This window comes from Fundulus heteroclitus, unplaced genomic scaffold (assembly GCF_011125445.2).
Source record: "Fundulus heteroclitus isolate FHET01 unplaced genomic scaffold, MU-UCD_Fhet_4.1 scaffold_340, whole genome shotgun sequence".
Classification (NCBI taxonomy): Eukaryota; Metazoa; Chordata; class Actinopteri; order Cyprinodontiformes; family Fundulidae; genus Fundulus; species Fundulus heteroclitus.
In genome coordinates this window covers 15,204-87,292 of record NW_023396750.1, presented here as the reverse complement: position 1 = coordinate 87,292, position 72,089 = coordinate 15,204, and the positions used below count along the sequence as shown (strand labels likewise).

The window sequence follows — 72,089 nt, the reverse complement described above, 5'->3', positions numbered from 1 at the left end:
CACTGAGCACGAGAACCTAGCCAGGATGGGTGGAGTGGAGTATGGACTCAGCCAGTGACTCCCAGTGATGGCAGCAGGTGACTGAGTGGCTGGCGGGCGGGCAGGTTGAGTGGGGTCGGAGCAGGCCCGGTGGTGGGAGCAGTGGTCGGTGGACAGCTGGAGGAACCAGGGGAGATCCGGTAAGGTCCTCAGCCCGGCTTGGTAACGTCAAAGGAGCCTTGGGCATAGGATCTGAACAGAGAGAGGGAGGAGACTCAACCAGAGACGCCTTAGGTTTGAGGAAGCCCTCAGGAAAGGGATCCGGAGTGGTGAGAGCAAGGAAGGTTGACTTGGTACATCAGAGCCGGAGGGAACGCTTGGAGTGGGATCCAGAGCATGAGGCAACCTGAGAGAGACAGGAGACAAGGATTACATAGGGAACTTGAGAGCTGTCAGAAGACATTGGCCAACTGCGGTGTATCACACTAGGTTGACACTCTGGCATCCTCCCTTCTCCTACAGTCACCTGTGGCGAAGGGAGAGATTTTTTTTAGAGGGCTAAAAAAATGTGTGCCACACAGGTTACAAACCTATGCCCTGCAGCATACCAAAATTTACTCATGTCTGCTTAAATGTTGGGCTTTCCACATAAAGTTCAGGCAATGGCAGCCATGTTTTTGGTTCCTGGTTGCAAGCCAAGTAAATGAATCAGCCAAATAAAGGGTAGGACTGAAATGCATTGAGCAAAATTGTGAAGATAATACATTTGCCCCAGTGGACCACTGTGGATATTACATGTGTTTCAGTGTGACTGGGACATATAAGACTGCAGAAGTCCTAAATCAAGTTAACCTACATGTTCTTAAAATAGTTTGCTAGGCTTTTCAATCTAAATATGCACCAACTTATAAAAAGAAACATAATTATTACACAAAGGTCTAACGTCATAGTATCAGACCATAAAGCAAGGAAATGCTGCTCAACCGGTTAGGCTAATACAAATAATGAAACGCATGCAAAAAAAAAAAATTGAGGCCACACCTAAAATGCTGCGTTGTTCACGTATTGCTCTGATCATTCAGAGCGCTGTTCTGTCCTGATGTCAAGCTACTTGCTCTGTCTGGATATAAAAACTTTTTATGAGGTTAAAGAACAGTCATAACTGCAGACAGCAAGCAGAAATAATCAGACGGAATCACAACTTCTGCACTGAATTTCTTTTATCACCAAACGCAATCAGTAAGTACTCCGTAAAGACTTGATTTAGTCTCTGTACGTTCTGACTATATTTTATTGTCAGCTGTAGAGAAAAATGTTGACTGGTCGTCTGTCCATGTTGATCCCAAAAAGCCAACACTGCAAAGATAGATAGATAGATAGATAGATAGATAGATAGATAGATAGATAGATAGATAGATAGATAGATAGATAGATAGATAGATAGATAGATAGATAGATAGATAGATAGATAGATAGATAACAAAGATGGTTGATCTGTGGGGTTGGTGGAGGGTGCTGGGATTTGATTTCTCAGACATTTCAGTGTTTAAATGGTTACAAATGACAACGAAACTGTGTCCCTTGTTTTTCTTCCATGGTTTTTATATATAAAGGTTTTCTGTGTGACATCACACCAGGAAGTTATAAGGGAAAAAGGGAAGTTCAGTACCAAACAAACCTGAGTATGAAAGCATAAGGCTTCTGCTTCTTTATTATGATTATTATTATTATTATTGAAAAGCACTTTTGAACTGTTAGCTTAAAGTCCATTTCCAGCTTAGCATCATTTCAAGATCACAGCTCAACTGATAAAGATATAAAAAATTTCCCAAAACTGCCTTCAGGTTACATCTAATTTTTAATTAAATTTTATTTATATTGCGTCAAACAACAACGCGAGGTGTTGATCTGTTTAAAGTCCCTGAATGTTTCCACAGCTCATTAGCAGCTCAAAGCTCATTGGCTGGAATGAGCAGCTGCTCAGCAGGTTGGGCTGCTTTCAGGGAATAAACAAATCCTTTCACAGTATCTGAGCTCTATGGAAGTGACATGATGTCAGAAAGTCTGCAAGGATTACATTTTAATATTAATAGTTTATAAATATTTGTTATTGTTTCTTGTCTACATTCTTGATTTTAGGGTTGATTTTAGTTGTTTGGATGTTTTTCTACTGCAGTTAATTTCAAATCATTGTGAGATGAACAGTCAGTTCTGTTTCCTCAGCAGCTCTGAAGGAGGGAGTCGCAGTAAAACAAATTATTTTTATTCTGAAAGCTTGGAGGAGTCGTGTCTTATCCTAAATATTAAGAAAAACATTGTTTCCTTTTATCTTGCTATGCTGTTTTACTGTTTGTCTTTAAAGACCCATCTGGGGATGAGTGTTGTAAATTATAGTATTAATGAACATCTATAGTAAAGGCTAGATGTTCTAGCGTTCAGTAATGGTTTGTGTTCCATTCTTCTTGCCATGCAAAGAAACCAGGAAAAAAACTTGATAGAAAGATATTTCTTTCTGTCCTTCACTGAACAAATTCCATCAGGTTTTGATTTCCTGGAATCAAACCGAGGAGGGACCTGGTATGCAAACATTAGGATTTATAAAGTAAAATTGATTACTGGTGTGCATGTTGATGTTTTTATAAATCAGGATTTGTTTTTGTTTTTTTGACGTATGCCATTTTTGGCTTTTGGCTGACAATATTGATCCTACGCAATAATTTATAAATGAGACCCCCGAAGTGTAACTGTTGCTCCATCATTCTTTATTTGTTAATATCTAGCTTTATAATATGTGATTCTTCCTCAAAAGGCAGAAGGTGTGTGAGCTGAGGTGAACTGAGCACCATGGACCAGTGTGAGGACAGAGTCCCTCCCTCCGGAGCCACTCAGCCTGGGGGACATGAGGACCAGAGGTTAGATTACTGTCTCTAAATGTCCAGGACTTTTCTCCATGTCAGAACTCAGTACTTACATCACATGCCAGTATATACCTAACCCTAAGTAAAGTCAAGTTTGTTGGTATAGCACATTTCAGTAGCAAAACATCATAAACACATCAAAAGTGTCATTGTGTGACCAGTAAAACACATGAAATAGTATCAGGTGAAAACATCAATATATTGGTCAGTGTTCCTGTTATTATGGCTGAAAGCAGCTCTAAACAGGTGGGTTTTCAGTCTGGATTTAAAGGAACTAAGTGTTTCTGCTGATTTTGAGTTTTCTGGAAGTTTGTTCCAGATTTGTTGAGCATAGAAGCTGAAAGCTGCTTCTCTTAACCCTAAGCCTTACCTAAACCAAACACACTGGCCAGAAAAAAATGAGGACTGAAAAAGGTCCTCACTTTACATAACACTTTTCATAACAGACCTCACTTTAAATCACACACACACACACACACACACACACACACACACACACACACACACACACACACACACACACACACACACACACACACACACACACAGGTCCTGGTTGGGCTATCACAAATCAGACAGGCATGATTTGGTCCTGCGGTCTGAGCTTCTTCAGCTTGGTCTCTGTTTAAAGCTCAAATACAGGTTTGCAGATATCCCCAGCCTTGCTGTTACTCTCTTGAATTTATCAGTTAACTGTGCAATGTCGAAGCATCTACGACTGTAGTACATCACTTCATCCAACAGATGGCACCTTTGGGATTATAGATATATTATGCATATTCCTTGCTAGAGATGTCATCAACATGCATACAACAAAGATATTTTGCTTAAATGTTGTTTGTTATGTACGGGAATCTCGGCACAAGTCGGTGACGTTAGAACCCTGCATCCATAGCAACCACCATAGCAACATATCAGTCTCACGTCTTTCTCTGAACACACTGAAATATCTGGCGAAATTGTCATGATTCAAGAAGTGAGACTCTCAATCAGGGCAACCACGGAGACAGACAGTTTGGTAAGAAAGTTTATTGTAAAAAATGTGCTGTGTGATCAGAGGTGGTGCTGGCAGGTAGGATTGTCCGGGTTCTGCTGGGGAAAGACGAGGAGACTGGTGATTTCTAACAGAATTTGATTTATTTCCTAAAAGATTTATCATAGAAAATCATATTTTCTCTATATATAGTATTGACTATAAGAGCTGACGTTCCTCTGAATACTTACTACATTCTAATAATTTTCCACCGTTTCCATTTCCATCCATCCATCCATCCATTTTCTGACCCACTTAATCCCTCATGGGGTCACAGGGACCATTTCCATTTGATTACAATAATTACAAGTCCCTGTTTCATGTTTTGCTGTTCTGAAAAGAAAACTATTAAGTCCAGTATGACCAAATTTAAGTTGAGATATGACCACTCTTCTTTCCACCTTCCATTCATACAACTACTAAACCCCACATTCTTTTGAATTTTATATAAATCTCATTTCAGGGCCTGTTTAGCTAATATATCTACTTCTTTATTTCCTTCTATACCTACATGAGCAGGAATTCAGATAAATCAAACAAAACATTTCTTATTTTGTAGCTGAACTAATAAGTGATATATACCTAATAATAAATCTAATCTACAAGATTTGCCTGATTTTATACCTCATAATGCAGCTTGACTATCTGTTGCAACTACATATTTACTTTCTTCCCTAATATTATCATCAAGCAACCATTCTAAAGCTAACATAATGGCAATTAATTCAACTGTAAAAACTGCTAGATGATCTGTTCTCCTTTTAATCATGACCTTATGGTGTGGGATATTCACAGCTGCTCCTGTTCTGCCACTATTTCAATTCAATTCAATTCAATTCAATTCAATTCAATTCAATTCAATTCAATTCAATTCAATTCAATTCAATTCAATTCAATTCAATTTTATTTATATAGTGCCAAGTCATGAAACATGTCATCTCAAGGCACTTTACAAAGTCAAATTCAATCAGATTATACAGATTGGTCAAAAATTTCCTATATAAGGGAACCAGTTGATTGCATCAAAGTCCCGACAAGCAGCATTCACTCCTGAAGAAGTGTAGAGCTACAGGGAGAGTCGTCTGCATTGTCCATGGCTTTGCTGCAATCCCTCATACTGAGCAAGCATGAAGCGACAGTGGAAAGAAAAACTCCCCATTAACAGGAAGGAAAACCTCCAGCAGAACCGGGCTCAGTATGAACGGTCATCTGCCTCGACCAACTGGGGGTTACAGAAGACAGAACAGAGACACAACAAGAGAGACAAACAACCACAGAAGCACACATTGATCCAGTAATCTGTTCTACATTAGATGGTAGTAGTGGGTAATCTGTCTTCCCTGGATGATGTCACAGTTAACAGAACGTCAGACCAGGTGTACCTACTATAAAGAAAAAAGAGAGAGTGCAAAAAGTTAAAAGCTGAAGTGACAACAGTCATTTCAATGCAATGCAAAACTAGAGAACAGTAGAACTAAGTTGAGTGAGAGAAATAGATCCTGATGTCCTCCAGTAGCCTACGCCTATCACAGCACAACTATAGAGGTAGCTCAGGGTAACATGAGCCACTCTAACTATAAGCTTTGTCAAAAAGGAAAGTTTTAAGATTAGTCATAAAAGTAGACAGGGTGTCTGCCTCACGGACCAAAACTGGGAGTTGGTTCCACAGGAGAGGAGTCTGACAGCTAAAGGATCTGCCTCCCATTCTACTTTTAGAGACTCTAGGAACCACCAGCAGACCTGCAGTCTGAGAGCGAAGTGCTCTGTTAGGAACATATGGGGTAATCAGAGCTCTGATATATGATGGAGATTGATTATTAAGGGCTTTATACATTAGAAGAAGCATTTTAAATTCTATTCTTGATTTAACAGGAAGCCAATGAAGGGCAGCTAAAATTGGAGAAATACGATCCTTCTTGTTGATTTTCATCAGAACTCTTGCTGCAGCATTTTGGATCAGCTGAAGACTTTGAACTGCATTTTGTGGACTTCCTGATAGTAAAGAATTACAATAGTCCAGCCTTGTAGTAACAAATGCATGGACAAGTTTTTTTTTGGATCTTTAGATCCATCTGTATATATAATTATACTATTTTTAAATTCTCCAAAACAATTATTAACTACAACCCATTCTGGAGTCTTTCCCTTTTTAAGAAATTACCCCAATTGCAGATCAACGTCTGGTGTGATAAATAGCAGTAATAATAATAATAGTAATGGTGGAATTGGTGACTGTGGAACCGTAAAACTATACTGAAACTGAGTTAAACCCAAATTTGGAGCTTTCATGTCCCCAATCCATCCAAAGCTATTACAATTAGATTGATGATGTTCCCAACCACGCCTGCTGACAGGGATGGGGGGCGGGTGGGGTGGGGGGACAAATGGGTCAAGTGTCCCAGGCCCAGGACAGGGTGTGTGTGTGGGTGGAAACTAATTTTTCGATAATATTTCTGTGAAAAATATTTAATATTGGAGTAAATATATATATATATATATATATATATATATATATATATATATATATATATATATATATATATATATATATATATATATATACATTTTTGCATTAGGTATATGTAATATGTTTTCTTTAAATAAGGGCACATTACAACTCCTCCCACCCCAACATAAAATGGTTTGACCATTAGGACAATGGCTGCAGCTTTGAAAGTTCGTTCCGCTGCAAACTAAGAATCACAGGTGCACAGAAAAGAGGAAAAGAGAAGATGACCCCAAAGGCTTGGGGGGATTTTAAGAGTAAATATTTTTTAAAAACTGAGGATGAGTCAGGAACAGGTCTATGAACGGAATTGCAGAGGAATGATGCCCATCCAGAGCCAGGTAAGAAGCAATGCGTCTATCAATGTAATTTTAAAGTATAGCATTGCTCTCCGCCTCTCTGCCTGCTCGGACGCTTTTTTCCCTGCTCCCTGCTTGCTTGCTTTTTCCTGCCTTTTACTTTTTATGTCCTTTTTATATCTTAGTCAAAACAACAGAAAGTTGGATTTAGTTATTTTATTTATTTTCTTTTCTTTATTTTTGATTTTGAAAAGATGCCTACCTTCACCACAGAGGACTTTGACACGCTTCTATAGAAGATAGCTGTTATGGAACTGAAAATCTGCCGACTAGAAGTGAATTATTATGTAAACACCGCGTATGGAAATGAAACAACACTGCCTGTGATTCCGAACGGTGACCACCAGCCTAGCGACTCAGCGAACAAACAGTTCCCTGAGGAAAATGAGAATCCCTGGACCACTCTGGGTGCAAGAGTCTGTTTAGTAACGGAATTCCAACATTTCCAGCAGGTTTATTTCTATCATTTGTTGTGAGAAAAGCCCGTTGTTGTTTCATTTGACTTGGGACATCTCTCTGTAGTCTCGGCCAGTTTTCTTTGTCTAGGTGTGGGGTTCGTTGATCCTTTGGTCTTGCACCCAGAGTGGTCAAATGATTCTCATTTTCCTCAGGGAACTGTTTGTTCACTGAGTTGCTGGGCTGGTGGTCACCGTTCGGAATCACAGGGAGGGTTGTTTCATTTCTATGCATGGCATTTGCATCATAATTCACTTCGAGTCGAGATTTTCAGTTCTCTAACAGCTATCTTCTGTAAAAGCTTATGAAAGTCCATTGTGGTGAAGATAGGTATCTTTTCAAAATCAAACTAAAAAACTAAATAAAAGAAAATAAATAAAATAACTAAATCTAATTTTCTGTGGTTTCGGTTAAGAAATAAAAAGGAGATAAAAAGTAAAAGGCAGGAAAATGCAAGCAAGCAGGGGGCAGAGAAAAAAAGTATCCGAGCAAGGCAGAGAGGTGGAGCAAGGTAATACCTGAAATAACGCCGCTCACATTCTAATCTAGGACTTTTTTATATTCAGGGCACTTTATTTTTGTTTAACATCATTACAAATGATCAATAAAGATCCATCTCTCAACACTTTAACATTTTTCACTTTTCCAACCAGTGAGTTGATTTCTTTAGTAAGTTTGATCAGATTCCACTTACCAAAGGACACACCCTCTGACCGTTTTCAAGACTATTTTAAACTCTGTCATCACAACTGTTTCTCCTTCAGACAAGTTTATTTTTTGTCTTGATTTTTTTTTTCATTTTGTGTTTAGCTTTTTGTGTATATAATATATAGAGTGTATATATGCAAATAGGCATATCGACCGTGTCCCCCGAGGGATCCTGTGGGGGGTACTCCGGGAGTATGGAGTACTGGGCCCTTTAATAAGGGCTGTCAGGTCTCTGTACGACCGGTGTCAGAGTCTGGTCCACATTGCCGGCAGTAAGTCGGACTCGTTTCCGGTGAGAGTTGGACTCCGCCAAGGTTGCTCTTTGTCACCGATTCTGTTCATAACTTTTATGGACAGAATTTCTAGGCGCAGCCAAGGTGTTGAGGGGATCCGTTTTGGTGGCCTTAGGATTGCATCTCTGCTATTCGCGGATGACGATGTCCTATTGGCTTCATCAGGGCATGATCTACAGCTCTCACTAGAGCGGTTAGCAGCTGAGTGCGAAGCGGCCGGGATCAAAATCAGTGCCTCCAAATCCGAGACCATGGTCTTGAACCGGAAAAGGGTAGAGTGCCTCCTCCGGGTTGGGGAGGATGTGCTGCCCCTGGTGGAGGAGTTCAAGTATCTTGGGGTCTTGTTCACGAATGAGGGGAAGATGGAGCGGGAGATCGACAGGCGGATTGGTGCAGCGTCTGCTGTGAAGCGGGCGCTGTACCGATCCGTTGTGGTGAACAGAGAGCTGAGCCAAAAGGTGATGCTCTCGATTTGCCGGTCGATCTACGTTCCTACCCTCATCTATGGTCACAAGCTTTGGGTCGTGACCGAAAGAACGAGATCCCGGATACAAGCGGCCGAAATGAGTTTTCTCCGTAGTGTGTCTGGGCTCTCCCTTAGAGATAGGGGAGGACTCAGAGTAGAGCCGCTGCTCCTCCACGTCGAGAGGAGCCAGTTGAGGTGGCTCGGGCATCTGGTTAGGATGCCTCCCGGACGCCTCCCTGGTTAGGTATTCCGGGCACGTCCCACCGGGAGGAGGCCCAGGGGGAGACCCAGGACACGCTGGTGGGACTATGTCTCCCGGCTGGCCTGGGAATGCCTTGGGATTCCCACGGAGGAGCTGGCCCAAGTGGCTGGGGAGAGGGACGTCTGGGCCTCCCTACTGAAGCTGCTACCCCTGCGACCCGACCCCGGATAAGCGGAAGAAGATGGATGGATGGATATATGCAAATAAATAATGGTTTATGGCAATGAACTAGAAGGTAAACTTTCTATGTTGGTTGATTGGTCTGTGTTAATTAGGAAAACATTCATCAGCAGTTCAGATACTGTGCAGTAAATATAGTTTTATCATGTTATATACTCTGGTTTGCTCAGCACTCATTTTAATGAGCAAAGCAGAGCCAACAAAGTTAATTTTCACCAACAGAAACTGTGACTGCAGGCAATGATCTGAAGCTCCTCCTTTACCTCTGATAAAGGATGGAAAATGTTCATTTAACTTTTTACTTGTAAAGAAATGTATTTCTCATAAACAAAAACTGCACAGCATCATCTCTGATTGGATATTACATTTTAATTGTGGAATGGTGGCCGACTGGTTAGAGCAGCGCGCTTGCACTCAGAGAAGAATGCAAGTACCCGGTTCGATCCCAACTGCCTGCACTCTAGGTCCCTGAGTGCAGGCAGTTGAGCAAGACCCTCAACCCACATTTGCCCCCCGGGCACCCTACAGTGGCAGCCCACTGCTCCCCAAAGGGGATGGGTTAAATGCAGAGAATGGGGAGTGTTGGCCTAGTTGTTAGAGCAGCGCGCTTGCACTCAGAGAAGGATGCGAGTACCCGGTTCAATCCCCAGTGCCGGCACTCTGGGTCCCTTAGCAAGATCCTTAACCCCAGATTGCTCCCCGGGCGCCGCACATGGCAGCCCACTGCTCCCCTAGGGTGATGGGTTAAAAGCAGAGAACAAATTTCGTTGTAATGTATGTTTCAATGTATGTTTCAATGACAATAAAGATGATATTGTCATGGTTTTCAGATGTTTTGCCCACATACAGATACGACCAGGCGACAGCAGATAGATTTAAACAGTTTATTAGGAAATGTGCAAATATAAGGACGAAATAATGACTGCAGCTGCGAGGTCTGAACGTCGAGGCAGAGGAGACTGCAAGAGAACGGAGTAGTTAGATCGTCGGCTAGAATCCAGTACCAGTCAGAACGTGCTATGCTTACCCATTAGCCGGGCAGACCTAACCGGGAAGGAGTGAGTGTCAGGGAGACCCTGTGAGCCTGCTCTAGATGGAGAAGGTGGCTAGTGGCTGGAGGGCGGCAGCAGCGGCTGACGAGGGATCCAGAGCTAGCCTCCGCTGGGTCGAGTGACAGATGGATTGGCCAGAGTTGAAGTGGGAACACCAGTATCCGAGTAGGGGACCTCGAGCCCAGCTGGGTAACCTCCAGTGAGTAAGAGGGGGAGCACCAGAGCAGAATCTGAGCCTTGTGATACTGGTGAACCTTCTGGGATGGAACGTCAAGGCAGGTAAGTGCATCCAGCACAAAAACTATGACAAAAACAGGAGAGTCAAAATTAGTCAGAGTTGAGTGTACAAAACTCACAAACAGGTTTCCAAGGCTTGGTCAGAGGCCATGTCGTACCACGACTGGTTTAAGGCTCTGGCGTCTTCTATCTGTCAGTGTCTTGCTTAAGAAGCCAGAGGAAGCTGCCTCCAAGGAGCTGCAGATGTGGACCACGCCCCCACAACCAACTAGACACACCTGAGGAGCAGAGTTAGAGCAGGCACATACAGAGAACCCTGACAGATATTACTATTACTATTATTAATTAGGATCAACATACTTTCAAGATGTTCACTCCTCTTCAACACAGCTCAACATGAGCAACCCATCTTTTTTTACAGGACTAAACCCAAACCTGATGCTAAACCAGAATCTGCACGTGAAAGAGAGCCCATCTGCCTGTCCTTGAAGAGTGACGTGTCAAGTGGACAATTAACTGATTTTAAATCAGACCAACCTTTGGGAACAAAGAGGTGAGCTGGATTTTGTAACTTTATCCTTCATCCCAGCATGATTTCAGCTTTTTTTAGCTCACATTTCAGAAATAAAAGACCATTTTCTGTTTTGCTATTGCATATTTTCTACACATTTTATGGCAGCAAGTTTGTGACATCATTTCCTCTGACATGGTGTAAAATCTGGGGATTGAATATCAACCACAATAATGTAATATGAAATTAGACATTTGCCTGTAAATGTGACCTGGTCACATGGGAGTGAAAAATGTCCAAGTCTCAGATGTTTCTGAGTCTCTAAGTGTCTTGTCCTTTGTCTCAAACTCTGTTGGTAGTGTGGCAGGAGCAGTACACTTAGTATTCTAACACTAGCACCATACAGGGATCAACCAATGAATTGCACCTGGGGGATATAAAGTGGGAAGCACTAAAACTAAGGCGCACAGGTGCGAGATACATAAGAAGGGCCGCATACACTGATCCAGTTCACTTGTTTATTGAAACTTACAATCCAATAGTAAAAGTAATTAATCTTTTATTTCAGCAGTTTGTTCATAAAATGATTGCTTCTCAATATAAAACACTTGGCTAAAACACACACCATCAGGGGACTGAGGCCGTTCTGGGACGTGGACAACCAAGGAGGGGCTACACAAAAAAACACACCACCACTTACAGTGCACTGCAAATCAACTACCACCACCAAAGGGACCACCACCGCCACCAGGTTGGGGTCTCAGCCCCTGAAACCAGACAAACAATGATAAGAATTAATCTCAGGACACATGGACTTACAATAGCACAGTACAAAATAAATAAAATATATTGCACTTCTCCCAGTAACCCGTCATGGGTTACGTGTTGTAAATGTCCACTGAAAAGACAGCGCTCGCCCGATCAGAGCTCGCTGTATCCACGTGAGTAGTCCTTGGCTTCACTATGGGTGAACAGTCTTTGTATAAAGAGAACAACCGACGGTGTTCAAGGAGCACCGACCAGAGCCGACACAATATGGCACTACGCCGTATTGTCCAGTGCCACGCGTAACCACGGCAACGGCACTAGCGTACGTGCTATCAGCACGCAAGTATTCCCGTATGCACCCCGACAGTACAAAACGGCAGCATCTAGGTTAGAAATAGTAGAGGAAAGTTAGGATTACATTTTAAAAGTTCATGCACCAGCAACAGCCACTACTCACCATTCAAGGCACTAAAACATGCAAGCCATGCAGAGAGAGAAGCAGGGGAAGCAATCACCGCAGCCTGGAACAGAATATATACACAACTAAACATCTACAGACTCTAACAGCCAATCACGGGCCCGATCCCTCACCATTAAGACGTGGAGTGGCTCCTCGGTCCGCACATGTCTCCGCATGGGTCCGTACTACAATAAAGAGTAGTATTAGCGGACGACTCTACAGTTTAGGTTGGAGACGTTGGGATCTCCTTACCTGCTGCGGGCTGCGGACAAACGCGGAAGTGAATGCCGGGGGGCAAGCCCTCGCGAGAAGTTGAACAGGGGAAACAGCAACCAAGCCAGTGCTTTTATGGCCTGACCAATCACCAGGCAGCCAATAAGAACCCCGTCCCTTAAGTGGCCAAGCCTACATGGCGCATTACCACAGTAGGAACCTTCACTCAGGAGGGAGAAGACATGGGTCAGAGTTCAAACAGGATCATTAATGGTATCTCTCCATCTCAGACCTGAGCAGTAGGATTAAACCATTTATATTTTTAGGAAGAGACCTGAACCTGGATCAGAACTTGGATCTGAACCAGGAGCCAGCTGCCTGTCCTTCAAGAGTGACATGTCAAGTGGACGATTAACTGATTTTAAATCAGACCAACCTTTGGGAACAAAGAGGTGAGCTGGATTTTGTAACTTTATCCTCCATCCCAGCATGACTTCAGCATTTTTTAGCTCACATTTCAGAAATAAAAGACCATTTTCTGTTTTGCTACTGCATTTTTTCGACACATTTTATGGCAGCAAGTTTGTGACATCATTTCCTCTGACATTGTGTAAAATCTGGGTATTGAAGCAGCCTGAATATCAACCACATTAAAGTAATATGAAATTAGACATTTGCCTGTAAATGTGACCTGGTCACATGAGAGTGAAAAATGTCCAAGTCTCAGATGTTTCTGAGTCTCTAAGGTTCTTGTTCTTCATCTCAAACACTGTTGGTAGGAACCTTCACTCAGGAGGGAGGAGACACGGGTCAGAGTTCAAACAGGATTATAAGCGGTATCTCTCCATGTCATACATGAACACTTAGGATTAAACCATTTATATTTTTAGGAAGAGACCTGAACCTGGATCAGAACTTGGATCTGAACCAGGACCCAGCTTCCTGTCCTTCAAGAGTGACGAGTCAAGTGGACGATTAACTGATTTTAAATCAGCCCAACCTTCATCTACAAAGAGGTGGGTTGTGTTGAATGTGTCACATTTGTAATTTCGCAAACACAATTGTACCATGTAATTGGTTTGAATCCTGGATCATGGGAAATGTTTTAGTGACTGCCAGGTTAACTGGCCCCTCTAATTTTTTCGTGTCCTATCTAGCAATGTGGCAATAGGAATTGAAGTCTCAGAAGGCTCCCTTCACCCCCTCTCGCAATTAGACATTGAGGGTTCTGGGTAGTTGCTTGGAGGGGGGCGCTGGCACCAGCTTCCTTCCGGAGGGGGGGTGGGGTGGGGTGGGCTGTGCCGTGCACCCCTTTCGGTGCTCCCAGTTTTAAACACACTTGAGAACAACATGCAACAACACAACATCTGAGCGGGCGTAGGGAGGATCGGGGGTCTTTTGCACACCCCCGATCTCCGATCGCGGCACGGAGTATGGGGCCTGGAGGAGGTGCGGGCCACTGGGTCCGGGGTCTTGGCGGGGGGCTGCTGTGGGTAGCCAGCGGCTTGCCGGGTCTGGGGCTAACGCCTCTGCTCTCCCCAGAAAGGGGTGGGGGGCAGGGGTGGCTAGGGTAAGGTTGGGGAGGGAGGGGGTTTATTAGGTATTCAGTGGGTGAGGGGGGTTCTGGTCGGGTGTCCCGTACGGGTCGTGTTGGCCCCCCCTCTTTGGGGGGCCTGGTCCTGGGGGCGTCTGGTCAGGGGGCGGGACCAGGAGTCAGGCACAGGCAGTCGTATAGTTGAATTGTGGTGACGACCCCCCCCACTTGGGATTTTGGATGTGAGTGTCATGTGGGAATGTGTGTACAGCGTCCTTTTTTTGTGTCTGTGTGTGGTGAGTGGGGCACTAGGGAGGGATGGTGTGAATTAGTTTTTTTTTTTTTTTTTTTTTTTTTTTTCCAGGTTCGGGTCCGGTCTGCTCCCTCTCCCAAGAACATCTCAAGTCTCCGATAGGTGTGGAGCCCATCCCCCCACGTCCTGCCCTCCTCCGCTGCGCTGGCAGGCGCCTTGGCCCTCTGGCGCGTTGACGGTCCTCGGGTTTGGGGTGGGTTCCCGGGTGGATGCCGGCCCATTCCCAGTGGCGGCTTCGCGGCCTGGCCCCCCGGGGAGCGGCCGGGGCCCCCGCAGTGGGGGCGGGGCGCCCCTGGGGCCTCTGGCCCTCAGGGCCCATGGCCGGGACCACTTCAGCGCGGGTGGCTGCCGGCGGAGCCCACGGGCTCGTCCCCGCGGCTCTTGGGGGCGTCGGCATTGCGGTGACTGGGGGATTTCCTCGGGGTCGTCTCTCCTCTTTCCTCGGGGGTAGGGTTGCAGATTTCCTGTGATGGCCCCTCTTGGGCGCACTGCTTTGGGGGCCCCTTTGGGAGTCCGGGGTTATGGGTCCCCCGACCCCTGCCTCTGTACTCGGGGAAGGCGGGTCTTTGGTTCTCCACAACCACTATTGAGCTATTTCCTTTTGGATAATTTTCACCTAAACTAGTGCACTCTCACAAACTCCCACAGGTGCAGGGTTCCAGGTATTAAGTGTTCACTTATATACAGAAAGCCTGTAATTTATTTATTTATTTTCTTTCACTTTCTTTTTTCAGGTATCACATTACACATGTCAGATTAAATAATAATACATATGATTTAGCAATGGCGTCAAGGTGTTACTCGATTGTATCTGTTGCTTTATGTCTGTTGGTTGTGCTGTTCTTTTTGTGTCTCTTTCCAGGTGATGGAGCAGACAGAGGACGTTTTATCATTCTCTCCCTTTTATCTCTTCTTTCTTTCACCTCTTCTCTTTCTTTTTTTTCTCTTCTTGTTCTTCCTTTACTCTCCTACTTTCCCATTGTAGTGTCCATATAATTTGAAATTCTCCCTGCAGGAATCACAATAAAGCTATTTACATGCACAAATCAAGCGGAGCACAATGGCGTAAGCTGTTTGCTACACTTGTGAAAGCAAAATCTGTCGAGCTCTATTTGGCATTAAGACATCAATTCTTATTGCCACATTGCTAGACAGGACACTGGGGGAAAAAAAAGAAGAAAAAAAAAGGAAGGTGGAGAAGGTGGCTTCTCCATGGAAGTTCATGGGTGGTGGCTAAGGTGGTGGTCTGCTCCCGGGTGGATATACTGAATGTCTCCCTTGGTTCTCTGGATGTCCATGGGCTACTCAGCTCTCTTGGTGCACTTACCAGTATGACAGACGGTGGGATTTAATATATGACAGATGAGTGTACTTACCATTATGTGGGGGAAAGAGAGCTTCTTTGCGGGGTGGAGATGCTGAATTTCTCACCTGGATCTCTGGATGTCCAAGGGCTGCTCAGCTCTCTTGGTGCACTTACCAGTATGACAGACGATGGGATTTAATATATGACAGATGAGTGTACTTACCATTATGTGGGGGAAAGAGAGCTCTTTTGCAGGGTGGTTATGCTGAATTTCTCCCTTGGATCTCCGGATGTCCAATGGATGCTCAGCCCTCCTCCATGTTGGGGAAAGATAGCTCTTTTGCGGGGTGGATATGCTGAATTTCTCCCCTGGATCTCTGGATGTCCATGGGCTGCTCAGCTCTCTTGGTGCACTTACCAGTATGACAGATGGTGTGATTTAATATATGACAGATGAGTGTACTTACCATTATGTGGGGGAAAGAGAGCTCTTTTGCAGGGTGGATATGCTGAATTTCTCCCTTGGATCTCTGGATGTCCGTGGGCTGCTCAGCCCTCCTCCATGCGGGGAAAGTTAAGGGTTGTACCCATCTGTCACGTGTGTCGCCCTAACCGGGTATCACTGTGTATATGTATGTGAGCTTATGGTTAAGTTAAGGGTTGTACCCATCTGTCACGTGTTGCGCCCTAACCAGGTATCACTGTGCATATGTATGTGAGCATATGGTTAAGTTAAGGGTTGTACCCATATGTGCTCATCCCTCCTCCATGCAGGGAAATAGAGCTCTTTTGCGGGGTATATATGCTGCATGCTTCCCCCCTGGTTCTCTGGATGTCCAATGGATGCTCAGCCCTCCTCCATGCGGGGAAAGAGAGCTCTTTTGCGGGGTGTATATGCTGCATGTTTCCCCCCTGGTTCTCTGGATGTCCAATGGATGCTCAGCCCTCCTCCATGCGGGGAAAGAGAGCTCTTTTGTGGGGTGTATTGTCAACCGCATTTAGTTAGGGTTTCAGCCTGTATAAGGGAGCAATGTGTGACAGTCAGGTATGAAATAGTATTGTCTTAGTTTAACATGGTAACTGTATAGGTTAGGGGTTGCTGTCCATAAGGGAGTAATGTGTGACATTACGATCCTGGTTCTCCACACCCCTTGGCCTGCTATTGGTCGCTTAATAATTATTCCTATGTCATCAGTGACGTCATTGACCATTAGAAAAATTGAAAAAAACTATTAGCCAAGGCTGGTTTTGAACCTGGCTCCTCTGGGTGGTAGCGTGGCACACTATCCACTTGGCTACACCCCTTAGGCCCTATAAAAGTGAGACGCATGTTCCCTATGAACGTCAGTATCGCCATTGTAATCATTAAATGTTTATGTGCTCAGCCACACCCCTTGGCCTGCTATTAGTTGCTTAATAATTATTCCTATGTCATCAGTGATGTCATTGACCATTGGAAAAATTGAAATAATCTATCAGCCAAGGCTGGTTTTGAGCCTGGCTTCTTTAGGTGGGAGGCAATCTTGCTATCCACTCGGCTACACCCCTTAGGCCCTATATATAGAGGGCTCATGATCCTTATATCCTTATGTATTCCTCTCACATGTCAATGCTCCCGTCTGTCATATAGTTAAGGGTTGTACCCATCTATCACGTGTTGCGCCCTAACCGTTTATCACTGTTTATATAAAGTGTTATACCCATCTGTCACAAGTTGCACCCTAACCGGGTGTGTACCCATCCCCAATCTGTCATAAGTTAAGTCCCACCGTCTGTCATAATGGCAAGTGTTATACCCATCTGTCACAAGTTGCACCCAAACCGGGTGTCACTGTGTATATAAAGTGTTGTACCCATCTGTCACAAGTTGCACCCTAACCGGGTGTGTACCCATCCCCATCTGTCATAAGTTAAGTCCCACCATCTGTCATAATGGTAAGTGTTATACCCATCTGTCACAAGTTGCACCCTAACCGGGTGTCACTGTGTATATAAAGTGTTGTACCCATCTGTCACAAGTTGCACCCTAACCGGGTGTGTACCCATCCCCATCTGTCATAAGTTAAGTCCCACCATCTGTCATAATGGTAAGTGTTATACCCATCTGTCACAAGTTGCACCCTAACCGGGTGTCACTGTGTATATAAAGTGTTGTACCCATCTGTCACAAGTTGCACCCTAACCGAGTGTGTACCCATCCCCATCTGTCATAAGTTAAGTCCCACCGTCTGTCATAATGGTAAGTGCAACCATCTGTCAAATGTTAAATCCCACAGTTTTTCATGACGCCATCTGCTGGTGAAAAGGTGGGATTACAACCCTAACCACCCATTTTATGGCGATCGGGAGCAATTAACTGAGTTTTTGAGTGAACTTTGCCCTCTTTGGGGGGCTGTCACAGGGGCACGAGGGGTGTTAAAAATTGGGGTCCCCTTGCAGATGGATGACGAGGGATGGGGCTATTATGTGAGCCATGCCCTGTGACCCTGTGACCTTTGGTATGGCCCCCAGGATTTTTCAAAAATCGCCAAAAAGTGCTCCCCTTTGTCAAAAAAAGGCCAGTCCCAGTCCCCTAAATAGGGGAATGTGGAAATTTTAATAATTGGATGGAGTTGACTCTTTTATACTAACACAGTCCTCTTGTAGCCAGGTTTCTGTGTGACAAAATAAATCAATCTGATTATCAGAAATCAATTAATTAACTAACAAAGTCTTTGGGGGGAGAGACCTTATATCTAATAGACCACATTTAATAGTTTTATTTTTTTGGTTCAAGGTGAACTGTATTGATTTTTATTAGATTTTTATGATTTGTTTCTTTTAGATCAGTTTTTGATCTGTTAAGTTTTGGCCGTGGGAAAGACACCGTCTCAATAGGATAATGGGTGGGTAACAGTACAGAATCTGCAGAGAGGTGTGTTAAACTACGGCTCTGCTTCCTGGTCTGGACCCTGGGTTGTCAGCATTTAGGAGAACTAATAAATCCAGCCAGATCCCTAGAAAGAAGAGCTGCACCATCCAAAGTAGGATAGATGCCGTCTGTCCGGATCAGACCAGGTTTTTTCCCCAGAAAGTTCTCCAGTTATCAATGTAGCCCACGTCGTTTTCTGGACACCACCTAGAAAACCATTGGTTGAATGATGACATGCGGCTAAACATGTCATCACTGGACCCCATCAGGCAGGGGACCAGAGAAATTACCGAATCCGACATTGCTTTAGCAAACTTACACACTGAAGCAACACCAACTTTAGTGACCTCCGATCGGCGTGACCTGGTGTCATTACCGCCAGCGTAATGACACCCGGTTACGATAATATTCTCTTAATGTATCATATAATCAGCTATAATTTCAAAATATCAAATGTTTTTCTTGTTGGAATCATCACTAAATGAGCAATAAGCAAAATGTCATTGTTTTAGATGGAAAGGACTAAAAAATTTTGTTTGGTAAAAAAGAAACTGAATTGAAAGAAGTACAGTAGAAGAGAGACACTTATCAGAAGGGGAAAATACTGTGCAATTATTGAATGATAATAAGGCATATTCAGATAAAACATGATGTAAGTGATTGTGCAGTTTGCATTAATGTACCAGACAAACAAACCCTGAAATGCTGAAAGTTTGCAAGTAGTCATTAGCATGTGATAAACTGTAAATATTATCTATTGGATCAAGAACCTGTGGAACCACTACTATGTTTGTAAACATGTAAAATATTAAGAACAGGACTGGTGGTTTATTTGATTCCCAGCGGGGGGCAATAGCCCTCACAGCTTTAGGAAAGAAGCGTTTTTTAATTTTTTATTTAATGTTCTTGAACCGCTTCCCTGATGGAAGTGGGTCAAACAGTGCATTGTCCTGGTGGTAGGGATCTCTGATGACATGTCTGGCCCTTTACTGGCTTGTGCATAATAAACCGTGCCCAGATATTGTAGACAGAATCCCAGTTAATAAAGTTTATTAGCAGTTGAGTACAATGTCCAGTCTGTTTCAGTTTCCTGAAAAGAAGAGCCCTTGTGACTCTGCTGTCAGTAACAATGGAGGTGTCATGCACCCCCAAACACTAATGAATTAAATTTTATTTCAAGGCACTTTATAAAGTCATCCAATCAAATACTCCAGACAGATTGGTCAAAAAGTTCTCTATCTAAGGAAACCTAGCAGATTGCATTGAACCTTGACAGGCAGCATTTACTCCTCCTGAAAGAGCGGAGAGGCACAGTGGACAGGGTTCATGTGACCAAGTACTCCCTGACACCCAGCAATAGCTTCTTACAACCCAGGAAAGTGACGGTGGGCCCTTGATTTGCATCTGACTTAGAATGAATGATTTTTTAGAATGACTTAGAACTTCCACAGGTATGTCTAGGAAAGAAACATGGTTAGACTCTGAGAAACTGGGCAAGCTGGGTCATTTAGATGATGAAGTTGGATGGTGTCACAGCTAAACACTATAAGTCAGGTCAGATAAACCTACAATGAAGAGAAAAAAAGACAGAGCAAACCTAAAGTTTAAAGCTGAAATAAAACAAACACTCAACAGAGTGAGAGAGATAGATCTTCCAGCAGCCTAAGGTTTTGATGTAATCAAGACATGCCTGTAGTAAAAGTAATTGATTGGATTTGTCGGTATTTATGAGTAAATATAGCTGACCATCTTCAGCATAACAGTGGAAATTAAGCTGTCTGATTATTTTACCAATCGGGAGCATATATATATAGTAAAGAGAATTAGCCCAAGGACTGAACCCTGTGGTACTCCACAAGTAACCCTAGAGTTTGAAGAAGATTTATTTACATGAACAAATCTCATATTTCTATTGGAGAAATAAGATTTAAAGAAGCCTGGTGCTGTTCCCTTAATCCCCTTGTCCTTAAAACAGTTTTACAGATCAAACTCAAGTTGTTAAAGCAAAACACAAATGTAGTAAGTTGTGAGTCTTGTCATATACATCTTGCCAAACAGCAGAGTTAACTTTCCAGTCTCTCTGTACTGAGGTTGAGCCGTCACAAACATATTTGAGACCTTGTAAGGCATGCACAGGTGAAACTATTTTTTCAGAGCAATTAATTTGTTTGAATTTACATTTGACTGTTTTTGTTGATGTAATTCTACACTTTGCCTTTACTTTATGTGAAGCAGTTCTGATTATTTTGTGTTAAACTTATTTTGTGTTGTGTTATCTAATTTGAGATTCAGCTTTGCAAGCAGGGACACAAACTTTGTATTTTTAAATCACATCTCCTTCACTCCTAAACATGCAGCAAAATGAAAACAATTAATAGTGTAGAGATAATGCGAGATAATTCTTCTTGGTTCCTTCAAAGGGTGGACGAGCAGACCTCCAAGGTTTCCAGTGGTCCGTCTGCCCAGCAGCATCAAACACAGCTGGACTCCATATTTATGGTACGTACATGAACAACAAGCAGTTGTCCTTTGGTTCTGTTCAGTCATCTCCATGCTGGACTTTGTAGATCAATGGACTCTAAGTCTGTCCAACATGGATCTGATGTTTGATCTATAATCTCTGTCTGGTGGCTCACTCGTGTATTATTTTGTTTCAGACACTCAAAGACAACATTTTCACTTTTGTGGAGAATGAGCTGAAGAACATACAGACAGTTCTCAGCATTGATGACAAAGAAACCTTAAAATGCCAGAGAGAAGGTGAAGTGCTGGAGGATGAAGATGAAAAACAAAGGAACAGCAGAGAGGCATTTCTGAAGATCACTGTAAACTTCCTGAAGACGATGAATCAAGAGGGGCTCGCTGACCTTCTGCAGAGCAGTAAGATTTAGCCAAAGCTTCATAATGTCAGCCAAAATGTACATATTTTTAAGATGTACTGGAAATGATAGGGACAGATACACAAGAACAGACAAATTGGGAAATCAGCAGTCATTGCCTGCATCATGGTGTTTCATTCAGTGAAGCTGTTGCTAGTGCTCAGCCCCACCCTGGGGCTGAGCACTAGCAACAAGCTCTAGTTTGTGCCAGAATAGCTTCAACCGTGATTATAAAAGTGTACCATTTTCAGGTTTTCCCCCAGAAAACTGGCTAAGCCTGGTGGTAGGTGCTGCTTGGGCGACCCAACCTGTTTTTATTTAAAAAATGTAAAAGTTGACAGGAGATTTTAAAATATAACCATTTAATTGTGTGTTAATACAAACCGTTGACATTACTCCAAACACAGTCTTACCAAAAGGTACACTCTTGAAATATAATGAGCTGACACAGGTGAGTAGGATTACAAGGTGGCAGACAGGGATGAAACACAGGGGAAAAAACTTGTTAGAAACAAGAACCTACCAGATAACTAGATCAAAGCACAAACACCCAAGGATCATGACATAATTAAACACAAAAAAATACAATGAAAATAAACATTAATTTTTTGCACTTAAATGTATAGTGGATGATCTTATTCAACTTCAAGTTGTCGGGGGATCATCCTGTCTATTGGTTGTCCCACATACAGATCATTGTAATGTCCTCATCTAAATCCAAAGGGCATGCTAGCTTCTTCTTGCTGTGCACACCACTTTTAGCATTTATGTATCAAGGGAGCTTAGGTTTTAGCAGTTCATTGTAGCTCCACTACACAAAATGTGTACTTTGATAATGGCAGAGAGTCATGAGAAGTAAACTGTCTGACAAGTTCATGAGAAGAAGAGTCTTCTCATAAACAAGGTACTGGACAGGACTGGTTTGACTTGACAAACATGAAAGACAGGATGGTCACAAAGATGGGAAGGAAGTCTGAGGTGAACAGATGAGGGACTGATGATGATGTCTGCTTTGAATGGACCAAGGAACCTGGGTGCCAACGTCTTGGAGTAGGCCTTGAGTGGGAAGTTCATGGAGGATTATCCACACCTCCTGGCCAGTTGTATACATGGGTGCTGGAATTCTCTTCTTGTCAGCATACTTATTTTTTGGGCTGAAATACGTTGAAGAGCTGCCTTGGTTCAGTCCCGGGTTCTTTTACAGATCCGTGTACGACTCTTGACAGATGGGGAACAGATGTTAGAAAATTAATATGGTAGGAGTGATGGTTGGTATCCCAAGGATGCTTCAAATGGGGAGACACTGGTCATTACATAGATGTGGCTGTTATGAGTGCACTTCACCCAGGACAGATGTTGACTGCAAGAAGTTGGATTGTCCATCCAGAGATAGTGGAGGATGTTTTATGGCTCTTGGTTCAGGTGCTCACATTTGCCATTCGTCTCGGTGTAAAAACCAGAAGAGAGCTGGACAATGGCCTCGAGGGAGTTGCAGAAGTCCCATCATACTTGAGATATGAATTGAGGTCCCCTATCTAAAACAATTTTGGAGAGGGTCCCAGGGAGACAGAAGATGTGGGTGAACAAGAGTCTGGCAGTTTCAGCAACACAGGAAAGCTTGGTGATAAGGTTGGAGGTTTTGGAGCAATGGTAGATTATAAGTATAACTTCCTTGCCTTCAGATGTTGGTAGGCTGGTGACATGATCCAAGGCAATGTCTCCCCTCCCAGTTCAGCCTTTTCTGATTGTCAGGTCATCTGTTTTGTTACTTCAACCTGTTTTCACCAGCCTGCTTTTAAGCCTTCAATTTCACCAGTAAATTAATCACTTTTATTATGTGGCTACCCAGCTCTTGTCTGTGGTTTGGTCCTGCAAAAAACCCGATACAGACAAAATGACAACTATAGCCCCTTACCAACTTTCAGAGGGAAAACTTGTGGTCCACTATCTCACAGTCAGAATAACCAATCTAGTCCTGCTGAATCCAAAATGACACAAATGGTTTAAAAGTCTTTTTCAACACTCTGGAGTAAGCATTCCCAAGGAGGTGGAGAAGTCTGACATCTTGAATGTTGGTACTCTTGATACTCTTTTTTTTCAACAAATTGGCACTATCCTCCATTTTTCCACAGTATTTCAGAGCATCCACTCACATTTTTTATAAAGAACAAAGATATGTATTCCTTTATTGTCATGCAATGGGTAAATTTAGGTGTGACAGTGGCACACAAAAAAGGCAGTTATACACAATCACCAGCAATGAAAAGAAAAAGAAAAAAGAACAAACAAATCTAAACCAAATAAACACGGTTGTGTGGTCCTCAAAATACTCCTCCTTAACACCTCATTCAATCCTACTTAAACCAAACCCTCCTGAGCGAATGCCTAGTTCTCCATAAAAAAGTTTCAAAAGTGTTTGCCTGAACTTTCTTATTAACACCCATAAGGCTTTTTTCCGTAGCTTCATCAGATGTCTTCCACTCCCCAGGTTTTGTTTGCAATTAGACACTGCATTCTAATGGTCACTTAGAATCCATCAGCTCTTTTCAGAGTTGTCCAAAATGACCTGTTTCAGCTTTATATTTTAATCAGTGCTGTAGAAAAACTGTCCACCTACAGTTTTTCTACACAATCCTATAAAATTCAAGCACAAGAAAATATAAACATGTCCAGAATAATGTCTTATGCTCCTTGATTAGCTTGCCCTCCTGCCCTTGATATGTTTGGGTTTGATGGTGTCTGGTTGTTACCTTGAGCAATGTTGGAGTGCAGTTGTTAACTCTTAAAACTTCCCTGTCTGAGTATCTAAACTATTTCATGGTAATTCAAAATTAGTTGATGTTTAGCCTTAGGTAACCTGGTAATAAGTCTGTCTGTGGAACTCTTATGTTTGAACATAGTGGTTTTATGGGAAACCATCCCTAGTTCATAAAAGACAGCTCTCAGATTAAAATCTGTTAATTTTCCATTGATGCGGTTACAATATATAACCATTAAGCCATATTGTAATGCCAAGAATGGACATGTTCAGGCCAACACCCGAATCCAGTCTCCTTTGTAAGGAACGGAGACTGGACCCAGTAAACAACCAAGACAAGGTCAGTGACGCTTTCAAGTGTTTATTTAATGGCAGTCGCACGGCAACCCGAGCGGCTCACGTCTGCAGGAACCCTGGAGGCAGAGCAGCTGGTTAATGACCAGGAAATGCTGGCGTTTGATGGACAGAGGAGTAGCCACTAACCTGGAGAGTCGGGTAATCCGAGCGCTGGCTAGTAACGAGGAAGCGGGGCAGAGAAACGGGGGTCCGGGGAAGGAGCCGAGGGGTAGGAGTCCAGAGAGGGTCCAGGGACGGATCCAGAGCGGGTCGGGGTCCAGTCCAGGTCCTTAGTCCGGCTGAGTTCAGAGGTTCACAGGGGTTAGTCAGATGCGGTTACTCACAAACAGATCGGGGTCGGGCAACAGGCAGGCAGTCCAGTTCCGGTGGAATCCGAAATCCAGAGAAGGTCCGAGGGATAGTCCAGAGCGGGTCGGGGTCCAGTCCAGGTCCTTAGTCCGGCTGAGTTCAGAGGCACACAGGGGTTAGACAGATGCGGTTACTCACAAACAGATCGGGGTCGGGCAACAGGCAGGCAGTCCAGATTCAGAGGTCCAGGATGAGTCCAGTCCGATGCAGAGGACCACGGGCTGATCGGTGGGAGTCCAGACCGGCAACAGAGCTTGAAAGGGGTTAGGCAGACTCAGAGACAAAAAACAGATCAGGTCGGGCAACAAACAGGCAGGCAGGCAGATAATAGAGAATGCTGGATAGTCTCACCGAGGTGGCACAAGACGTTCTGGCACTTTTGCTTGGACAGAAGGCTGAATAAATGGAGCTGGAGACAGGTGGATCAGATGAAGGCTGATTGAGGACTTGGCAGAATTTGGGCAGGTGTGTAGGGTGGATGATCAGCCCAGCAAAAGTACTGAGATCATTACATCCTTAGGCCAGAGTTGCAATGAGCGACCCAACCAGGACCTAAGGCAACAGACGGCATTTACATTTACATTACTCTTGTCTACATATATACCTGGGGGTTTTAGATTTGTTTTTTCATTTTTCCTTCCTTTGGTTTCTTCATATTTTTAGGCAGAAAGAAGAGTATTTTAATTAAAAATGTGAAATGTATTGTTTTTTGATTTCAGGATTTTATGTTATGTGCAAGGAAAAACTCAAATCTAACCTGAAAAAGAATAATCCTATGTTTATGTTCATCCAGGGCTTCTTCCCTCAGCTTTTGAGCATATCCTTAAAAACACCTTCAAGAAGAAGTTCCAGTTTGTGTTTGAGGGCGTCGCTAAAGCAGGAAGTCCAACCCTCCTGAACCAGATCTACACAGAGCTCTACATCACAGAGGGAGGGACTGGAGAGGTCAATGATGAACATGAGGTCATACAGATTGAAACAGCATCCAGGAAACCACACAGACCAGAAACAACCATCAGACAAGAAGACATCTTTAAAGTCCTACCTGGAAGAGATCAACCAATCAGAACAGTGATGACAAAGGGAGTCGCTGGCATTGGGAAAACAGTCTTAACCCAGAGGTTCCTGCTGGAATGGGCTGAAGGCAGAACCAACCAGAACATCCACTTCATATTTCCATTCACCTTCAGAGAGCTGAATCTGCTGAAAGAGAAAAAGTTCAGCTTGGTGGACCTTGTTCATCACTTCTTTACTGAAACCAAAGGAATCTGCAGCTTTAAAGACTTCCAGGTTCTGTTCATCCTTGATGGTCTGGATGAGAGTCGACTTCCTCTGGACTTCCAGAACCAGGAGATCCTGACTGATGCTACAGAGTCCACCTCAGTGGATGTTCTGCTGACAAACCTCATCAGGGGGAACCTGCTTCCCTCTGCTCGCCTATGGATAACCACACGACCTGCAGCAGCCAATCAGATCCCTCCTGAGTGTGTTGGCATGGTGACAGAGGTCAGAGGGTTCACTGACCCAAAGAAGGAGGAGTACTTCAGGAGGAGAATCAATGATGATGAAGAGAAGGCCAGAAGGATCATCTCGCACATCAGGGCATCAAGAAGCCTCCACATCATGTGCCACATCCCAGTCTTCTGCTGGATCACTGCTACGGTTCTGGAGAAGATGTTGGAGACCAACAAGAGGGCAGTACTACCTAGGACCCTGACTGAGATGTACATCCACTTCCTGGTGGTTCAGACCAAAGTGAAGAAGATCAAGTATGATGGAGGAGCTGAAACAGATTCACATTGGAGTCCAAAGAACAGGAAGATGATTGAGTCTCTGGGAAAACTGGCTTTTGATCAGCTGCAGAAAGGAAACCTGATCTTCTATGAATCAGACCTGGCAGAGTGTGGCATCGATGTCAGAGCAGCCTCAGTGTACTCAGGAGTGTTCACACAGATCTTTAGAGAGGAGAAAGGAGGACTGATCCAGGACAAGGTGTTCTGCTTCGTCCATCTGAGTCTTCAGGAGTTCCTGGCTGCTCTTCATGTCCACCTGACCTTCATCAACTCTGGGGTCAATCTCATGGAAGAACAGGAAACAAAGTCGCTGTCATCCATGTCATTAAATAAACGAGACCCCTCACATCTTTACCAAAGGGCGGTAGACAGAGCAATAGAGAGTCCAAATGGACATCTGGACTTGTTCCTCCGGTTCCTCCTGGGTCTTTCCCTACAGACCAATCAGAGACTCCTACAAGGTCTGCTGACACAGACAGGAAGTAGCTCAGAGACCAATAAGGAGACAGTTCAGTACATCAAGGAGAAGATCAGTGAGAACCTGTCTGCAGAGAAAAGCATCAATCTGTTCCACTGTCTGAATGAACTGAATCATCGTTCTCTAGTAGAGGAGATCCAACAGTCTCTGAGTTCAGGAAGTCTCTCCACAGATAAACTGTCTCCGGCTCAGTGGTCAGCTCTGGGCTTCATCTTACAGTCATCAGAACAAGATCTGGATGTGTTTGACCTGAAGAAATACTCTGCTTCAGAGGAGGCCCTTCTCCGACTGTTGCCAGTGGTCAAAACAACAGCCAAAGTTGTGTAAGTTTATATACAGAAATGTAATCTAACCTTTGTTTATCAATAATGTTTCAATGTTACATGTGTTACATGGTAACACATGGTACTCTCTTTCTCTCTCTCTCTGTTGAGAGAGAGAGAGAGAGAGAGAGAGAGAGAGAGAGAGAGAGAGAGAGAGAGAGAGAGAGAGAGAGAAATAGCCTTTAGGGTTTAATAAGACTCGTACTGAGTTCGAAAAGTCAGTCCTTCCAAATTAAATGATTTACTGTGTTGTAAAAATTAGTCACTCAAAGCATCTTTGATGATGCTTTCATGCCTGCAGCAAATTATGTGCAGTAAACTTAAGCCTTCATATACATAACTGTTGTTAAGATTTGGGCCCGTTCCATTCCCCACAGCCCGTCTCACCCGGTTCGAAAATTTGGCAGCAAAGGACAAACAAATTATCAGAGACAAACATTTCTAACATACTGGTATTTATTACATTTGGAATTCCAAAAGGAGACAAAAACTTATGTTACCATATCGCCGTATTTAGCATATTTACCCGGCATCCTACCTCATGGTGTTGCAAGCTTTTTTTCTACTTTACACCACCCGAACACATCTTTTAAAAGATTGACCCTCACAGTTAGTTTGGGGGGGGTGTGGGCCCAGACATTGAGGCTCCAGGTCCTATCTGCTCCAAAACAAATGATATCTGTTCTCCTAAGAATCTTTGTGACGTAAGGCTGATTTAGCACCCAGATGTCCTATCAGGGGTCAACCCAGATGACCTCAGGAACCATAAAATAGCTTTCAGACCTTAAAAACAAACACCCTAAGTGGCTGCACGTGTTATCCCTCAGAGTTAACCCCCACCTTCTGTAAACAGTTTAGAGATTAAAAGGTAACTCTTATTGTTTTCCATCAAAATGCCTGATTAATATAATAAATAATCATATATTTTCATAGCACTGTCCATGTCCATGAAGTTAAGAGTGTGCAAATATGCATTCACTGTAGTGATATTGTGATAACAATATCACTACAGTGAATGCAGTGAATGATTCACTACAGTGAATGATTGTGGTATAACAGACTCAGTCTTTTTAGCAGGGGGCGACTGCCCACACAGATCTTGTGAAGAAGCTGTTTTTGAGTCTGTTCATTTTGGATTTGATGTTCCTGAAACGTTTACCTGATGGGAGAGGGACAAACATTGCCCGGGTGGGTGAGAGCTGTGGCAATTTATCTGACGGTTCTTTTGACTTGTGCTGCAAAATTTGAGTCTACATCCTGCAGATGGCATCCCACAATCCCCTGTGCTGTCCTCAAAACCCATGCTAAGTCCTTCAGCTCCTGTACTGTGCAGCTCTCATACCCCACAGTTATGCTGAGACCAGTCCCTTTCAGTTTCCCAAGGACTATGAGCTGTTGTTGGGCCTTCTTCACCAGGTGGGAGGTGCTCACAGTCCAGGAGAGGTCAGAGGACATGTGAATGCCCAGGAACCTAATGCTGTCCATGTGCTCCACCGCCTCCTGTAGTCTATTATTACCTCCTTGGTCTTGCTGCTGTTCAGGATCAGGTTGTTCCTGGAGCACCACTGTTTCAGATTGCGGACCTCCTCTCTGTAATGGGTCTCATTGAGCCACCATAGTGGTGTCGCTCACAAACTTCAAAACCATGTTTGAGGGGAGGCTGAAAAGTTTGAAGAGAGAAGAGCTGTGGACACAACCCTGACTGTTCCCTATCCTATGTTGGTGAGTAAGACAATGATCCAGGAGCAGAAAGGTGGAGATAATCCCATGTTTTTGAGCTTCAGAGCCAGCATCTCTGGGAGCATGCTGTTGAAGGCTGAGCTGAAGTCCATGAAGAGCATCCTAACATAGTTGTTGGGCTGCTGCAGATGAGTCAGAACTGAGTGCAGTGCTAACAAGACAGCATCCTCTGTGGAGCTATTCTACCTGTAGGAGAACTGAATGCTGTCCAGGCCAGCAGAGTGGCTCTCTAGAATCACATGTACAGAATTATGTATAGAAAGATTGTCTGACCTTTGATATATAATTTTTGTTTAAAATGGTTTGTTCTTTAGGACAAGTGGCTGTAATCTCTCTGAGAGAACCTGTGCAGCTCTGTCCCCCGTCCTCAGCTCTCAGTCCTCAAATTTAAGAGAGTTAGACCTGAGTAACAACGATTTAATGGATTCAGGAGTGATGCTGCTGTGTGAAGGACTGAAAAATCCACAATGCATGCTGGAGATTCTATGGTAATTTTTTAAAAATTGTTTTGTATAATTGCTGATCATTGTTCAATTTCCTTTACTTTCAGGTTTTACAGCTCTGTCACTCCTAATAAATGTTCAGTACTATTAGAATATGCACCATTATTTCTATTAAATAATGTAATAATGCCTCCGCTAAAGAGCTTATTTCCACAAATTTTAAAATTTTATCATTCTTTCTAATGTGCCATGCATTAAACCTTTGCAGAGCTGGATGACTCATTTAATCGCAGACTGCAGCATCCTTGGTGCACAAAGGAGCATTATCACAGATCATTCCTCCCAGCACCTGTTAGAATTTAAAAACATCCCTGCTCCCAATAAAATGAATCAAAGTTGACATATCTGCTGTTTATGCACATTTTCTATTCTTGTAAATAGTCTTTTGATGTTTTTATGCATGGACATACTTCAGTTTAATCATATGGTGCCAACACTCAGGTGAAGAGAGAGGCAGACCTATCAACCCATCACCACCTAATAAATAGTTGGAACCGGCACCAGGAGAGGCTACGGCAACCAGATGACCTGCTGGTGAACGCCGGTGGTGATGAAAAGCCATTAGGTTGAAGAAGGAGGCCATTAGGGCTTTGTTGTCCTAGGAGACTACTGAATCAACAGTTAGCGGGCAGCCAGAAGGGGGGCAGCTTCTATGGTTATGAAAGATAAAACTCCAAGGAATTTGGAGAGACTATGGAGAGAGATCTTGGTCAGCCTCAAGAAAGTTCTAGACAACTATTTGGCAACTCAGAAAATGTCATGATTTAGGTTTCTGTTTGTTTTTGTTTGTTTACTTTCTGGAGTCTCCTCCACTCCAACCAGCCACCTACTAGCCACCACTCTGTACCTGATCAGCTCCAGCTGTTGTAATGGTGTCAAGTCTGCTCACATGTTCCCTTGTCCACTTAAGGGTAGTGTTCTGAGGACCCAATATTCTGGCCAGACAATAGAGTTACATTTAAAAAGGTTATTCAATAGATGAGTAGTGGTTGGTGAGGCAGGCAAACAGAACCAGACTGAACAGTGTTTGCAGGCAGTGACAGGACAAACCAGTGATGAAGGTAGGGTCTGACCAGAACAGGCGATGTGGACCGAATCACCAGAATGGGCAACGCAAGCAACTTGAACTCACAGGGAAACAGGCAGACTTGCACAGCTAAAAGACACTGATCACATTCGACAGTGGAGGCTGAAAGCACAAATGAAGCAGAAGAGTCCAGCTGGTTGAGCACACAGGAACTGGTAGTAGCAGAGCACATCGCACAAGACGAGACAATCTGGCAGTGAGAGGGTGACTGAGACAGGTTTAAGTGGGAAAGGGAAACATGTATCAGCCCTAGTTGTGTGTTGTAGACCCAGACAGAGGACATCATTGTGCAGCGAGAGGAGTACTTTGAGGATCTCCTCAACCCAATCACATATCCTCTAATATCCTCCTTGGAGAAGACAGAACCTGAAGAATTGGGAGCATGTATTTCTATCAACCTGGCAGAGGTTCACTAAGGTTGTTAAAAAGCACTCCAGTGGCCGGGTGCCAGGTGTGGATGAGATTCAGCCTGTGTTTTTGAAGGTTCTGAATCTTGTAGGGCTATCATAATTGACATGCCTCTTGAATGTCCTATGGGGAACCCAACATTGCTTGGGTGTTAGACCCAGTTTTCAGGAAAGGGGACCAAAGGGTGTGTTCCAATTATTGAGAGATCACACCTCTCAGCATCCCTGGGAAGACTTACTCTGGGGTGTTGAAGAGGAGGCTCTGACTGATTGTTGAACCTTGGATCCAAAAGGAGTAATTTAGCTTTTGTCCTGACCATGGAAAAGTGGACCAGGGGTCTCATTTATAAAACATTGTGTAGGATCGACTCAAAAAGTTTGCATATACCAAAATATCTAAATTGGGCTGTCGCTGTAAAAAAAAATCCTGATTTGCAAATACTTGAGCATGAACACCAGTAAACAGTTTTGCTCTGTAAATCACAGCTGCGCCTAAATGTTTGCGTACTTTTTTTGCCCTCTACACACCCTAATTCATCAATATATGATTAGTCCCAATCAGCTTGTTACGCCCCCAAGGTCTAGAGGTTCAGGAGCTGTAACATTGGGAGTGTAAGATGATTTATTACATAAAGAATGGTTTCACAAATCCAAAACACGATACTTTTTAACCCAATTAATACAACAAAATAAAAAGGGCTAATAGTTTCAAGAATGTTAAGTGCAAATTAAATTACAAAATGTTCAAACAGGTCAGTCTAAGGTAAACTCAAAACAACTCAAAAGGGAAAAGGGGAAAAAAACACACATGCAAAGAGAGCACCAAGCTTCCTAAACACAAGCTTCTAGCTTGTACAAAGTCAATCTAAAAGCAGATTCAAACTACTTAAAACAAGCTAGCACAACTGGTTCAAATTCCCCGAAGCAGTTGTAAGCACCAAAGGTGGCAGAACAGCGTAACAAAAAAATCTTCCTCTTAGCTCTCCCCCATTGAAGGAATGAGTTCAGGAGTCTTTTATATGGTGCAGGTAGGCCTCATCAACATCTGATTGGCTTGACACTCCTCTGCTGGTCCAATGAGGTCGCTGCTCCTCTGCAGCCTTCAGGCAGCCAATCAGGAAGGTGTTCTGTCACAGCTGGACCTGCATAACTAACACAAGCCTGCACAGTCTCAAGAGGCCAGGGGCCGTAACAACCTCATGAATGTTAATGTGTATTTAAGTGAATCAGCTGATCATTCTTGGCGTTCCGATCCTCGGCTGCAGAAGCTGGCTCTTGGGATGTGGAATGTCACCTCTCTGGTGGGGAAGGAGCCTGAGCTCGTGCGCGAGGTTGAGAGGTTCCGACTAGAGATAGTCGGACTCACCTCGACGCACGGCTCCGGCTCTAGAACAAGTCTCCTCGAGAGGGGCTGGACATTCTTCCACTCTGGAGTTGCCCCTGGTGAGAGGCGCCGAGCTGGCGTGGGCATACTTGTTGCCCCCCATCTCGGTGCCTGCACGTTGGGGTTCTCCCCGGTGAACGAGAGGGTGGCCTCCCTCCGCATTCGTGTGGGGGGACGGGTTCTGACTGTTGTTTGTGCTTATGCACCAAACGGCAGTTCAGATTACCCACCCTTTTTGGAGTCCTTGGAAGGGGTACTTGAGAGTGCCCCTCCTGGGGACTCCCTCGTTCTGCTGGGGAACTTCAACGCTCACGTTGGCAATGACAGTGGGACCTGGATGGGCGTGGTTGGGAGGAATGGCCCACCTGATCTGAACTCGAGTGGTGTTCTGTTGTTGGACTTCTGTGCTCGTCATGGATTGTCCATCACAAACACCATGTTCAAGCATAAGGGTGTCCACATGTGCTCTTGGCACCAGGACACCCTAGGCCGCAGTTCAATGATCGACTTTGTTGTCGTTTTATCTGATCTGCGGCTGCATGTTTTGGACACTCGGGTGAAGCTCGACACCGACCACTACCTGGTGGTGAGTTGGCTCCGATGGTGGGGGAGGAAGCCGGTCAGACCTGGCAGGCCCAAACGTATTGTGAGGGTTTGCTGGGAACGTCTGGCAGAGTCCCCTGTGAGATGGAGCTTTAACTCCCACCTCCGGGAGAACTTTGAACACGTACCGAGGGAGGCGGGGGACATCGAGTCTGAATGGACCATGTTCCGCGCCTCTATTGTTGAGGTGGCTATTCGGAGCTGTGGCCGCAAGGTTGTCGGTGCATGTCGCGGCGGAAACCCTTGAACACGTTGGTGGACACCAGCGGTGAGGGAAGCTGTCAAGCTGAAGAAGGAGTCCTATCGGGCTTTATTGGCCTGTGGGACTCCGGAAGCAGCTGATGTGTACCGGCAGTCGAAGCGACAGGCGGCTCGGCTGGTCGCCGAGGCAAAAACTCAGGCATGGGAAGAGTTTGGAGAGGCCATTGAGAACAACTTCCGTAAGGCTTCGAAGCGATTCTGGTCCACTATCCGGCGTCTCAGGAGGGGGAAGCAGTGCAGTGCCAACACTGTTTATAGTGGGGGTGGTGTGCTGCTGATCTCGACTCGGGACGTCGTGCGTCGGTGGGCGGAATACTTCGAAGACCTCCTTAATCCCACCAACACGTCTTCCATTGCGGAGGCAGAGCCTGAGGACTCTGGGTCGGATTCTCCCATCTCTGGTGCTGAGGTGGCTGAGGTTGTTAAAAAGCTCCTCTGTGGCAAGGCTCCGGGGGTGGATGATGTGGGGCTGTGTTGGTTAACGCGGCTCTGCAGCATCGCGTGCACATCGGGGGCAGTTCCCCTGGATTGGCAGGCTGGGGTGGTGGTCCCTCTATTTAAAAAGGGGGACCGGAGGGTGTGTTCCAACTACAGAGGAATCACACTCTTAAGCCTCCCTGGTAAGGTCTATTCAGGGGTTCTGGAAAGGAGGGTCCGTCGGATAGTCAAATCTCCGATTCAGGAAGAGCGGGGTGGTTTTTGTCCTGGCCGTGGAACACTGGACCAGCTCTACACCCTCAGCAGGATTCTGGAGGGGGCATGGGAGTTTGCCCAACCAGTCTACATGTGCTTTGTGGATCTGGAGAAGGCGTTCGACCGTGTCCCCCGAGGGATCCTGTGGGGGGTACTCCGGTGGAGTACCGGGCCCTTTAATAAGGGCTGTCAGGTCTCTGTACGACCGGTGTCAGAGTCTGGTCCGCATTGCCGGCAGTAAGTCGGACTTGTTTCCGGTGAGAGTTGGACTCTGCCAAGGCTGCCCTTTGTCACGATTCTGTTCATAACTTTTATGGACAGAATTTCTAGGCGCAGCCAAGGTGTTGAGGGGATCCGTTTTGGTGGCCTTAGGATTGCGTCTCTGCTATTAGTGGATGACGTGGTCCTATCGGCTTCATCAGGGCGTGATCTACAGCTCTCACTAGAGCGGTTCGCAGCCGAGTGCGAAGCGGCCGGGATCAAAATCAGTGCCTCCAAATCCGTTTGGACCATGATCTTGAACCGAAAAAGGGTAGAGTGCCTTCTACGGGTTGGGGAGGGTGTGCTGCCCCTAGTGGAGGAGTTCAAGTATCTTGGGGTCTTGTTCACGAATGAGGGGAAGATGGAGCAGGAGATCGACAGGCGGATTGGTGCAGCGTCTGCTGTGAAGCGGGCGCTGTACCGGTCCGTTATGGTGAAGAGAGAGCTGAGCCAAAAGGGGAAGCTCTCGATTTACCAGTCGATCTACGTTCCTACCCTCATCTATGGTCACGAGAAAATTATCAACATGGTATTAATTTCTACTGTTATGCTGATAACACTGAGCTATACTTATCCATAAATCTTGAATATTCCAATCAATTACTTCGAAACCAAGCATGTCTTGAAGACATCGAAACTTGGATGACTTTAAATTTCCTGCTGTTACGGAGATCTCCCCCACAAACACGGTCCATCTAGCACACGAGTGGTTGCCTTCAAAAAACCCTGATCCCTCTCATTTAAACTACAGCGTCTGTCATTATTATATATAAATATTGGCCAATTTAAATTCCACAGATAAAGTGAAAGATATACTAAAAACATGCATATTACAACAAAAAGAGTAGTGCCCTTAAAGACCACTTCTCAGACACAATGAGAAAAATCTAGATGGCACCATAATACCTTATATTCTTTTGTCTTCCCAGTTACACCGTCAGCTTACATTCCCACTCAGCATTATCCTCTATTGCATCATAAGTTTCAGTTCAGTCTATACCCAAACCCCAAAAGTAAACAGCTAAGTCCCACAAATTTACCGTTAATGGTGTGTATATATATATATATATATATATATATATATATATATATATATATATATATATATATATATATATATATATATATATATATATATATATATATATATATATATAACATGCTAAATATTTCAGCACATGACTTTCTCAGTACTTGATAATGTTAGTATATCCACTGACTGTAAAATTACCTGTGAAATGTATTCACACAGCCAGAAAACTGCTTGTTGTTGCAGCCAAATGCTTTGGGGCTCTGTGAGAGTAGGGAGTAGCAAGATGGCGGCCAGTGACTTCAGTTTTTTCGGCCCTATCAGCAATCCAGTGAATAAATAGAGATCAGTGGGTTAAACACCGAAGAACAGTGGATCATCTTTAAGGGAACAACAAGTTGCTGAGAGCAGTAGTGCAGTCAAACCCACCAGTAGAATGTCACAGCTAAACACAACAACAGGCCAGGTGTAGCTAGTTTGAAGAGAAAAACAGAACATAAATTTAAAAGTTCAATTGATGAAACATAATGCTACATTTGAGAGTAGTAGGAGAACTCAGCAGAGTGTAACCAATATACCCTGATATCCTCCAACAGCCTAAGCCTATAGCAGCATAACTATAGAGCTAGCTCAGGGTAACCTAAGCCTCTCTGATTATATGCACAAATATACATACACATTTTACAATTTGTTTAGAAATCTCCCTCCTCAGTTGCACACTTCACCCCCACTGTGGGATAATACAAGATGTTTCTACTGTATTTTATTATTTGTTTGCAGCTTGTCAGGCTGTCTGATCACAGAGGAAGGCTGTTCTTCTTTGGCCTCAGCTCTGACCTCCAACCCCTCTCATCTGAAAGAGCTGGATCTGAGCTACAACCATCCAGGAGAGGCAGGAGTGAAGCTGCTGACAGCTGGACAGGAGGAATGGGGACTAAAGGCTCTCAGGTAAGGAGATGGAATAATCAGCAGTAATGTCTGATAAAGAAGGAAGATCAAAAAAAAAATCCTGTCTTCCTTCTACCTCTGTTCTTGTGATCTGTAATGAATGAAGTCATGGAAAAACATCAATAAATCAGTAAAAATACAGTATTTTGGTTTTGAGGAACTAGCGATCTTAGCTCTTTCTCCATGGAGAACAATGTGTTTCTGAGAGCCTTATAATGTCCATGTCTTTCTTCTGGAAGAGACTGATGGTCTGACCCCCCCCCCCCCCTCCTTTCAGGGTAGAGCCTGCTGGAGAACAATGGTTGACTCCAGGTCTGAGGAAGTGTAAGTGTGTTTTCCCTTGATTCATGACAACAAAGCAGCTCCCATTCAACAATCTTTAGACTACCCATCACTCATTCAGATCAATAAATGATCAATAACTGCAGCTGGATTGTCTTTGTTCTCTCCATCAGATTCCTGCCAGCTCACAATCGACACAAACACAGTGAGCAGAAACCTCAGACTGTCTGAAGACAACAGGAAGGTGACACACGTAGAGGAGCTTCAGTCATATCCTGATCATCCAGACAGATTTGATCCTCCTCAGCTGCTGTGTAGGGATGCCCTTACTGGTCGCTGTTACTGGGAGGTCGAGATAAGTAAAAGAGTCGATGTATCAGTGAGTTACAAAGGAATTGGAAGAAAAGGAGACGAAAATGACGAAAATGACTGCCGGTTTGGAATGAATGATCGTTCCTGGAGTTTGACCTGCTCTGATCGCTATGGTAACTGTGCTTGGAATAAAAAGATAGGAATATCTGTCTCCTCCTCCTCCTCTGTTTCCTATAGAGCAGCAGTGTATGTGGACCAACCTGCTGGCATCATTTCCTTCTACAGAGTCTCCTCTGACTCACTGATCCACCTCCACACCTTCAACACTACATTCACTGAGGCTCTGCATCCTGCATTTGCAGTCTTTGCTGATTCCTCAGTGATTCTTTAAGCTTATGCTGGAGCCAAGGTTTCTTCACAGATGCAGTCTTTCACTAGAGATCAAGATGTTCATGCATATGTGCTCCCTAATGCAGCCTGTGTTGTTACACAACTTGTGTAACCTTCTATATTCTTACATAATCTGGTGGAGTGGATGCTGGTGGGAGTTGCTGTCACTGCTCATCGGTCTGGTGAAGAAGGCCCAACAATGGCTTTTCTTCCTCAGGAAACCGAAATAGACTGGACTTCCCACTAAGCTGTTAAAAAACTATCGCAGAGCTACAGTAGGAAGCATTTTTGTCTCAGTATGATAGTGTGGTCTGGGAGCTGCACAATGAAAGAGCATGCATCTCCTACTCAGTCTGTACCAGAAAAGCGGTCTACGTGGACCATCCTGCTGGTATCCTGTCCTTCTACTGAGTCTTCTCTGACTCACTGATCCACCTCCACACTTTCATAACCACCTTCACTGAACCTCTTTATCCTGGGTTTGCTGTCTTTACTGATTCCTTGGTGACTCTTTGTTGAGCTTATTCTGCAGCCAAGGTTTCTTCAATAATACTTTCTTTCACTAAAGATCAAGATGTTACTGCAGCCTGTGGAGAGCTGTGGAAAAAGGAAGAACACTGAGGAGCAGTTTCATAACTCTAACATGTCATGGTGGCTGCATCCAAAAGTCTAATTGGTAAGGACCAAGTGCAACAGCATTTGCCATGATAAGGCTTTTGGATTTGGCTTTCATCATCCATGTGCATTTCCATTGCATAATGACATATATGAGTGAAAGGCTATCTGAAAGACACACAGCTGACCTTATGAAAGGTCAAGGAACAGGAGATAATGTGCTATATTTGGAACGTTTCGGATGAAGCCGGGATCCCAGATGTGGCTCCTCCTCTCTGAGGTTGTGATGGAAGTGAGTTAATGCTGTGCATTCTAGAATTCTAAGTTTTCACCCTTTCTCCATGGTTCTCTGGTGCAGTTTAGTCCTTGTTTCATCACTTGGCTGGATTCCGCACTGAAGGCTTTGATAAATCTCCTCCTGTCTGGGAAACCCTCTTACTTTGAAAAAACTGTTTGCACATCTTCTCTCATAAACACTTTATTGAGACATAAATTTATTTAGTTAATTTTATAATTGTCATATATGTTTCATTGTAAATTTTGACAAAGCTTTCATAAACATCTAAAATCTCAAAGGTTAATACATAGAAATGATCAGCTAGACATTTTTTTACTTAATACCTTTTAAAAGCTATTTTTGCTATTTTTTGCAGCATGAGAAAATGAGAAATATACTGGACTGCATGAAATAGGAGAGTCCCTTTTAAAACAATATACACAAAACACTTAATTGTCATGGAAACACATTTGAACAGGAAATCCTCAACAAGTTGCTCAGAGATAAAATTCTATTAGAAACTTCAACATCTGCGAGTTGTGCTTCTTCTTTCTCATTTTTGTCAGTTAATGTGATCCCAGGGTTTTATTTGACACAGGAAACTAATTCATGTTTTCTACATCAACCTTTGTACTGAATAAGACTAAGAGCTTTACATCCCTAATAAATGTAATGAAGGTGTGCGTGAATCTTTGTAGTTTCTGAAGTAAACCTGAGTATTAGTTATTGTTGTGAATATTTTGTAAAGCCATAATAAAATATAATATATGTGTAAGAAACAAAATTTTCTTTCAACTTTAACAAAGTCAAGTGGAATTTCATTGATCAAGCAACAGAAAATTGTCTGAAGCTGTTAAACTGTCTCAACATCATTGATGCAAACGATTTATTAATATCCGTTATTTGGTCAGTAGAGGAATTGAACTAGAACACAAGATATTCTCAGTCCTTTAGTCCATCATGCTGTGTTGGCAGCTCATTCAGGTTAGTTGTCTTTTGTTAGACTTTTATCTTCACAGTTTAGCTCTTAATGTCTCCTCAGACTTTGATCCTAAACTGTCTGTGCTTTATTCCCTCCCCTTGTGTTTCACTGATCTCACTTTTAAGGTAGGGGGGAGTTTTGTTGAGCTATGGAATTTTGTTTTTATTTCTCATAAAATAAATGTTGGACAAAATACTGAATTATATATGTGTCACATCGAGCTCTTGATATTTATGCAGTTTTACTCATTTAAAATGTGTTTGTCATTGTTAAGATTATTTAACCTATAATTCCAAATAAAATGAATGGAATCAAAAAAGTGTGTTGTTTCTGAATCCAATAGGAGGGAAAACAAGATAAAAATAGCTTTATATTGTTGTTTTACAGAGTTGACAAAGTAATCTGGTAAACACAGTGAATGCAGTTCTTTCCTGTTTAAGGCTGGAGCAGAACTTGTGGCAGTATCAGTGCTCCCTCTAGTGGACGGGGTAGTTGTGTCAGACAGTAACTGAGTTAGGACCCTGCACAGATATATAAAGGATGTGATCTATTAAAAAAAACTTGACAGGAAAAATGTGCAGTCTTCACAAAAACTCTGACCCTTGGGTATGCTCATGAAGCCGGGATTAATACAGCACACAGAGCACATGGACACGGAGCACATGCCCTATCCTCGGAGAGGCCATGGAGAAAGACTTCCGTACGGCTCCGAAGCGATTCTGGTCCACTATCCGGCGTCTCAGGAGGGGGAAGCAGTGCAGTACCAACACTGTTTACAGTGGGGGTGGTGTGCTGCTGACCTCGACTCGGGACGTTATGTTTCGGTGGGCGGAATTCTTCTGTTGCGGAAGCAGAGCCTGAGGACTCTGGGTCGGGTTCTCCCATCTCTGGTGCTGAGGTGGCTGAGGTTGTTAAAAAGCTCCTCGGTGGCAAGGCCCCGGCGGTGGATGAGATTCGCCCTGAGTACCTTAAGGCTCTGGATGTTGTGGGGCTGTGTTGGTTAACGCAGCTCTGCAACATTGCGTGGACATCAGGGGCAGTTCCCCTGGATTGGCAGACTGGGGTGGTGGTCCCCCTATTTAAAAAGGGGGACCGGAGGGTGTGTTCCAACTACAGAGGAATCACACTCTTAAGCCTCCCTGGTAAGGTCTATTCAGGGGTTCTGGAAAGGAGGGTCCGTCGGATAGTTGAATCTGGGATTCAGGAAGAGCAGTGTGGTTTTCGTCCTGGCCGTGGAACACTGGACCAGCTCTACACCCTCAGCAGGACTCTGGAGGGGGCATGGGAGTTTGCCCAACCAGTCTACATGTGCTTTGTGGATCTGGAGAAAGCATTCGACCGTGTCCCCCGAGGGATCCTGTGGGGGGGTACTCCGGGAGTATGGAGTACCGGGCCCTTTAATAAGGGCTGTCAGGTCTCTGTACGACCAGTGTCAGAGTCTGGTCCGCATTGCCGGCAGTAAGTCGGACTCGTTTCCGGTGAGAGATGGACTCCGCCAAGGTTGCCCTTTGTCACCGATTCTGTTCATAACTTTTATGGACAGAATTTCTAGGAGCAGCCAAGGTGTTGAGGGGATCCGTTTTGGTGGCCTTAGGATTGCGTCTCTGCTATTCGCGGATGACGTGGTCCTATTGGCTTCATCAGGGCGTGATCTACAGCTCTCACTGGAGCGGTTCGCAGCCGAGTGCGAAGCGGCCGGGATGAAAATCAGTGCCTCCAAATCCGAGACCATGGTCTTGAACCGGAAAAGGGTAGAGTGCCTTCTCCGGGTTGGGGAGGATGTGCTGCCCCTAGTGGAGGAGTTCAAGTATCTTGGGGTCTTGTTCAGGAATGAGGGGAAGATGGAGCGGGAGATCGACAGGCGGATTGGTGCAGCGTCTGCTGTGAAGCGGGCGCTGTACCGATCCGTTGTGGTGAAGAGAGAGCTGAGCCAAAAGGCCAAGCTCTCGATTTACCGGTCGATCTACGTTCCTACCCTCATCCATGGTCACGAGCTTTGGGTCGTGACCGAAAGAACGAGATCCCGGATACAAGCGGCTGAAATGAGTTTTCTCCGTAGTGTGTCTGGGCTCTCCCTTAGAGATAGGGTGAGGAGCTCAGTCATCCGGGGAGGACTCAGAGTAGAGCCGCTGCTCCTCCACGTCGAGAGGAGCCAGTTGAGGTGGCTCGGGCATCTGGTTAGGATGCCTCCTGGACGCCTCCCTGGTAAGGTGTTCCGGGCACGTCCCACCGGGAGGAGGCCCAGGGGAAGACCCAGGACACGCTGGAGGAACTATGTCTCTCGGCTGGCCTGGGAACCCCTTCGGGATTCCTCCTGAGGAGCTGGCCCAAGTGGCCGGGGAGAGGGACGTCTGGGCCTCCCTACTGAAGCTGCTACCCCCGCGACCCGACTCAGGATAAGCGGAAGAAGACGGACGGACGGACGGACGGACGGAGCACATGGACACGGAGAACATGGACCATATCCAATGCCAGTCTGTTTTGATAGGCAACTAAGGAGGTGAGAGAAAGTTGGCTATGTACTGCTTCAAATCCATCACGAGTGAGGTTGGAAAGCCGCTGTACATTATAATGTATGTAGTTAATACAATCAACATTTTTGTTCGGGGTGATACATATAAATATAGATTTGAACCCGGCCGCAATCTGATCAACCAACTTGTATTCATCAGGCTCTCCACGAGGTATCCCTGTTGCATAAATCCACGCAGGTGAATCTTTGAAAAGCCCAACAGACCGCTTTCTGACATGATTACGGATAACTCCCCCTGAGGAAGTGGGCCAGTCAGCTTCTTGTGTGTTGTGAGACAAAAACTTCACAGCAGACTGCAACTGTTGGACATAATTGGTTTGTTCCTGTCTCTGTGAATCCAGACTGGGCTAACAGCCTGCTGGAGAGGAAGTGAAAGGATAGGGCATCGTCCTTCCTATCAAAAGTTCATGGGGAGACAATCCCTTGCGATCAGTGGGTGATGATCTAATTGAGAACATCACCAAGGGCAGCGCAACCAGCCATGTCCTCCCAGTATCAACACAAACCTTAGCCAAATGCTCTTTGATTGTGCGATTGGTCCTCTCGACAAGCCCTTGAGAGGCTGGATGATACACTGACCCAAACTTCTGTTTGATCCCAAAGTAGTCCTCCACTTGTCTTAAGGAGTCTGACGTGAAATGTGTTCCTTCATCAGAACAAATGCAAAATGGAACACCGTAACGTGGGATCTCTCGTGCAGATTCTGTTTTGGTGGGGGTAGCTGGTGAAAGTGTCAACGCAAACAATTCAATTAAATTTTATTTATATAGCCCCAATTCATGAAGCATGTCATCTTAAGGCACTTTACAAAGTAAAATTCAATTAGATTACACAGATTGGTCAAAAATGTCCTATATAAGGGAACCAGTTGATTGCATCAAAGTCCCGACAAGCAGCATTCACTCCTGGAGAAGCGTAGAGCTACAGGGAGAGTCGTCTGCATTGTCCATGGCTTTGCAGCAATCCCTCATACTGAGCAAGCTTGAAGCGACAGCGGAAAGAAAAACCATCCATTAACGGGAAGGAAAACCTCCAGCAGAACCGGGCTCAGTATGAACGGTCATCTGCCTCGACCGACTGGGGTTACAGAACACAGAGCAGAGACACAACAAGACAGACTAAAAAGCACAGAAGCACACATTGATCTAGTAATCTGTTCTACATTAGATGGTAATAGCAGGTGAGCCGTCTTTCCTGGATGATGTCACAGTCAACAGAACGTCAGACCAGGTATACCTACTATGAAAAAAAAGAGAGAGAGAACAGAAAGTTAAAGCAGAAATGACAACACGTAATGCATAATTGAAGAACAGTAGAACTCTATAGAGTGAGAAAAATAGGCCCTGATGTCCTCCAGCAGCCTATAGCAGCATAACTATAGAGGTAGCTCAGAGTAACATGAGCCACTCTGACTAGAAGCTTTGTCACAAAGGAAAGTTTGAAGATTAGTCTTAAAAGTAGACGGGGTGTCTGCCTCACGGACCAAAACTGGGAGTTGGTTCCACAGGAGAGGAGCCTGATAGCTAAAGGATCTGGCTCCCATTCTACTTTTAGAGACTCTAGGAACCACCAGCAGACCTGCAGTCTGAGAGCGAAGTGCTCTGTTAAGCCGGGCGTACACTGTACGAGTTTTTCAGTCGTGGTACTTATATACATCTCAAACTGTGCGAAGGAACCGCGGGGTTTAAAAAGTTCACCGCTCACGATCTGTGTGGCGCGACGCTCGGACGAGACCGGACTGCTCACACTGTACGTCGTGTCCTCTCTGGGACCGCTCGCTGTGGTGGCAGAGGCAGGCGAGCGACGGTGGGTGACAGGGACCCAGAGCAGGGGTTTGAGCCCAGCTCTGGCGAGGCCCGCAGGAGGCACCGGGCGTCGGGGGAACGGAGGGGAGAGAGAGGAAAGATGAGACGCATCGGCGGCCGCGCGGCACGTCGCCTGGCCCACACCCCCCCCCCCCCCCCCCCCAGCAAGCGGAGGAGTGGCGAAGCAGGCGGCCAGCGCGTTGCGCGGACCGGACGGCTCGCCCTCCCCAACACCGGCCGGAGGTTGCTTCAGGGACGCCCGCTTCCCTCCCTCCGCTGGCGGGGACGGAGAGGAGGGGAGGGCGCCCCCTCGTAGCTCTGCTTGAACAGCAGGATGCGCTCACGAAAACCTCACGACAGCCGACTGAATTTCAAACATGTTTGATTTTCACCGATCGTCCGATTCCTGATCGGGAGGTAGTCGTGAGAAGCCAGTCCCCCCTCCTCCCCCCCTCTACGATCAAGCTGAAATTCGGCCCGATTCAAAAAATGCTCGCACGACTGAAGAATCGGTCCGAAAAGGGGAAAAACTCGTACAGTGTACGCCCGGCTTTAGGAACATACGGGGTAATCAGAGCTCTGATATATGATGGAGTTTTATTATTAAGGGCTTTATACGTTAGAAGAAGAATTTTAAATTCTATTCTTGATTAAACAGGAAGCCAATGAAGGGAAGCTAAAATTGGAGAAATATGATCCCGCTTGTTGATTTTCATCAGAACTCTTGCTGCAGCATTTTGAATCAGCTGAACTTCTAGACAAAACTGAGGCAATTGAAGTCTTAACTTTTTCATCTGAGGCTTTGGAGGCAAATACGCTGTCTTGGATGGTTTGCTGGCCTTTGAATATATATATATATATATATATATATATATATATATATATATATATATATATATATATATATATATATATATATATATATATACATATATGCTGCATTCGAAAGGGTCTAATTGGTCAGGACTCTTCAGCCAAACTAGTGCAGTCTGTAAGGTAGGAGGTAGGAAAAGGAGCCTGTTGACAGTTACAGGTAAAATTGTGGGGAGTTCAATAAAAAATGTAATAGTCATGGAAACATTTTGAAGACAATTATCCATAAACATGTGGTAACATGAACAAAAGAGTGATCAACCAGACAGAAAGTCAGCCTTCTTTCATGGACATCTTAGACCGTAGACCTAAACCCTTTAGAAGAGAAGAAGGCATCATAGTTCTGGTTTTAAAAGTTTGTGTCAAATGTAACCTGTTTTGGATGACTATTATGCATACTGTTCTCTGTTATGACTGTTGTTCTGTATACCTGCAGGCTGTCAGGATGTATGATCGCAGACAAAGGCTGTATTTCTCTGGCATCAGCTCTGAGCTCCAAAACCTCCTTTCTGAGAGAGCTGGACGTCAGCTACAACAATCCAGGAGAGAAATCAATAAAGCTACTGAATGAAAGACTAGAGGATCCACGCTGTAGCCTGGAAACTCTCAGGTATGAAAAGCACCAGATTTATTTCATGGCTATGCTGGAATCTTTTGTCGATTCAGTTGGTGAAGAGAAGACTCACTGGCCAGACTTAAACTACTGGGAAACAGCTATAATTTCTGAGCAACACGTTTCGACCTTCATCAGCGTCCCTCAGGGCCACAAGTCAAAAGTTAGTATGAGACTCAACCAGGATGGCACATGTTGGACTGTTGGACTGATTGGACCCAACGTCTGTAGGGTTTAGGTATCGCCTTATGGTACCTGTAGTAACTCTGAAGCTGGTCAAATGCAAAACAATTTAAAAGCAGTAAAGAAATGTCTGTGACTTATACCAGCAGAGCCCTTCTTGTTTTTGGGCTCATCTTATTTTGTCTCATTTAGGGGACCTGTTGGTATTTCATGACACCAGAACAGCAGACGCCAATTAACAGCGCTCTCTACTTCTTACCTGACCTTCCCAATACTCCAGGAGTATGACTGATTTGATATTATACTCTAATTAAAAAATAATCCTTTCACTTTTAGCAGTGTATTTGCTTGCTCAGTATGTGGGATTGCTGCAAAGCCATGGACAATGCAGATGACTCTCCATGTAGCTCTACGCTTCTCCAGGAGTGAATGCTGCTTGTTGGGACTTTGATGCAATCAACTGGTTTCCTTATATAGGAAATCTTTGACCAATCTGTATAATATGATTGATTTGACTTTGTAAAGTGCCTCGAGATGACATGTTTCATGAATTGGCGCTATATAAATAAAATTGAATTGAAATTTTTGCTCTATAAAAGTGGAACAGATATAGCTTTTCCCATTAACTCTCAATGGTTCATCGGTGAGCCAGTAGGAGCCAACAGGTTTTAGCCAAGGCCAACTGTTAGGAGGTTAAATCAAGTTACATCACAGACTGATGGTCTGACCCCCTCCTTCTTTCAGGGTGGAGCCTGCTGGCGTCCAATGGTGTAAACCAGGTCTGAGGAAGTGTAAGTGTGCAGCTCACATTCAACCATCTCCAGACTGTCCCTTCACTCATTCAGGAGTCATCAATAAATGGTCATTAACTGTGTTTGTTCGTTCCCTCAGATTCCTGTCAGCTCAAAATCGACTCAAACACGGTGAACATTAACCTAAAACTGTCTGAAGGCAACAGGAAGGTGGAACGTGTGGAGGAGGATCAACCCTACCCTGACCATCCAGAAAGATTTGATCACTGTCAGCTGCTGTGTAGAAATCGTCTCACTGGTCGCAGTTACTGGGAGGTGGAGTGGCGTGGAAACGTTCAAATATCGATGAGTTACCAAGGAATCAAAAGGAAAAGATGTGGTGAAGAGTGCATTCTAGGATTTAACAACCAGTCCTGGAGTCTGAGCTGCTCAGATAAAGACGGATACTTTGCTTGGCACAATAAGAGAGTAACACCCATATACTCCTCTCCCCCCCCCCTTCCCCCTCCTCCTCCTCCTCTTCTAACAGAGTAGCGGTGTATGTCGATCAACCTGCTGGCATCCTGTCCTTCTACAGACTGACTCTCTAATCCACCTCTACACCTTCAACACCACCTTCACTGAACCTCTGTATCCTGCGTTTAGACTTGGGACTAACTCCTCAGTGTTCCTGTGCAGCAGATAAAGAGCATCTGTCAGAGGATTCACAAAGCAGAGCTCTCTGCTCTGTTTAGAGCTGCATAATAGACAGACAGACTCCATTCTCTCTTTGGCTTCAAGTAAAACCAAGGTGAAGGAGCTCTCTGCTGTAAATTTCAGCGCCCAAACTATAAGAATAGAAATGGATGTTCAATAAACCTTCAAAAACTGTTAATTATTCCATATATCTGAAACTTTATATTGAACACTTCATATTGTTAGACAATGGAGTTGTAATAATAACCTCAGGGTTTGGTTTATCATGTGATACTTTTTATATATTATTATATCGAGCAGATGATTACAGTAACATTACTATTGAACTGCACAGCTGTAGATCTAATATGCAGTTATAGCTTAATCCTTATATTCTCCGTCATTTTACTGTATACGTAATAATAGTCCAGGTTCTGCTAATGTGCTGTGTGTTAGTTTTTCCATTGATTTCTTCATTCATGCATTTGTTTTATGACAACTTTTAATTAGAAATATCCCCAGAACAGCCGAAGATGTGACCAGAACCTTTTCAGGGACCAGAGTCTGATGCTTCTTTTTAAATTTCATTCTGAAAAACTCACACAGAAAGAAAAGGCAATTAGAAGAATTTTATTGATACAATATTTTAAGAGTTTGGCGCTCAGACCTCGGCAGGAAAAATTCACGCTGAATTATACTTGAATATGCATAAGCAGGCGTATGAGAACAGGTACATTTCCCCCCGGGTCTGAAACTGGTGGTGGAGCAAAGTTTGTTCAGTCCATATGATGATCTGTTTGAGCTTGATGTCCAACTTGATAAACACAGGTTTGCATGAACTGTCCATGATGAGCAAGCATGAAGCGACTGTGGAGAGAAAAACTCCCCTTTGGGAAGAAACCTCTGGCAGAACCAGGCTCAGCATGGCGGTCTTCTGCCGGACCGATTTAAGGAGTGACTGGGAATTCCATAAGAGTCCAAGGAGGAATTACACTCTGATAGGGACGAGGTTGAAGGAGGACCATAGGAAGCCAGGCGAAGCTTGCTACGATGGTGGAGAAGGGGATGGAGGTGGGTTGAATCCGGTCATCAGAGTCCAAACCGGACACGCGCAGCCACCGCTTGCTCGCTGAGCAGAAGGCAGAGACGAGGATGTGGAGTTCTTTTTAAGATGAACCCAGGATGCTGATTGGCTTTGAGGAGGAGCAGTTCAAAGCTGATTGGCTTGCGTCGGAGGCGGATGAGTCTCTGATTGATGGAGGTAGGCAATAGAGTTTCTTCAGTCTGAATTTTCGCTTAAGCTGCATTTTAATTCAGAGCAGAAATGCTTGTAGATACGGATTTTCCATCATCACAAGAGAGCAGTACCCTCACCCTCATAGTGTCATGGTGCAGCTTTGTCTGCTGCACCATGCACATATTCAGGGCACTTTTCACCCTCCATACACCCCAGTCTCCTCTCTACCTCAGCAATCATCTACACCTGCCAGCCACTAATCAAGCCAGGACTCAATCCACCTGTCAGCTTCACTATTTAAACCTCCCTCAGTTTGCCCTTCCCTGTCGGCTCGCCTGTTTACCTGTGCTCTTCACTGCTCGCCTTACCTTTTTATTACCAGCCCGGGTTCCCTGCATCTCCGTCCGTCCGCCTGCTGTGGTTCTGGTTCTGCTCTCACTCCGGTCCAGCAAGTATTCATCCAGTCATGCTGCTTAATTCTGCTGGTCAAGTTCTAGTTCCAAGTCTCCACTCTGCTATGTTGCTGCTCCTGCTGCCTCCATGCTCTGTCTCCATCCCGCTTGCCAGCCTCAGCCACTAACAGCCTCCTGCTTCCGTCTGGTCTGAACTTTGGTCTTCTTCATCTTCAATAAACTCACAAAACAGAACTCTGTGTGTGGTTGTGTTCGGGTTCCTCACAAAAACATGACAACATAGTGCTGAGGGCAGTTTATCTGTGCTGTAAACTGTAACATTTGATAACTAGTTATCAAATTATCTGCTTTTATTTATACGTATTCAGTTTTGGATCTTAAATGTCTTCCTTGGGGACTGGCATAAAGTTATTTATTGATGTCACAAATGATGACATGATGTGTTTTTAATATTTCAACACTACAAGCTGAATCAAGTCATTATAACTCATATCAGCGACCAGGTTTGGCAATATTTTTTTAAACACTGTAGCTCTATACGTTTGAATAGGTAACTGTTTGTATAATTTGTTTTGTAGTGAACTGGCTCTGGGTTTCCTTCAGAAATGATTGTATGGTTGAGGTTGAAATTTACTTCTATTGAAATTAAAAGTTTATCTGGCTACTTCTGACTGACGCCATTTTAAGTTCTTTTTGCAAACACAACAAACTTGTTCTGGGATTAGGTTTGGTGTTGAACTCAAAACAGACCTGGAACAACGTTTTCCATAAAAACTATACAAAATCATAGTTACATAAATGAATGTGGTTGGATAAAATAGTGCAGCGCATTGAAAAAAGATCCAGAGGGACACCAAGCTTGTTTACCAGAGCAGGTAATGATGCTTCATGACAGAGCTCTTCATCCCTGGTGCTCACTAGACTCAGACTAAGACTCAACTTTATTTATTCTTTGGGATTGCTCCTTCAGGGAAATTCTAGTTCCAGTAGCTTATACAGAGTACAAAGGGCAGAATTAGAGCCATTAATGATAGAACATCCTCCTCCTCCTGGGAGGAGGATGTCAGGTTCTCATAGGAAGGGCAGGATGAACTGGTTCCTAGCTGTAGGCAGGTCATAAGGTCATCAGTCATTGTGGACTTGTACTTGGACCTGATGATTTTTATGTGAGAAAAGGCAGATTCACACAAGTAGGTCCATCCAAAAATGCTGTCAAGTTAAAGATCCACCTTCTGAGATTGGGATATATTATGAAAAATATATAATAATTTATATGATAATAGTATTTTTAAAGTTACACACATTTTAATCTTTAAACAGTGATTTGGGATGAGGAGGTTTGCAGACTATTTGAAAAACAATGATTTCATTTAAGCTCCAGTAAGGTGCCAGGTGCAGACGACCACACGAGTTATATATGGGGGGTTTGCAGAATAGTTAACGGTTTTTAAAACGTTCTCATGGCTCTTAATGTTGTCTTAGTCAACTCCCAGGAACAGGCTAGGGTCATTACTTATGACTAATGGCTGAAGTGTCAGGAAGCACATGTCTGCTGTTAAAAGACATGTTTTGGGGTTGTACGATGAGACAACAGCTTAAAACCACGTGGAAGACACGTCGGGGTAAAATAGGCTACGTGGGGTCGCTGATAAAGTTTGTAAGTGCTGTCTCCCTATTTGGAATTCCAAATTGAAATAAATATATGTATGTTATAAGTGTTTGGTCTCTGATAATTGTTTCTTCCCCTGCTACCAAATCTTCGAACCTGATGGATGAGACAGGCCTGTAATCTTAACAGATTCTTTTCCTCCGACAGCAGGCTCCAGAATGCTCCTGAATTCTCCAGAATGCTCCTGAATTCTCCAGAATGCTCCTTTCATGCCAGGTGCTGCTCTGGGTTGGATTTCAATGTCATTTTGCGATCAAGAATCTCGGTTTCAGCACCAGAGATGTCCAGATGAAGAAGGGAGACTAATTTTGATACAATGTTTTCCACATCAATACGTGTAGAAAATGGGAAACACGTGTATCTGGTAATCGGCTCAATTGTTGAAAAGTCTGTAAATCGCCTCTAAAACTCTGCCAAGATAATCTGAACCTTTACTGCTCCAAATTATCGTATTTATTGCTGTCTTGCAGGACATGCTGACAACATTCTGCAGTTTGTTGTTACTATGCCAGGGTGTTTTTTCTTTGTGAAATGTGTAAATACTGTATGTTTAATCCTTTCAAACAATACATTTGACTCTGAATCTGTGATTCCTTTGTTCTTTCATTGTTGGTGCTTGTTTGTTAACTGAACAACAAAATAAGAAAGTTATTTTTATCTGTGAAGAATATGAAAAAAATGGCATGTCAGCATTTGGGCAGCATTGGCTCAAAGTTAGAGGCAGGACAATAAATTATATTTGAGGTGTCTTTATCTAATAACTTGGACCACCACCATCCTGATGGACAACAATGTCTGCCTTTTATATCGGTGCACCCTGAGCACTGATCAGAAAATAAGAAATAAACAATACGTACACAAAACTATTACAATAAATGAAACCTAATAAATATTTACATAAATATAAATCATTTCAACTAAACAAATCTAAATTCAATCAAAAGAAAACTTAAAAATTAAACATAATTCCTTAAAGCTCTATCTTCCTTCCAAATGGTTTGTTCTAAGAGCTTTTCAGCAGCACCTGCAGCTCGTTTTCCTTTTTGCTGCCACACCCTGCTAAGGAACCAAACCAGGAAGAACTAAGTGCTTTAAACTAAACAAGTGTATCGTTGACACAAGAAATTAAACAACCAGAATTTTAAGGAAACATAAATTGACATTAATATCTACACTTCCTTCACACAATTAAAACAATTAAACTTATGGAACTTATCTCCATTACATGGCAAATTATATGCAACCACTTTGGTGAATGCTGAGATTTTCTGCATCAAAGTGCAGAGATCAGTCGGCAGAAATATAAACGAAATGATCTTCTTAAAAGAAAGATTGATGGCTAAATCCCCTGTTGGGTTCTTATGAGAATGCCTCTGTTGCTGCAACTAGACAGGCTGCTAACACATGGAGCTTTCGTCCAAGAAATCCCCATTTCCATCATGCAAATTGTCAATAAACAGTATTTCTGTAACCCCAAAAAAAACGTTACTGGAGTCATTTTAGGTTAAATGTTCTTGATATTTACTTTGAAAGAGATACTTGCTGGTGGTTAATCTTGTGCAGATTCTGAGGAAGCTGATTTGCATCTGAATTATGTTTCTTTGCACGCGGTACGTTATCTGGAGGACCTAGTTTGAAAGTAATTTTAGCGTCCTATTGACCGTGTTTACTGAGCTGATCATATGAATGATATTTCTTTACCTTGAAGCTCCAGGTAAAGTTCAAGGAGCGGGCCGGAGAGATCTGTGAGAAATGACAAATCCAAGAGCTACTCGGCATCCTCCAACTTTGGATGTTCACCACGGCTGGACTGCTTCAGAAGGTCCCTGATCTCAGGCAACAACTCACAGAATCGTTCCAAATATTTACCTCTGCTTACCCATCTGACCTCTGTATGCAGCAGAAGGTCTGTATGTTCTGCTCCAGCCTCTTCCAGGTGAGCCTGGAATAACCTCCTCTGTAGACTCCTGGCCCGTACTGTCATGGTTCACTTTTGGCCTGGCCATCTCTCTTTGTTATTTTTCAGCACCGCCTCCTCTCACACAGCTCAGAACTGTAGGCCCACATGGTTTTTATTTTCCCTTTCCATAATCATTGTGGCCCACTATATTTTATTTAAAATTTTGCTTCATCAGCTTTTATTATATACTAATTCATTAATCAGCCAGAGCTTTAACTTGAAATATATCACTAAACTAAATACATTGATGACAAATGCCCTTTGTGTAATTATGTAAAACATTTTCCAACTTACACTAACCATAACTTTCCCAGTAAAGCTTCAGTCAATTTATCTGCGGACGATAATAATAATGAACTAAACAAACATTGAAATTCAATTCCCAGTAAAGTGTTATGTCAACAAACCGAGCAGATATTTTGGTTTAACATAGCCAACTTTTTATCCTTTAAAAGTTCCCTTTATGTCACAGAAGGCGTAATAAATCTAACTTTATTCACAGCTTTTCACTCCCCTCCACCATTGCTGTTTCCAGTTAAAAAGGTTTGTTCAACCAGCAATGAATCATGGGATAGAATTACCAATGAAGGATACACTGACCCATCCTTCAAATCGAGGAGAAGGAGAACACATTTGAGTCTTAGAAGGATTCTTTTTTTTCAGGAGGGGCTTTTTTAATGAAACATATATTTTTTTTAACAAAACCACATGTCATGACATGACAGAGAAAAATAGCATTGTCTACAAGTTTGAGACACACATGTTGGTATAAATAAAGTGAAGGCAATGGCGTCCGACATAAAGGAAAATAATAATGCAATAATAACCATTATATGTATATATAAATAATAATGAACACATAAAAAAGGAGACAGTGGCTCTAATTCTCATCAAATGTCTTCAGTTCTTTATGACAGTCCATGAGCTGTATATGATGTTTGCTTGTCTTCATTTTTAAGGCTTTCAGGTGGTTGTCTATTAGGTAATATTTAAAGGCTGAAAAAGTTTCCTATATGTACAAGTGTGGATGAAGAATTTGGTAAGAATCACCTAATTATTAAGCTTAAGGTCAGCATTTGTGTCTCTGAGTGTGGTTCCAAATATCACGTCCTCTCTTTGTCAGGGACGGGTAGGAAAGGTTTTGTTGAGATCCGGTCCTGGAGGATTTTCCAAAAGGTTGCAGTTTACTCACAACAGAAGAACAGATGGTCTATTGTTTCAATGTCGTTGTCACAAAATGCACATCTGTTGATGTCCAAATTAAATCTCTGTTTTAGGAGATCCCTAGATGGAAAAATGTTAGTGATAATCTTTAAATGAACCGCTTTGGCTTTAGGACTTAGGGGGGTATTTAAGATAAGTAGTTCTCCACTTGTTAACCTCTAAGTCAGAAAACAATCAAGCCATGAGGAAAATGTCACCTGTGACATTTTTAGCCTTTTGAAAAAAGTTAACTCAAAAATTCTCCCAGCTAGTGATGATAACTTTACTACAAAAAGCATAAATTCAAATGCTTGAATGAGTCAAGTGTAACCAACAGTCTGATAGTTGATCTAACTGTAAAGTTAATCTTACTGTCTGAACCAAGTTTTGTTTCACATCTGAGTCCAGGTGCTGTGACTTATCCTCATGTTTATATAAACCACAAGTCTTACATGAAAAGTCCACAGTTATGCATTCTCAAAATCAACCTCCAGTCCAGATGAGTTAGATGCTCAGATATATAACCTAAGATCCTCTGCATATTCGTCTAATAAGACATTTCAAAAGCTTATTTTATGTTGCGTAGAACAGATTTGTTTCCAGATTTAACTCCTACTTAATGTGAGGTTTCCAGGATAACAACACTTTTTGTGAAAAGAGGATAACTTAACAGGGAGTCTGTCAACATTAAAATCACATCTAAGTTCCAGTCCATGCCTCCAGTCTTTTTAAACACACCTTTGTGATGTTATTTCCATTCATTAAAATTATTTTAACGAGTTTACTTTTAAGACCGCATTTAAACATCCAAAGTCAATGACTTTCAAATCTTCTACCAAGTTTGTTTTTTTCAGGTAGTGGACTCGATTTTTCCATTTGAAATTAAAGTTTAACTGATTTATAGCTTTAATGTATTTGTTTGGTAGTGACTCCATTTTGCTTAGAAGGATTTGTGAATTGGGGCAAGATGCAGCCCCTGAATTGAGACGCATCCATAGGTGCACAAGACCCAGCTTTTATTTTGATATTCCACCTCCACAAGTGAACTTGAGAGATATATGGATACACCTTATGTCAAAATTTAATTGATTGAGTTGATGGACTATTTATTCACCCCCCCCCCCCTACCCCACATGACATCCACATGACCCCCGTGACCACCACCTGACCTCACCCCCTCCTTTCCACTTTAATCATTATTATTGCTATAATTACTATTATTATTAATATTATTTTTATTATTATTTGTATTATTATTATTACTATTATTATTATTATTATTATTGTGATTATATAAAATTATTTCTAATAATTTAATTCCTTTATGCACACCCAATCTTGATGTTCGGGAAATGTGTGTTTTTTTTCTGCTGTATAACCGTCAGACTCTGAATGCCTAAAGGTTGCAGGATAGGAGACTTTACTGTTTAGAATCAAAACTTCTCTGTTGACACTGAAGGCTGGCTGAAAGCAATAAACAGTTTATACACATAAATGTGTTGCTCATTTAGAACAACAGAAAACAAGAAGGGAGAAATCTGCAAATAAAAAACAAATACCAGTTTTCGTGCAAACTCCAAATGCTAATTAGTAAATAATTCACTTTGAATAACAAGGATAAATCTGCAACTGAAAAGTTCTAGGATCAAAATGTTAAAAGTTCAGCCCTTTCAGGTCAGCAATGCTGCTAAGAACAAAATCAGTCTTCACACTGTGCTGGTCACTGTCTCACTGTGAGTTTCAGGAGTTGTGTTGGGAGGAGTATGTTAAAAGAATACCCCCGCTTGTTCGAGGCGCACTAATTTACCGACTGCAGGTGCGAGGAGTAATCAGATCACTTCATAACCTAACGACAATCAGTCCCTCACAATAAACATTATACGTTCCTGAAAGCATTTCCTGGCTAGATAGGAAACACAAGAAGAGGCGTCGCCTTTGTCTCACTCAGCAGATCCCTCAACACAAAGACGGTGTTTTTCTCCCTAGAACCGTCATGCTACCCTCCTTAACATCCTTAAAGACCCTGAGACCCTGTCAGCGAAAATCGACAGGATGCTGGAAGTCCCGCCTTTCTTATCCTAAAAACCATCTCAGAAAAGCAACAATCAATGAAATTTAAAGCTAGATGTATGAAACAACAACACCGATGATAAACTCTACATTCAGAGCCTGTCATGGTTGAGTTTTGGTTCGACTTTATCTTTCTGTTATTTTTATTTTTCATCTCATGTGGGTTTGGTTTGACTTTATTTATTGTTAGTTTTCATTGTCATTAGTTATTTTCTGTCATCTTCACTTCACCTCCTCTGCAGTTAGTCACACCTGCCAGCCACTAATTAGCCAGACTCACTTCACCTGCCAGCCTCCCTACTTAAGCCTCACTCTGCTGTCACTCCTTGCCGGTCCGTCATCATTCCACACCTCTCCATGCCAGTCCCCGTTATTGCCTTGGTAAGATTTGTTTTCTTGTTTAAGTTCTGCTAACCTGACTAGCCGCCCTGGAGAAGCTCAGCTCTGTGCCCTGGTGTCTGCAACAAACTGCTAACCTGTTGTGGCTACGGGGCCTGCTAGCCGAGCAGTTCTGAGCATTCCCGGCTGCCTGGAAAATCGTGACTCTTTTTTACTCCGGGCCGTCAGCTCCTGCCATCACCTTCACTCCGGTTCTGTGTTACCTGCTCCTCTGGCCTCATCAAACCTCCATCATCAACCTTGCAATAAAGACTCAATTTTAGTCCCGTGTGTGTGGTTCTGAGTTCATCCGTAGACAAATCGTGACAGAGCCAACTTAACTGTCTTTTGGATAACGAGGAAATTATTGTATATTTTGTATATATTGTATTTTACAATACTCTTAAGTAAGTTTGAATGACCGGTTATCGTCATCAAGTATTTTACCTTGCAAACATTTGTATGTAAAGAGCACAATACGTGTTGAGCATGTGCTGCTGTGCAGGTTGGTATAGGTGAAGAGCTATTCAGCTATTTTATTAATTTTAGCTACTGCTGAGCTACATCTGAATGTATTAAAAAACTATCTTTGAACTAAGTTTGAAGGCAGCCATTTCTCTACAGATGGTACTAATATTTGTCCTGTCAACAAATTCTTTCACCTGAGCTACAGATCGCTGCAACTTCTCCAGAGTTACCAAGGGGAAAGGCTGTATCTCTGAGTGATACCCTGTCAGCCTAAACGGACTTATCGTTCTCTTTTTATTTATTTTTTTGTCCGTGCAGTAAGGCCTGCGTAGTCGGAAACCTTCCCCGGTGCGTGAAGAGCAAGCTTTTGGCTGCACAGAGGGGAGTGAGAGCCAAAATAAAAACGACGAGGATAAACTTTTCTGTTGAGACCGTTATATTTTAGCCTTTAAAAGGTTCAGGAGTCATTAATGACCGGGGACGTTACCTGTACGTGTCCTAAGTAGGGCTCTCATAAACTATTATTTTAATAAATTATTATTCTATTGATTATTTAGACAATTAATTGTGTAATTGATAAAAATGTACACATTCTGTAGATTCTTCACATAATTACTTAAGCTTATTGGATGAGTAATAAATGAAAAATGCTAAATAATTCACTTTGAATAACAAGGATAAATCTGCAACTAAAAAGTTCTATGGTCAGAATGTTAAAAGTTCAGCCCTTTCTGGTTGACTTAACATCAATACAGTCCAGACGCCTCTGTAGCGAAAATAGTCACAAAAAGGTATGAAGTTTCACTTGTACATTACATTCTGTTTTTTTTTTCTTTTTGTGGTTAGAATAGATTTTTTTCCTATTTATATAAAACAGATCCTTCTAGTGTACTAGCAGGCAAAGTTAAACCTATTTTTTTTTTTAGTTGACAAACGATAATATAATGATAATGACACATTTATCAAATAAGGTAAACATCTAGCTTAAATTAAGGCGTGATAAATACTACCTTTTTTCATATCATTCTGACCAAGTTGTAACAGAATAGAAATAGATGTACCGTCCCACAGTGGGGAGATTCAGGTGTGAAAGTGACAAAAAACAGGTGGGCCTAGACAGCAGACTTACAGACAAGACGGATTAAAATGGAAAAAAGCTCAATTTAAAGGTTTTTTTTTGTTTTGTTTTTTCGGCTTCTAGTGGCTCGCTTTTATTGACAGTAGACTGACAGGAAAGGGATGGGAGAGATTAGAACCCGGGTCGTCCAAACATGAGTCGCGTTAATATTTTAAACGTATTTTGTTACACAAATTAACAAAAACTGAAAAGACCTCCACAGAACAGAACCAAACTTTCCTCTACATATATCGCTCTGATAAGACTCTGCAGGTTTTCACTGGAACCTGCTCATGCTGCAGTGAAAGAGCTCCGCTTTGTCGTCTCCATCTTTAAACTAAAAACTAGATGCTTTGATATCGCCTGTCCCCCATAATTTTATAGGACACAGGGTTTCCCCAGAACTTGGGCTAATCTTTGCAGTAGGTGTCTTGGTGGGTTGAGGGGGGGAACTGTGCCGGCGGGATTTTTACCAAAATATTGCTTTTTCACCATTAAAAACAGCAGAACAGTATAGTGTTGTACCAGACAAGTAAAAGTTAAGTAACCAGAGTAAGAAGAACATGATTTCTAATCGTGATGGTAGAAATATCCAGTCAGTAGCTTTTGGTTTTACGGTTATAAACATTGATCCAATATTTGGTGGATATAAAGGCTGCTGATCTTCAGGCGGCTGCGAGCAGCAACAGAAAACCATGCAGGGTACAGGCCGGCCTGCAGCACAGTAAAAATGCAGAGGTTGCTGTCACGTACTCATTGATGTCAGCAATACCTGTTGGCTGGTAATCCGTAGAGCCGACATTGGCACTGTCGTCTGTTGTCGCACAAACCATGCAGTCTGTTTATACTGACAGACCGATCTTGACTTAGGTTGAATCAGCCGGTTTGGAAGTGGCTTTTTTCTTGTTGAATAATGGCAGTAATTGTCTAAACTTCCTCTTTTACTCGACAAAACTGCTGACAAACACAAAATTGTAGGATTTTGTTTGGAAATCAGTGGCAACCGCAGAACAACACACCAAGTAACCCTTGGTGAATGCCGCTGTTTTATAGAGTCTGCCTTCAACTGCTAATCTTTGGTGTAAATGTTTAATGAAATGAAGCTTGAACGTCCACTTTGAGCTTCACCAATATATATATATATATATATATATATATATGTATATGTATATGTATGTATATGTATATATATATATATATGTATATGTATATGTATATGTATGTATATGTATATATATATATATATGTGTATATATATATATATATATATGTATATGTATGTATATGTATATTTTATATGTATATATGTATATATTATGTATGTATGTATGTATGTATATATATATATATATATATATATATTCATATATATATATATATATATATATATATATATATGTATATATATGTATATATATATATGTGTATAATAATATATATATATATATATATATATATATGTATATATATATATGTGTATTATATATATATATAATATATAATATATTATATAATATATGTATATATATATATGTATATGTGTATATATATATATGTGTGTGTGTGTGCGCGCTCCGCCGCAGCGCGGCTTTGCCGGCGCTGCAGCGGAGCGCGCGAACACATACACACACACACACACACACACACAGCGGAGGAGAGATCGCGCTTAAGTGACTTAAGTTATATATTTGCCCCCTAGTAAGTAGGGCAGGTGGTCATTATTGTATAAATATTAAAATATAAAGTTCCAGCACATGCTGGGGCGGAGGGATACCACATCACATGTGGTATCCCTCCGCCCCTCTGGTCAGTAACCATCCCCGTAACTTCTAAATTAAAAATTAAAAATTTAAAAATAACTTACGGAAAATCCTCTGCCTCATGTCATGTTCAAAACATTCTTCTTGAAATGGTCGCTGCATATGACGTGTTTTCTCTCTGGCCAGAAGTTAGATGGCAAATCCGCTCTCTTCAAGTTGGCAATCCAGCAACGAGCCCGGTGGCTCATGAATCGGGAAGTTGAAATAAGCAATGTTTTTTCCACTTTTACCAGTTGTGTTGGAACATCCAATGGCCATGTACATGGGCATTGTTGCTTCAGCAAAAGCTCTTGGGAATGTCAGCGGTGAAGTCCTCTCAAAATCCGAAAAAATTATTGATGATCGCAGCTGTAAAGAACGGCTCCTATTGACTTTGCATGGAAAACGGAGAGAAATGCTGTCGCCGCTTCCGCTTTTCCACGTCACAGGATGTGATGTCGAACACCCCTTACTGCCCAAATATGGGCAGTAATGTCAGCCCCCATACACAGTGATTCAGACGACAATTTATGTTTTTATTTTCTTATTGATTAAAGATAAGTTCATTAAATAATCACAAACATATTAGTTTTAGTTATAGCTAATGATACCCTGATTTTTCCTTGTTGACCGGACTTCCCCTTTATTATTTACCCAGTAATTTATGGCTAGTTGTTCTCTCCTGAGCTCCAGTGGCATCTCACCCATCTCCACTTGTAGAGCTGAAACTCAGGTAGTTTTCATCGCTCCACAACAAAGTCTTAATGCCTGATATTGTACTCTATTTTCTTTAATAAACTACTTGAAGCTGAATTGTTTAATATATAACCATAATAAAAAATTTATCTAATTAGTCCAACATACAGTCCTTAATGCTTTCCTATCTGCCCCACAATTTTTTTTCTTTTAAACATCTAATTATTATTTAAAATTATTTTACTTTTTCAAGTATTTTACCTATATGTATCTTCCATGTAAGTTTAAAAAAAAAACATATACCCAAATATTTATTTTGATCTATCATTTCTACAACATCCCCATATAACTTAAGATTTACATTAATATTTAATTTTCTATTTGTAAAAACAACAAATTTAGACTTAGATGTTGAGAACCTAAAACCTCATTCTAAAGCCCAAGCTTCTACTTTAAGTAAAGCCTCTTGTATTTTCCTATTTACAAACTATATATATTTTCCCCCTCTTCCAAATAATACCATCATCTGCAAACAATGAGACACCAACAAATTTATCTATACTACTAAAAATATCATTAATCATTATATATATATATATATATATATATATATATATATATATATATATATATATATATATAAAATCATAATACATACTACCTTGGGGAATACCATTTTCAACTTGATATTTTTAACTTATTTCCCCACCCATTTTTACTCTAATATTCCTTTCAGTAAATGTTTTTATCCATCTATATATTTTACCCCTTATACCCATTTGTTTTATTGTAAAAGTCTAGTTATTCATAATGCATGTAATGTGTTTCAGTGTTGGCTGCAGATGTTAAAGAAGAGGCTCCTGAAGAACAGACTCCTTTTATGGACCAGCAGGAGTTGGAGAATCTTCATATAAAGGAGGAAAGTGAAAGAAAATGGGTCAGTCAGGAAGGAGAGCAACTGAATTTAAAGGAGACCTAAGATACCTCCGTTCCATTAACTGTAATTCATATAAAGAGTGAAGAGAAGGAAGTGAAACCTATATTTTCTTACCTGCATCAACAGCAGATGTCAGACATTTTCCAACTGGCCCTTCAGCTGACTATATAAAAAATAAAATTAAAGAGGGTCACTCAAATGTGGATTCAATAAAAAATGTTCTTGTTGGTGCTAAAAATTTTAATTGGAAAACAAATCTAAAGTCAAACATAACAATCCACACCAAGGATAAATCCATTGATTGTAATACTTATGGAAAAAGGTTTTCCCTCGGGTCAAAACCTTTAGGTTGTAATGTTTGTAGTAAAAGTTTTTCTAATAAGTCAGCCTTATGTAGTCATATGAAAATTCATAAAGTAGAGAAACTCTTTGCTTGTGATGTGTGTGGAAAACAATTTTTCCTCAACACAAGTTTAAAAAGACACATGAAAATCCACACAGAAGATAAACCCTTTGGTTGTGAAGCATGTGGAAAAAGATTTTCCCTAGGCTCATATTTAAAAGTACACATGAGAGTTCACACAGGAGAAAAGCTCTTTGAATGTGATGTTCATCACGTTCAGGTTCCTCTAATTGGCAAGGCAAGGCAAATTTATTTGTATAGCACAATTCAGTACAAAGACAATGCAAAGTGCTTTACATGATTAAAATATAGCAAAATAAAACAGAATAAAAGCAAGTAGGAATAAAATGTAGATAGAAAATAGAGCAAAAAAGTGGTGATTCAGTTAACCAGAACAGTTGAAGGCAATTCTAAACAAATGTGTTTTTAATCTTGCTTTAAAGGAACTCAGGCTTTCCGCATCTTTACAGTTTTCTGGAAGTTTGTTCCAGATCAGTGGAGCATAGGGTCAACTAACCTCCTTCACTCTGAAGACTGAAGACTAAGAAAACTCAGTTTTTACCTGTTTTATTTTCTATGATGAAATGTGACTCTGCATGCCGTGCCGGCCTTTATATGTTTAACTCTGAGGTTCTGGACTAGTCCAAAAAGAAAACCTATTTCTATTTATGTAAGCATGAAGTAATATACTGAGGAAAATAAAGGCTTTTTCTGTAGGAACCGGGCTCCTGGTGGTTTGAAGAGCTTCAGTGGCTTCATGAAGCAGAGCCGTGTGAGGAGACTGCAGGTGATGATCTGTGGAGCAGAACCAAGAGCCTTCAGACCAACAATCCACCTCCTGATCAGCCCTCTGCATCAGCTGGAGCTTCAGCTTCTGGCTCATTCCTGGAGTTTTTTTTTTTTTTTTTACCAAACTCTGTCATTTTTATGGGACAAATGGCGCCTGAGAACCCTTTCTGGTGTGATGAGCGGTGGCTCAGAGGAGTAAGAAGTGAGCAACAGAGTCACAGGTTGCAGGTACAACTCCTCGACTAGACCACTTTTACCTCCAATTTCCCTCTATTGGAAGCAAAAAGCAGCAAGATGCCCTCTGGAGTTGAACCTGCAACCTTTAGGTAACAGTAAGCGAAGCAGCATGTCTTCTTACTGCCTGAGCTACTCGCTCATCTACTAAAATATCCACGTTTCTCGTATGTGACTTAAATTTTGGGGTGTTTCTGCAAAAAGAGGTGTCGACATCCCAAAATGGGGCGTCGACATCTCAAAAAGAGGCGTCGACATCCCAAAGCTTGGTCTCCTCCTGGAAAACAGCCCAGCAGGTCCAACCAGAACTCTGAGCAGCTGGGTTCTGCTCCACAGCTTCTGCTCTGGCTTCCCTTCAGAAGACAGTTTCTCCTCAGAACATGAAAAACTGTTTGTTTTTTCATTTCTCTCAGTCTGTCCTCACATGCTGGAAATGGTCCATGCTTTAAAATGATCAGTTTAACTCTTAAAATCTTTCCATCCAGTACATTGAGTTTGAAGCCTGGGAAGGTCCAACACCGCCTGGAGCTCTGATTCTGGTCCAGTTCATGAAACACAGATAAAATAGGTGGATATTTGCTACATATTGAAGAGCTACTGACCTGGTGAGGAAACAGACGTGTTGAAGAGGAATAAAAGTCTAATTTAAATCGAGTTACAATAGTTATGCATTTAAAAAAGGTAAACTTTGAATTAGCACTAAAACAAAGGTTCTGAAACTTTTCAGATAACAGTAGATAGATAGATAGATAGATAGATAGATAGATAGATAGATAGATAGATAGATAGATAGATAGATAGATAGATAGATAGATAGATAGATAGATAGATAGATAGATAGAACCTTGCTCTAAAATATAAAACAGGTCCAGTTTTTAATATATTTATATCAACTTAATGCAAATATAAAATAAAGTCCTGGAAGCCAGAAAAGTCTTAAAAGCATTTATCTCTAGCTAAAATAACAATAATAATAGTAGTAGTAGTTGTAATAATAATAATGAAACTAAAAGTTATGCAGTTAGTGTTCCATTATTTTATTAGATTTTTCTCCAGTGTACATAAATATATGTCACTGAGGCGTGGCTCCATTCAGTTCCTCAACTGACCAAAGAACTGATAATAATGAGTCTTTAGTGTCAATTATGTTCAGTTAGTTTAACAACTTCAGGCAATTGTCTATTGCTTTAATTAAAACCATGTTGACTTTAGTCGGTAAAGTTTAAAGCAAATTCCCATCAGCTGCTAAACGTCCAGATGTCAGCTCCATTTATCAGATTGAGCCGACAGATCAGAGATCATGACTGAGAGGCTTTAGGATGCAGCAGAAAGACGTCTGGTTGGATAGCTCAGGGTGTTTGCTCAGATATCAGCACTATGGAGGTCATGAGATCAAGACAGATGAGCTCCTTGTTTTAAATCAACCCAAAACTGAACAATTTGAGAGAAATTTGAACAAGATAGGAAAGAGTTAAACCAGTGTCAGTCAGTAGCTCAGTGTGATAGACTGTAGGCTGGTAATCTAGAAGGTCTGAGTTCAAATTACTATCAGGCTCCTGATTGTTATGAAGAACCTTAGAGTCTGTATTTTGATGAGTCCTGGATTCTGAATGAAAACTTTAAAAGTACCAAGAGAAGAACGCTGAGAGGGGAGTGGACCTGATGGTGCAGTGGAACTGTCTGTGACCAGAAGATACCAGAGGTGGAGGTCCTGGGTTCAACTCCTGCCTGTGCTGTGACCTGGAGAGGTAAGTATGTCTCAGTGTAGGGAGTGGGTGAGGGGGCCGTGTCCCCTCCCCGGCTTCTCAGGAGGTTCATGAAGGGGGTTATGCTCTTTGCAGAGCTGACTTTTTATTGACACCATTAACTTTAAACCTGAAACTGGATCAACCTGACTGGGAATGTGGAGTTACATCAGGAGAAGCTTTGGATCTGAGGAAGACCTGCTGTTTTACTTCTTCAGCTTCTGGATCTTCTCAATCAAAATACTTTCAAAGCTTGATTCAAATCTCATTTTCTTCCATGGAAACTCTAAAACAGACCATCCACATTGGTTCAACAGCAGCATCTGATCTGAGCTTCAGCAACAACTTCCAAAACATCTCAGCATCAACATCTGAGTCCAACATGCTAAAGCTGACCGGCTCAAAGAAGTTCAACAAACCTTCAGAAACTCAACATCACCACTGAACCAGAGTCTCTGAACACAGTCAAACATCTCCAAGCAGGTCAAAGGAGTTAGCATGTTCTGCTCCACATGCTAGCACCAACATGTTGTGAAAGCTCCTCAGCAAACAGACCAACCAGCAAAGCTGAGCTAGAAGAACCTTGGATCTGAATGACCTCTACTAGTGTTTCAATGCAACAAACTGAGATCTGAATCCAACTTCTGAACCAGTCTGACTGAGCCGATCCAGAAGCTGGAGAAGCAAAGCAGCAGCTTCAGGTCTCCTCACATCTAAACCTTCTCCTCTTCTCTCACCATCTGAACTCCACATTCAGTCACATTAACACAGTTACAGGTTTAAAGTCACCACTGGAGCTCAAAGTGCCCTTACCCAAAGGGTTGCTCCATGTGCTTCCTCCATCCAGACCAGGTCAGGTCAAAGGTCAGACTGTCAAACAGGAAGTAAAGGCTTCCACTTCCTGTTATAGGGCGGGGCAAAGCAGGCTCTAGCAGCAGGGCTGGATTTGTGGGTAACTGAGGCCAGAACACGTCTCTACAGTCTGTCTGTCCATCTGATCCATGAAGAAACTGAAGCTGACATCAGGGGACACCAGAATCACAGCTTTGTCATCAGAACCTTCACAGTGGAGCAGCTGCTCTTTAGACCAGGCTCTCAGGAGAAACCTGTCTGTCTCTGATGCTTTTACTCTGAATGGAGATCAACAAATGTTGGCTTTTCTTCTTCATTTGCTTGTCTGAGAACTTTACACTTTGAAACCATCATGTCCAACAGTTTATCAGCAACCAGAACTTAGCAGAAGCATTTCAGCTTAACTTTGGTTTCATGTTGTAGTGACCATCCAACAGGTCAACACTTGTTTCAAGCTTTTTCTCGTTGCTTTTCCTTGTTAGCTTGTTAGTCTTCAGGAGCCTTCAGAGAAATGAGCCTACAGACCACACAGAATACTTTCTACAGACTGAGCTGTTTGATCACACAGCTGAAACACTTTCCCTCTATGACCAGTCTTTGTTTTCACTAAGTCACTTCACAGCGCTAGACTTTAAGTCATCTGAGCTAAACAAGTGTAAAGCTGCAGGAGGTCTCACATTTAGTGCACATTATTTTACACATTTTATCAGGAGAAACATGAATGAATAATACATGTTAATCTAAAGAGACTCTGCAGCCTGTGGAGGAAAATAAAGAAGGTGCTTAAAGTCTGTGCAGGGTCCCACCCATAGACATCATGTACGTAGACGCGTCATAGGGCGCAGGTTCGCACGTCAACGTCACCGCCATATTGTATGTGGCAGAAAAAAGTCGAGTTCTGTTATTGTGAACGTGAATCAGAAAAGATGCCTCACTCCTGTGCTGCAATAAATACACACACGCATATATATATATATATATATATATATATATATATATATATATATATATATATATATATATATATATATATGTATGTATGTATGTATGTATGTGTCTGTGTTTATGTGTTATGAATATAAGGATAAATTTGTTAAATCTAAACATTGTGGTCTTCATTATTTCATAAACCCGTGTCACATGTGAACCTTTAGGAACAGACTTTTTGGGTGAGTATTAAAGAGGTAAAATTAATAATATGAGGAAAAAAAAGTCCTAAAGTAAAAATAAACTAACAAACACAAAAGTGATAATGTTATGATAAAAACATCATATTATGAGAATTAAGGGGGAACATTTCCAGAATAATCAGTTTGCAGAATTATTTCACTCCTGGAGTAATAGGGCCAGGTTAGATTATTTTAATTATTTTTATTCTTTAGGAGAATAAATTCAGGAGAATGAAGCTAAAGGGATACGAAAATAAACTTGTAATATTACAAAAAAGAAATACTACGAATACAAAGTATATTCAGAGATTAAAGTCCCTCTGATACTGTTTAAGTGACTGAGTAACTGCAGATTTGCCACATTTAAGATGGCGGACGCTCTGACGCATCGCAGCATAGGCAGAACCCGCCCAACGACGCGTCTACTCTTATATTATGTCTATGGTCCCACCTCAGTTACTGTCTGCAACAACTACCCCGTCCACTAGAGGGAGCACTGATACTTCCACCAGCTCTGCTTCAAAGTTAAACAGGAAATAACTGCATTCACTGGTTTTATCAGACTGTCAAATCTGTAAAACAACAAAATAAAGCTGTTATTCAACTTGGTTTATTCATTACCTTTTGCTTTAATATATTGGTTTCATTCTAATTTTACTTTACAGATTTTACCCAGCTTACCCTCTTCCTGGGAGGTTTCAAGTAACCTAAATGTTCTTCTAATTCTTGAATCCTTTTTTATCTTCTTTTTATCAGATTAGAATGGAATTATTTTCACTTCATCAATGATTTCCCTGCCTTCCAGAGGTTAGATGCTGAGGTCCCTGGTCGATCATTGTATTCCAAATATGAAGCCCACTCTGCTTTAAAATATTTGATAAATTCTTCCTCCTTAAGCAATGATGTATTAAATCTCCAGCTTTTGTTTTGTGGGGTTACTTTTTTATTTATTAGGGTCAAAGAAACTGGAGCGTGATCACTGACAGCAATAAGATGTATTACAGCATCTGAAATGTCAGACAGCAGCGAGTTTTTGATTAAGAAGTAGTCCTAACGAGAGTAGGAATGATGGACATTTAAAAAGAAAGTATATTCCTTACTGTTAGGATGAGTAGATCGCCATATATCACAAAGACCAAAATCACTCATGTATTGTTTGACTACATTTATTGATAGCCAACCAAGCTGAGTCCCTGTTGTAATCAACCTTTTTCCTCATTTAGACCAAAGTTGAGGTCACCCCCAATAAAAGGAGAACAATCCAACTGCTTTGAAAGTGCATAAAAGTTTGTAATAGAATGAGGGATCATCAACATTTGGACCATATGAACTGACAATACATAACTTTTGTTTGTGAACAGATGTTATTATAATGAATCTACCTTTAGGATCTATAATTTTGTCTAATATTGTAAAACTAACGTTTTTGTGGATTAAAATAGCTACTTCTCTCAATCTAGAGTCAAAGCAGATGAAAAACACATTAGGGAACTCAGGAGAGTTTAGATTTTCTAACAGGTGCAGCTGATTCTATAATAATCAAGCTCCATCATATATCAGAGCTCTGATTACCCCGTATGTTCCTAACAGAGCACTTCGCTCTCAGACTGCAGGTCTGCTGGTGGTTCCTAGAGTCTCTAAAAGTAGAATGGGAGGCAGATCCTTTAGCTATCAGGCTCCTCTCCTGTAGAACCAACTCCCAGTTATCAATATCTGCTTCAGGCTTTGTTACACAGTCCAGCCATTCATCAATGACATCAATAACCTCTTGACAATTAGTGAGAAGGATGAGCCTGTCTCTCCCCACACAATTTATTCTTGGAGGCATGGATGACAAACAAACTCTAAGATCATCTTCCACTTGTAAACCAGCTCTGCATTTGTTCTTCATTACAGTCAGAGTTGAAAATGTTGATCCACAGAGGTAAGTGGTTGAAACGTGTCAGGTTCAAATACCTAAAACATTCATTAAACACAAGGGAAGAAAGACAACAAGCGTTAGTTTGGTTTTATTTGAGAGGAGAACAGCAGAGATGTGCTCAGTTACAACTCCTTACTGCTCTGAAAACACACCCTGTGCTTCCTCTCTCTTTATTGTGTTCAGGGAGGTCCCTAATTAGAAACCATTTATGATGTGACATTCAAGATAAAACAACGCCATTCACACAGTTCAGCTCAGGTCTTAGAAAAAGAGTCATATCTCTGCAGGCCTTCTGCAATGATAAGAGAGACAGTTGAAAAACATAGTATGAGCTAAGATGAAGCATGGTATATGTTCCAGTAAATAAATGATAATAATAATAAACAATAATACATAAGAGAGATATTAGTCATCTGAAAAACACTGTCTGAATAAACTCAAACCTTAAAACCTTTTAATAGTAATGAGTAAATATGTGATAAATGCCATAAACATGGTAAATAAAAATAAACACGTAGAGAATAATAAAAATAATTCTAACAAAGCGGCAGCAATATTTTCATGTCCTCAGCAGCCAGTTCAGGATACTCATGTGAGAGGGAGGCCCAAAAGTCTGCATGATTTTCCTGTTGGAATCTGGCCTTCAATGTTCTGTAACAAGATAACTCCAAGAGCTGTTCTTCTGTTTTACCTCTTAAGCCATTTCTTGTTGCAGCAGGTGAAAATAGATCAGCACCCAGTCCCAGGCATCAGTGTTCACATCAGAGAAATATGAGCTGAAGTTCTCACACAGTGATGTTAGGTGTGAAGTCACAACATCCCTCACAATAGCAACAGACAGCTTCTCATTGATTAAAAAGTCAGTCAGTTGGGGGAACATGTCTGTTATTCCATCTTTTATTCTTCTTCTTTATAAAGGCGGTGATTTTGTCACTAACTTTAAGGATAGATGTGTAGCCTCCTTGGATGGAGAGGTGGAGGCTGTTCAATAGGTTGAATATGTCTGTTAGATAGGCTAACTTGGCAATGCAGTCTGGATCAGGAAAGAAATGAACAATGTCCATTTTTTTCCTCTCATAAATTCAGCGATTTCTCCGCGTAGCTCAACAACTCTCTGCAACACTTTCCCACAGACAACCATCACACCTCAGAGATAAAGCAGTGTGTCATGTTCAGCATCCAGATTTGGGCAAAGTTGACCAAACAGCCGTGATTTCAAAGCTCTGGATTTCACAAAGTTAACTGCAGTGATAGCTGTGTTCAGAACAGAAGATCTGGGTCCATCACTTATCTAAAGCCTGGATATTTTTCCTTTTTTTCAAGAATCCTTCCTACTGCAATTGTCTTACTGAACTGGTAGAATATTTCACTTAATTTGAGGAGATTCAGACTAATCCCTAGCATTTTTAACTTGTTTTTAGATGGTAAGTTGTTGCAGTGGTCTAACACTAACCAGTCTTTTAAACAGAGCTGACATACAGATGATGCTTTTATTTTGTTTTAATTATATGAATAGGTTTTGTTTTTAACAGAATATGGTGTATACTCATGTGCAAAATAAAACATTTGTACAACAAAGAGACAATTTAATTTTCACGGTTAACATATGTATACATTGTATATCATCACATCACAGCTGGAGGTTTTATTGCTTCCTTTGATTTTCCTCTGATGAAACTAAAATGTAACTGCTTGGCCTTTAGGATTATTACATCCATTATTACATTTGGAGGCAGAAGGGGGAAGCATTCAAGTCTGAGAACACCAACCCAACTGTGAAATATGGGTTGGTGGCATCATGTTGTGGGGTTATTTTGTTATTTTTGCTATGTGCCAAAATCTCATTTAATTGAATAAAAAAACAGTAGTAAATGTTTTTCACACAGCTTCAGTTGCTTCAGCTAGTAACCACAGATCAGAACCAAAATCTGGGTCCACTAATGCAGGGGTTCTCAAAGTTTTTGTGGCCAGGGACCCCTTTAGATTCTTCATGTTGATAGTATTCTAAAACAGCCTTTTTTACAGCTATCAGTTGAGCAGCAGTGGACATGTCTGTGGATTCATCCAGCTGTATAGAAAACTGATCACATGAACACAGTCTATCCAATCACTGTTCCTGAATGTCAGCTGACAGTTCTTTAATTCTTTTTCTCACAGTGTCGTCTGAACGGGGGACAATTTTCAACTTGTTAGCTGCATCTGTACCAAGTAGAACCTCACACATGTCCACCACAGCAGGAAGCACAAGGTCCATTCCTATTTAGTGTAGCTTCTTACTGTTTGCATTGCGCTACACCACCAGATACAAAGCTTGTTTTCTAGCACTTGAAGACAAACACATTTTGGTCTCCCATCCTCATTGTCCATCAAGCCAAACTCGATGTAACTGTTGTCATACTTCCTAATTTTAGCTGATTTGGCTTTTACCTCACATGATGAGGTGAATGGAGTTAAATATTTGTCCATTGTGATACTTGACTCAACCACGACGCTAAGGGTGCTCCGATCAGGATTTTTGGGGCCGATCACCGATTGCTGAAAGCAGTATTGGTTGATACCGATATTGGTCACTGGGTCTATCTGAAGCCTTCTATTTATCATGTCATATATTCAATTTTAATAGTCTTAACAAAAATGTATATGTATTAAAATTAACAGAAGATAATGTATTGTGAATTGTCAACTGTATACTTTTATTGACAGGAAACGTTCAACATTTTACTTCCTTAGAAACATCTTAAACAGCTTAGAGCTTAACAAATAAGCCTTATTTGCTTATGCTGCTCGGACACATTTTTCTCTGCTCCCTGCTTGCTTGCATTTTCCTGCCTTTTACTTTTTATCTCCTTTTTATCTCTTTTCCAAAACCACGGAAAGTTGGATTTAGTTATTTTTATTTATTTTCTTTTTATTTATTTTTGATTTTGATTTTGCAAAGATGCCTACCTTCACCACAGTGGACCTTGACACGCTTCTACAGAAGATCGCTGTTATAGAACAGAAGATATGCCGACTCGAACTGAATTATGATGTAAACGGCGCGTATGGAAATGAAACAACCCTGCCTGCGACTCCAAACGGGGACCACCAGCCCAGCAACTCTCTGAACAAACAGATCCCTGAGGAAAATGAGAATCCCTGGATCACTCTGGGTGCAACCCCACGCCTAGACAAAGAAAACTGGCCGATACTACAGAGAGATGTCCCAGGACAAGTGAAACAACAGCGGACTGTTCCCACAACAAATGATAGGAGTAAACCTGCTGGAAATGCTGGAATTCCTTTACGAAACAGATTCGCTCCACTCCAAAATGTGACCCAGGAGAATCATGACAACACTCAGAGGTACGTCAACGACTTTCGCTCTAATACATCAGAGAAAAGACATGCCACGGGGCCAAGGACCCTGATTTTATGCAGTGGGTCTGTATGTGGGATTAAACATTTCTGTAACAAGAAAAACACAGAGGTGTTAATTTATAACGATTCGAACTATGGCCTGGTGTCTGATTTATTAGACATCCTTCCAAGGATCTTGAAAGAACGCCCGACCTTGGAAAAACTCATAATACAAGCTGAAGCCCTGGGCGACGTCTCCCGGATAAGAAAATCAGAAGTATTGAAAAAGAATTACATTCGTCTGTTGAACTTAGTTCATGGCAAAAATGTCAAGGTGCTTCTCAGCGGCCCTCTTCCGCCCGTTACTTGTGGAGACGAGATTTTTTTCCAGAATTCTGATGCTAAACAAATGGCTGGAAAAAAATGCAAACAAACAACTGTAACCTTCATAGACAACTTTAACATCTTTTGGGAGAGGAGACATCTGTTCAACAGAGATGGTTTCTCTCTAAATAAGTCAGATGCAAAACGACTGATTTCAAACATCTTCTATTCTGTAAACCATACAGCATCAGCTTTGTTCCAAAACAAAGTACATCCAGTGCCTAAACAAAAGATAAGCCCAGTGCAACCCGAACAAGCCAAGATAAAGTTGGCCAGAAAGATGACACAGAAAGAGGCTACGTCAGAGCTACAGAAGGATTCATCCCAGATCTCAGCAGGACAAAGAGAGGACCAAGAACTTCCATCGTCACAAACACCGATCCAGACTACACCCGCCTCGCCTTCCTCTCCACAAAGCCCAGAGGTTCCTTTCCTGGATTTCTCTCATAACATGAACAAGGTCCTTAAGATTGGTCTACAGTTGACATCCTCTCCACATATTAATTCTGAATACCGCAGTTCTGTGACTAAATCAGCATCTTCCTAAGGACGCAGAGGTCCAGATCCTCCTCCTCCTCTACATATCACAGAACATGCCTGTCCTGAAGACCTTCGGATAACGTCCTTGTGATATACAGCAGGCCCTGCCTGTACGTTTATCAGTCAAGACCGCTTCCAGCATAAGCCTGGGCCTCC

At 42.3% G+C, this 72,089-nt stretch overlaps 1 pseudogene; it reads left to right on the top strand.

Annotated features, from left to right (window-relative positions):
* Positions 1-13,113: 13,113 nt before the first annotated feature.
* LOC110367385 lies at positions 13,114-47,188 on the top strand (annotated as a pseudogene).
* Positions 47,189-72,089: the final 24,901 nt, after the last annotated feature.